Raw genomic sequence first — 60,948 nt, 5'->3', positions numbered from 1 at the left:
CAAATACTGCCAATCCCACCAGGCTTGGTGTGGTCTTTCAAATGCTCCGATACCCCTCAGAGGGCTTCGAGGCAAGACAAAAACCTGTTTGGCGCCAAAGCCACCAGAAAGACTTCAGCAGCTCCAGGACTGAGGAAGGTGATTTGGGCCCAGTGGGCTGGACTTGCGTCCCAGAACGGCCCTCGCCATGATAACCACAGCAACAGTCAGGTGAGTAAGAGCAGAAGCTTCGGCGCGAGGAGCTAAAACAAGCGTACGGCGTAAGCGTCGAGACCTCTTCGCTCCCAGGGCGGCGCAGGCGCAACGTAGGTCCACGCTCTGGGGGATTGAGGCCCTCACTTTGTCGTCACAGGGCAGATGATCAGGGTGCGTCCGCCTCTTCCCTCCCCCTTCTACCGTCCTCCCCTTTCCCCTCCCCTTGTCCCTCAGTCTTCTCCCTCCTTCCTCTCTCCCTCCCTCTGGCGTCCCCAGCCGACTCCCGCTTCCGGTCGGCGGCAGTCTGCGGAAGGGTGTCCCGCCTCTTCCGCCTTTACAGAGGAGGTGGCGGCGGCGGCGGCGCCTGCGCGTCTTCTGTCAGGGTCAGCAGGCGGGTCCCCTGGGTGGTCCACCTGCGTTTCGCGGAGCCGCGCCGTGGGGGTCGATGGCGATGAACTATAACGCGAAGGATGAAGTGGATGGTGGGCCCCCGTGTGCTCCTGGGGGCACCGCTAAGAACCGGAGGCCGGATAACACGGCCTTCAAACAGCAACGGTTGCCGGCTTGGCAGCCCATTCTTACGGCTGGCACGGTGCTACCTACCTTCTTCATCATCGGCCTCATCTTCATCCCCATTGGCATCGGCATCTTCGTCACCTCCAACAACATCCGCGAGATCGAGGTGAGGGGAGGGAGCGGCGGTGGGAGTTGGCGCTGCTCTGGAGCGGGGTCCTCCCGGTCCGCTCCACTCCAACCTCAGCTCCCTGGAGGTTGACAGGCGGGCTCCGCCCTCCCCCGCGTCTTCCCTCTCTTCTGTTTCTTCTTTTTCTTTCTGTGTTGTTTTCTATATTTGCAGTTTTGTCCGAGTTTCCTCTTGCGATTTACAGGGTTACGGACGGAATGGATGTTTAATGCAGGGAGTGGGTCAGGTGAAGAACGCCCGCCCCTTCAGTGCGCGGTTTGTGTGGTTCGGTCGGGGTTTTCGCCTCCAACGGAGGTTTAAAAAAAGGGGGGAGGAGGAGAAGTTAGATCTGGATGTAACTCCGGAAGAACTGATGTGGTCAGAGTCATTACTCGTGTAGGGATTACAGAGATTAACACGTTGGCCATTGTTAGGAAAGGAGCCAGAGTCATAGAGGTATTGATGATTTTTATGTAAAGTTGTCGTGTTATCAGGTCACATATTCGGACACGTAACCGAAGTGCGCACAGAAGTTTTCATTTGGGGCTAATAAATGCTCTTACTTGTAAGGCATGATATAGGTTAAAGGTAACCAGAATCTTCAATTCTGGTTTGCTTTTAAGCTACGCTTAATCACTGTGAAATACATCGCTCTAGTACCCCCCCCCCCGAATTTAAATTTGGAAGAGTCAAGGGCTATACGCAGAGAATTAGTTGTACACTATCTACTGAACATTTTACTGTTATAAACATGACATAGAAACTTGGGAAAGCATCTTGACTGTCGGAGCCGTATCATAGTATCTTCATCTATCTGCAGTGGTGAAGATAGGTTGATAGTGGAATGTAAATGCTTTGTAGAGATGCCCTGTATTAAAATCTGCCCATTCTCTTGTATATCGAAGGGTATAGTTATCTGTTTGGAAGGGCAAGAACTGGTATCTTCTCATGATTCCTTCTGTTCTGTTAGGTTATGCCATTTTTTTTCCTAATTTCATTAAATACTTTAAATATGTGCATGTGATTTAATGGGTCTTTCAGAGTAATTTTATTTCGATTAATGGAATAGGAACAAAGATACCTATTTTATGGTATAATTTACGATGTTACTTCTAAAAGCAAAATCCGTTTGTCTTTTAATTGTACAGTGTTCACTTTGATGTTAATAATACTAATAAGAATAGTATCAATAGCATAGTTTTTAAATGTTTTACTAAAAATTCATTTTTGTTTAGTAACAGGAGAAAGTGCTACAGTATGTTTCTTCAGCATGTATTTTTGTTTTATCCTTTTTACCTCCCTAAGTGTCCTGCATATGTAGATAGTACTTGTTCACCCAACCACAGTAGGATCACACATATTAGGATCTGAGCAAAAACAGTGTAATGCAAGGACCCATGGGCTCTAGGTTGGAGTTAGGCAGAGGTAGGGTTAAATTCCAGCTCATCTACTAACTAAGTAGCTCAGTTTCTTGGAAAATTTAATCTCTCCAAGCCTAAGTTTCCTCACCTGTAAAATAGGTGAATGATGCCTCTCTTCTAAAATACGAGAATTAGAAACAATATAGGTAATATTCCTGGCACTAAGTTTTTACAATAAGTAGTTCCTTTCAATATGATAATCACTGATCAGGAGATGAGAAATGGAGTCAGAGGGATTGATATTTGTCACTAAGCTATCAGAGTGTTGTAAAATTAAGACAAAAACCTAGATGTCTTGATTCCCAGCCTTGATCTTGTACACTACACTAGAATCCTACTGCAATGTTTGTAGTTAAGTAGAAGAAAAGAATTTAACGTTAGAAATTTGATCATTTTACTTAAACTTAAGATAATAAGATGAAAGTAGCAATAATTTGGAATTTTATATGATGGGTATTTGCTAAATTATCAGAACTTAACTTCTGTTAATGTTTAATATACTATGAAAATAAATATTTACTTTCTTTAAAACTTTTGGGTTCTGAAATAAGTAAGCAGTTGTTGAAATGGAAATTTCTTAACTAGCTCTCTCATATATGTGATTCTGAATCACGGGGGGCTGAGGAGTCTCCTGCGCCTTGGTCTGATGAAAAGGGCACTGAAGATTCAAGGCATTAGAGTTGAGGTCTCAGCTCTGTTACTCTCTAGATTGTGATCATAGGCATACTTTTGAGTCGCAGTTTCTTTTTCTTGAAGAATCAAAAGATTCAGACTAGATCTCTGAAATGCTGTTCAACTCTAAAAATCTATGACTTCGAGCTTTAACATGAGTTTTAAAAATGCTGCATATTTGAATTGTATCACCTTTAGAACCAGATGAAATGAAAATTGGTAATGATTAGGAATTTTGTACCAATGCTGATAGTTGTGTAAATAGAATTTTAAAAATTAATTTGGCTGTTAAATATGTAGAAAATTGGTTCTGGACTAGAACCAATGTGAAATATTAGAAAAACTAGGGAACATTCCCAAAACATACATGCTTGTTTCTGCCAGCTCTCCACCTTTTGTTAGCCACTAGTTTAGGTTAAAATATGTTGAGGGTTATTAAAAGTAAATGGGTAATGAGAAGTTCTTGCCAGTCTCTACACTGTAAGTTGTTCACACCTCTTTAGCTTATTTCCTCAATTTTGAAAATTAAAAAAAAATTTTTTTTAATGTTTATTTCTTTTTGAGAGCGAGGGACAAAGTGTGAGTGGGGCAGGGGCAGAGAAAGGGAGATGAAGAATCTGAAGCAGGCTCCGGGCTCTGAGTTGTCAGTGCAGAGCCCAACGTGGGCCTTGAACCCATGAACCGTGAGATCGTGACCTGAGCTGCAGTGGGACACTTAACCGACTAAGCCACCCAGGCACCCCTCAATTTTGAAATTTTAAGAACTTTCTTTGCTGTATTACATCAAATTACTAGGCCAGAGGAGACTTGTCAAATAAGAATGCTTTTGTAATTTAGCTTAAAGTGCTGATAAGATCAGAAATCCATATTTTTGAGACACAAAAATCGATGGGTCTTTACCCTTCTCCCAGAAATGTTATCTTAAAAAATTACTCTTACAGAGCACATTGGACTCCCCTGAAAAGGGTATAGAAAAGATATTTTTAAATTTTAATGCTTCTATGTGGCAGTATTATCTTCCCAGCTCCATCCTGTTAGGTTTGTATATCTTGTTTAGTTGGGTTTTAGATTTTCCACCATCTAATTCAATGAAGTTGTTAGAAAACTAAAGTTGTTAATTTTATCATTCATAAGAAAATATTTTAAATATTTAATATCTCAACACTAAGGTTTAATATCTTCATTTAATATTAGCAGCAAGGAATGAATATTTCCTTTAATTTGGCAGTTGTAGGAGTCAGTCACATACTTTTATGGCAAACATAATGATTTTCTAGTCTTGGGACCTTGTTGGTGAGGCTGAGATATTTCTTGAATAGAGTTAACCTGAGAAAGGTAATGAAATATTCTTAACTTTTGCAAAGGTATTTATCAGTGTGAAGTTATATTGTTTTAAATTAATGGTTAGAATCAGATGAACACATTTTTCAAAGTAATATTCAGAGTAAATTTAAAAACTATTTACTTCAAGTTAATATTGCCAAAAGGTTCAAGTTAATGTTTTCATTAACTTTTAGTGGAATAGGACCCCTCCCACCCACTATGCCCTTGCTGCCAGCATGTTTGATAGAGAAATTCCACCTCTTTTCTACTTTATCTTATGTCATTTACTGCCCTCAATTATTTAATTCTGGTTATTTTCTGTTTCCCTAATTTCTGATAAAAATATTTTTATCTGTTGTTTGTACTCCTGTGTAACTTGGATTCTTACATAATAAGATTTTTACGATGATTAGATTTCTCTTCTGCATTATTATTATTCTTTGTGTATGCTTAACTTACAGCTAAGAGTCAAGGAGGAATAAGTTGCTGTGTAGAAATGATTGTTAGAGATAAGGCACTTTATGTTAAGTTTAAAATTTTGATATTCAAATGAATTGCAGCTGCTTAGAAGCTGACTCTTGGAAATTAAGAAGTTTGTAGTGTTTTAATTTGTTTCTCAAGTAACTTTAGTACTTAGAGCAAGATATGACAAAGTAAATATGGCTGGCCCAGACCATTTTGTAAAGCTCAAGAACTGAGAATGAATGGTTTTATAGATGAACAATTGCAATTGATTTGATGATAGGGAACACTAATTTTGGACGTCACTTACATGAAATGTTACCCCTCCCTCCCCCAAATAATTGCATTCTTATTAGTAGACCTGTATTACCAAAATACTGTATGCCATTGTTATTATTATATTTTGAATTTCATCAATAAAAATTTGTGCAAAGTTGTTTTCTTTTGTTATATAGGAACCTACATAATATCCTTGACCTTGCTTCTTGATTTGCAAAGTCCAGAGTGTTTACTTTTTGGCCCTTTACAGAAAAGAATTTCCTGCCCTTGACTTCAAGTTTTAAAGAAACATACAGGCAAATTTAGCATTTGTTACAAAAATAGCAGTGTTTAATTTATACATTCTAGTCCTCAGTAATCTTTCAAGGTAGGTATAATGATCCCTGATAATTGCTTGTGTTCAGTCTTCTTTGTACACATTTAATAGATATGTAATACCTTAGCTAAACTTTACATTAATCTTGACTCTGGTGCTATCATTTTCCATTTTTTTTGTCACAGTCAGATTAAGTTCAAGCAAGGTAAAAAAAAATTGCTTTTGAAATTTTTACTTTGAAGAAAGGATTTCAGATAAATTCTTTAGCATGTAATTATTAGTTCAAAGGGGTACTTAAAATGCCATTTAAAAAAAATTAATCTAATTAGTACCTACAATGATTTACCTTATTACTCAGCATTTTGTTGGGTGACCTGTTTAGGTCTTAACATTGATTTCCTTTAAGACAAATTCACATTCAAAAATGGAAGTTTTCCAGTCCTCCTTATATAGTGGAAATACTGCATGTCCTTCAAATTCCACCTTTCCCAGCACATTAAATTCAGTTTGTTTCTTAGGAATAGGATGTATTTTTAGAATTACTAAGAAGAAGTGGAAGTTTGATTTAGAGGAACAATTATAGTGGTAGCAAAACAAAGCTGAGAAATATGATAACTCTTAAACTAATCTAGTCATCTACATCTGTTGTTCTGTTTTACCTCTGATTCTTTGTGTTTTGTATTTAAGCTAATGGGCAGGTCTACAGTTTATCATTGTATTCTGTACTGTGCTTTGTATGCTTTTGACATTTAATATTAACTTTTTAAAATAGGGGAACTGTATGTAGTTCCTCTTCCCCCAGTAGCCTCTTTCTTTCTAGGATAAGTTATGGACTATTGTCTTTAGTATAAACCTTTTCCCTACCTTTATTGAGGTATATAGTTGACAAATAAAAATTGTATGTTTTAAGGTGTTCAGTGTGATGGTTTGATATATATATGTGTACATTGTGAAATGATCACCATAATCAAGCTGATAAGCACATCTGTCACCTACAGTTATGTGTTTAAAAAAAATTTTTTTTTAGTGTAAACACTTTGGTGAGAACACTTAAGGTCCACTCTCTTAACAAAAAGATGTGAAATGACAAGTGTTGGAGAGGGTGTAGAGAAAAGGGACTCAGTGGAATGTAAATCGGTACGACCTTTATGGAAGATCCTCAAAAAATTAAAAAAGGAACTACCATAGGATCCCACAGTCCCACTACTGAGCATATATCTAAAGGAGATGAACTTAGTATCTGAAGGAGATAGCTACACTCCCATGTTCACAAACTGTGTTTATATCCAACAGATTTTATTACAATCTGGACATTAGGACAGGCTACCCTTGAATTTTAGCTGATAAAGGACATAATGGGTTTTGGTGGTAAAAACTCTATAGGCTGAATTAAATTTATCAGGAGTTTTAATTGATATTGAGCACATTCTGTACACAAAGTGCTGTTCTGGATATAGTGAATGTTAGAAAAATGTTTGGACAGGGCCTCTTAATTTTTTTTTTTTTTTTTTTTTTTTTTTTTGCTCATGCAGAGAGCCTGTCTTAAGGCACCTAGAATCTTTTGGGATGGGTGGGGGGAGGGGGCGGGTAGATGAGATTATACACCTAAAAGGAAAACTAAGCATTGCTAGCTGAGTGGCACAAATAGAATATGCCTTAATATTTCAAAGGAAGATAAGATCACATCTGTCTTTAATAACCATGGAAAGGTTTGTGGTGGAAGTGGGCTTTGAGCTGGAACTGGAAGGATAAATAACACTTCTAAATGGGAGGTTGGATGCCTTCCAAGAAAGAAGGTTAATATGAACAGAGATGTAGTGACAGGAAATCAAAATGTATAGAGAAAATCGGAATAAGGGCAAATAACCCAGTGCTAGGTTGTGGATAGACTTGAGTATTTGATAATGAGTATATTGAACTAGGGAAGTGACAGTGATTGATACAGTGTGTATCCATTAGGATTGGGTTCAACAATGAGGAATTAAGATTTTCATTCTCATGTAAAAATCCCTTAGAAACTTGGTTTCTGGCTAGTTGTAGAGGTTGTTTTACTGGGTCCTCATTCTGTCTAGTTTACTGCTCTGCCATTCTTAGGGATTGGATCCCGTGCTGACAGGCCAGAATGGAGGAGAAAATTCTGTTGTCACATCCTTTTCCAGACAGAGGTATGAAAGAAGGGATAGAGAACAAAGGGATAGGCCTTCTAAAGAAGGTTCATGGAAGCTGCCACGTACTCCTCCACTTAGTAACAAGACCACATGACTATAAGGGAGGCTAGAGGCTGGAAATGTGGTCTTTATTTTGATAACAAGATTGGTGTGTGTGTGTGTGTGTGTTTTGTTTTTAGAGAAATTGCTTTTCTTTTTTTTTAAAGTTTATTTTGAGAGAGACAGACACACGCAAGCGGGGGAGGGGCAGAGAGAGAGAGGGACAGAGACGAATCCCAAGCAGGCTTTGCCCTGCCAGAACAGAGCCTGATGTGGGGCTCAAACTCATGAAACCACGAGATCATGACCTGAGCCGAAACCAAGAGTCAGATGCTCAGCTGACTGAGCCATCCAGGCGCCCCTGTGTGTGTGTGTGTTTGTGTGTGTGGGTGTGTGTGTGTGTTTTAATTAAGATTTTTAATTTTGGTGTAGTTAACATAAAGTGTTTTATTAGTTTCAGGTGTACAGTATAGTGATTCAACAAGTCTATATATTACTCAGTGCTCATCATGATAAGTATACTCTTTAATCCCCATCCCCTATTTCACCCATCCACCCCACCCACCCCTCCCTCTGGTAATCATCAGTTTGTTCTCCATAGTTAGTATTGAGTTTTCAACTATGGAAGAAAGGTAGCACAGAGATTGAGGTTGGAGGATGTTAGGAGTCTCTGCAAAATTGGGGGCTATATATAGGAAGATTTGTCTGGTAGTAATATGTTGGCTAGATGGAGCTAAATCATCTTGTATGAGTCTAGTAGTTTAGACACTGAAAAATAGATTGCATTTTTATATTGATTATAGTTGTGAGTTGAACTTGATTTCATAGTAAAAGCCATTATGTGTTGGTTTATATGTGAAATGCAAATCAGGTATATCACTTTGTTGATAAATTTTTTAAAAATATGTTAATAGAAGGAATATTGAATATCATTACCTCCCTCTTATTTTCTTCAGACTCTCTTTTTTCCTTTTCTGTTCAACATGTAAGTGTGTTCTAGTTCTACCTCTTAAAAAATGAAAAGTCCTATCTTAATTCTGTGTAGTAATAAAAATATTAATGACTTAACTTTGAGTGTTTACCCTGCTAAAAATTTTACATCCATGTGTCATTTGATATAGTGATACATGGTAATGTTATTATTACTTTTTTTTTTTTTTTTTAAGAAGGGGATGTTAACTCTGAGATTAAGTCGTTTGCTTAATCACGTAGCTAGAATTCATATCCTAGCACTCTTACCCTTTGTTTTCATTCCTGTAGTTGCTGGTCTGTATTCTTTTTTTTCTCCACAGTCTGTTTGAAAAGAAGGGTCCACACTTGTTGATAATGTCCATTCTTATCTTTCATTAATTTGCTCCTTAATTTATCGTATCTGAAGTATATTGGATAGTTGGATGTAAAATGCTATGAAGAAAAATAAAGGAAGGAAAGGGAATAGGAAGGGTTGAAGAATGATTGACAATTTTAAATAGAATAGTCTGGGAAGGCCTCAGTAAAGTGGTATTTGAATAAAGATCTGAAAGAAGTCAGGGAATGAGCCATATTGATAACTGAGGGAAGGATGTTCCAGGCAGAAGAAATAGTAAGAGCAAAAGTCTTGAAGAGTGTGTTTAATAGGATGTTTGAGGAACAGCAGAGAGGCCAATGTGGCTGGAGTAGAGTGAGAAGTGGGAAAGAATAGCAGAAGATAGGGTTTGAGTGGTATAGTAATGGGATGCACATCATATGGGTAAGGATAAGGATTTTGGAAGCTATTGAAAAGTTTCACACAGATTGGTGACATGATCTTACTTATGGTTAAAAGAGTCATTCTGGCCATGATATGGAGAATATTACCTGTGGGGATAAGAGTAGAAGTGGGTTTGGGGGAAGCAAGAGTGTCCTGTCTTCTTCAAAGTCCTTCTAGCTGGACTAAGAATCAAACTGACATGAGATGACCCAATTTAACAGTGTACATGTGGAGAATCCATACAGATATGGAAATTCCAAAAACAGGCAAAATGAGATATATGTGTCATAATAAACTAAGGAGAAGGGATAGAAGCTTGGAACTTTAAAGGGAAGAAATGTAGTTCACAGGGACATAATTGTTTGGTAAACAAATGTTTGCTGGGCCATTCAGAAACAATAGGGCATAGAAGACTTTGATCAAACAGGCCTTGGTAGGTTCCTCCCTGTCTACCATATGTAGTTCATAGTATAATGTAGTTATCTATGATGATAGCTCTCTTCCTGTAGCAGGTCCTCTATTTAAATTATTTTTAGGCAGTTGTGGGGGAAGTAAAGACCTTTTCCTGAATCTGCTGGGTTTTGATGGCCTTTTAACTCCAAGTAATCTTTATGCCAAAGTGACCCATCTTGGAGCAGCTTGCCCTTGGCTCCTGCACAGGGAAACGAGATAAGGGTCTATTGCAGTAATTCAAGCAGGAGATGATGGTGGCCACAGTAGAATGGTTGCAGTGAAAAGCAGTTAGATTTAGGATATATTATGAAAATAGAGTTAATAGAATTTTCTCAGGTAGTAGACTTGTGGGGGTGGTTGTGAGAGAAATTATAGAATCAAAGATAACTTTAAGATATTTTGACCTACTTTGGAAGAATGGAGTTGTAGTTTATTGAGATGGCGGAAGACTATAGAGGAAGTTTTGGTGTAGTACTAAGGGTGTGAGTGTGAGAGGCTGAAAAAAAAGGGTTCCATTTTTGACTTGCTAGGATGAGATGCCTTTTAGACATCCAAGTTGGAAATAATGAGCAGGCAATTGAATATAAGAGTCTAGGGGGAAGGTTAATACTTTGGTTACATATTTTGAAGGTTAATTAACACCGATGATATGTAAAGACAAGATAAAATGAAGTCAAGAGAGTGGTTATAGGTCAAAGAAAAGTGAGAGCATCTAGACAGCCCTGAATCACTCCAGTGTGTATAGAGGTTGGGGCGATGGGGACGAACAGCTAAGGGGATTGGAAAGGAGCAGCCAGTGAAGTAGGAGAAAAACAAGGTAAGTGTGGTGTCCTGGAAACCGGTTTTGAGGAAGAGTAGGTGAACAGCAATGCCCAGTGCTGCTGCTGCTAGTTCATATGAAGGGAGTGTTGAGAGCTGACCTTTGTATTAGCAACATAAAAAGCATGGTGCACCTGCCTTACAGTGAATGCCGTCACCATCTACCGGGTTTTTCCACACCAGAAATCCTGGAAGTCAAACTAAACTTATTTGTCATCATCCCATCTCTAGGTACTAAAGTTCTGTAGATTCTAGATTCTACTTTATGTATCTTGAATCTGTCTTTTCCTCATTTCCAATGCCCTTTTCTTAGTTTGTGTTCTCAACATTTCCCACCTGGATTGTTGCAGTGACATTCTGTTTTCTTTGCTTCTAGTCTGATATTTTCTTTTCCTTGTTTTAAAAAAATGTTTACTTTATTTTGAGGGGGGAGTGGGACGAGGACAGAGAGAGAAAGGGAGAAAGAGAATCCCAAACAGGCTCCTCACTGTCAGCGCAGAGCCCGACACAGAGCTTGATCACATGAACTGTGAGATTTTGACCTTAGCTGAAATCAAGAGTCAGAGGCTCAGCAGACTAAACCACCCAGGCGCCCTAGTCTGGTATTTTCTTTAGCAGGGTGAACTTTTTAAAAGACTAGTTAATATTTCATTTTCTTGCTTAAAGTTTCTCCTATGGCCCCCTCTAGTATTCAGGCTAATGTTCAGACCCCTTAACGAATGTAATTTTCTTTATGCTATCATAAATACTTCTCTATTCTCTAACCTCACCTCCTACCACTCCCCGACCCTTTGCTCTAGCCATAGCAGACTACTGTAGTTTCTGGAATGTGGCATGCTGCCAGGTCTACCTGAAATGTCCTTCCTTTTCTTATTCTGCCATTTGTTTCAAATTTCATTTCTGTCAACACTGTGGAAAGTGTGCCTGGTTCCTCCCTTTTCCCACCTGATATATATGTTTCTCAGGTTCCATAAGTACTAGCTTATGGCCTGACATAACATTATCAAATTATATCCTGTAATTATTAACATGACTTTCTATTTCACTAGTCTAAATTTTTTTGTAGTATGAATAGTGTATTTTTCCATTATGTTTTTCCATCCTGTGGCACAATGCTTGGCATCTAATAGGGGGTAAGACGTTTTAATGAACAAATTAATTAAACCGAATAAGTACAATCAAGAAATTTTAAAACAGTTTATTGATCATCTGAATGGTACTGTGGCTCTGAAGGAATTCTTGAAATTAGCCAAGGAAAATGTTATAGAGTAGAAGATGAAATTTGTATGATATGATATCCATTGTCAAGAGCACCCTATGACGGCACACACATGAGTTGTCTCTTTCCACAATCTCAGCTTTATTCAATAATAGAACAGAGTTAATCACAATTATAAAGCAGGTTCAGGATTCCAAACTCAGTGTCATTTCACCATGTGATTAAACCTGACTTCTTACACAGCACACAGAGCAGAACATAAGATAAGCCATACAACAAACAAGATAACAGAAGGGTATAGGAAGTTAAAAAGTCAGTCTGTGGATGCGCAGTTGAGATAAGACCTCATCTGGTCCAGGTCAGCTCTGGGCACTTGCTGCTTATTATGTTCAAGCAGCGAAGGATCTCAGTTCTGTTCAGAGATAATCAGGCAGAGCCTTCGGTGGCAGTTGCCTTTTTTAAGTGGTCAGACATAGAGGTCAAGTCTAAAGAGTGACATTTTGCTGCAAAAATCCTCTCCCTTTTAAAGGAATTTAATCAGTTTTGGGCCCCTGCATATCTCCTCTGGTTCTGCTTGTTATCAGTTCTGGGGTGTCAGCTGATGCTGGTCCTGGCGATATCTCCTAGCTGCAGTACCTTTAACTACTTGCATAATTGCTTGACACAGGCTCCTGCTTGTCATAAGAAACTCCATTTTGCTCTCTACATCCATCTATATCTAAAGGCAAAACACATTTGCCTGTTGAACAGTATCTAGATAGTGCCGAAAATTTAGCAAACAAGTTGATTGGCAAATGTTGCAGCGAGGGAGGGGGGTGCATGATTTTAACAATGGCATAAAATACACTCACTGCTCTGCACACCAACACAGATTTTTTTGGGGGGATTTATTTTAAAAGTAAGTGCTGTTGTATACATATTAGTTCTGAAAATTTGGAAGCCAAAGACCAACTACCAGTTACATGGATTTGTAGTTTGATTTCTAAAATTAATTGAAATTTATTTAAGGATGATTATATGACATTAGAGCATCTAATAACATTGTTCATCAATACACTAAGTTGGCTGTTGTTCTCAGCTCTCAGGTCTCACATTATATACGATTATATTTAGTTTTTTTTTTTTCTTTTTAAGTTTATTTATTTATTTTGAGGGGGACGGGTGGCAGGAGGGTCAGAGAGACAGGGAAAGAGAGCGAATCCCAAGCAGCCTCCACAGTGTCAGTGCAGAGTCCTATGGTGGGGTTGATCTCATGGTTCATGAGATCATGGCTTGAGCTGAAATCAAGAGTTGGACTCTCAACTGAGCCACCCAAGTGCCCCTGATTATATTTAGTTTTGAAAAAAATTTTGTGACTTATTTTTACTTAATTTTTTAGAAGCTATAATGTAATTTTTTCCCCTTCCTTTAAAAAAATTAGCATGAGGTCTCAAGTTTGATCTGTAGCGGAAGCAATGAGAGTCAAATTCATGGATGCTAAATATATTGTTAAGGAAGAATTTGCAGAACTTGGGGGCTAATGCCAAAGTTGAGATTTTGAGTTTAGATGCCTGGGACAATGGTGATGCTTTAGCCAGGGCACAGGGGTGCAAGAGCACCTGGCTCCAGGGGTCCCAAATAGATCAGGTTCAGTCAGTGGCTGCTGACAAAATCCAAAGACAGAAAAATGAGTGGTGGTGAAAAAAGAGAGCAATTTATTTTAGTGTGATCAACACTGGGGAGATAGTGGACTAGTTTCCGAAAGTGCTGAAAATACTTCTAGGTTTATATAAGGAAAATGTGGGGGCACCTGGGTGGCTCAGTCAGTTAAACGTCTGGCTTCAGCTCAGGTCATGATCTTGGGGTTTCTCAGTTCAAGCCCCTCATCAGGCTCTGTGCTATCAGCCTGGAGCCTGCTTTGGACTCCATGTCCTCCCCCCCCCCCCCCCCGCTCCTCCCCACTCTCTCTCTGTTTTTCTCTCTCTCTCAAAAATAAATAAACATTAAAAAAATTAAAAAAAAATTTTTTTTCAACGTTTATTTATTTTTGGGACAGAGAGAGACAGAGCATGAATGGGGGAGGGGCAGAGAGAGAGGGAGACACAGAATCGGAAACAGGCTCCAGGCTCTGAGCCATCAGCCCAGAGCCTGACGCGGGGCTCGAACTCCCGGACCGCGAGATCGTGACCTGGCTGAAGTCGGACGCTTAACCGACTGCGCCACCCAGGCGCCCCTAAAAAAATTTTTATAAGGAAAATGTGGGACAAAGGTCAGTGGATACATGCCGGTGGGCAGTAAAGGTCTGGGCAGTCATTGTCTTGGAGTCAGTCTTACAGACTCTTGCTTGCTCAGGGCACTCCTTATTGCTTAAAGGGGGGTCGTTTCAGTTCCCATCTCGGGGATGCTTTCCCAGAGGGTCTTTTGCTTGAGTTAAGAGATAAGCTGGAAAGAACTTAATCAATTAGAAAGTACAGACTGAGGTCAAAATGGAGGTAGTTGAAGTCCTTTTTCAGTACCATTTACAGATATCAAACGAAAACAGTTGGGTGTAACATTAAGGGATTCAATGAATCATCAGTATTGATTTTTTTTTTAAGTCAAATTTTTAGGGAAGCACAACCAAAAAGGATTAAAAAATCATATATGTATGAGTTAATTTTCAAAAGATCACCATAAATTTGAATAGAGATGGTTAAGAGTTCCAAGTAGGAAGGAAGAAACACAACCAAGTGAACTCAACGTCTATGAAAATAAAATGGGACTGGGGGTAGAGATAAGACCAGTGACAATTTAGAGAGGGGAATATAATGGATGCCACATGATACAAGGTAGCATGAGGTTATTGTCAGAAAATAGCGCTTGAGACATAGGTAAAAGCCACTAATGTTTGGACATCAGTTGTATGACTATACAAAAACAGTATTTTATATAGAGGTGATCATGTATTTCCTCAAAATAGAAAGGCCTGCTTTATTCATATTAGTTTGTCTGTTCCTTTAATCTACCCTATTATATAGGTTGGAGCATAATTAGCAATGCCCTTTTCATTAGTTTTTCCTAGGCAATTTTTGTAACTTGATACCTTAGTAAGACTTTTAAGGTATACACTAAAACTTTGTTGAAAGTAATTTTTTTTTTGTTGGTAGAAATGGATTAAATGCCATATATAAAAACTTTGTATTATAAAATTCTATTTCAAACTCTAAAAGTTAAGATGGTCCTGGGATTATATTGTCAGGGAGGAAGAATTTCTGCTACCCTTCAGGGTCCTTCTAGTTGGACTAAGAATCAAATTGACATGAGACAGATTAACAAGAGAAAATAAAATTTGATAATATACTACAGGGAATGCATACAGTCATCGAAATCCCAGCAGTCAAGCAACATGATGTTTATATATGAGCGAAGGAGAGGAATAGGGGTCTGAGGATACAAAGGAGAAAAAAACCGTTAGCAGGAAGGTGAAAGGAGGTGTTGGGAAAGCAAAGGTTGCCCTGTTGTGTAGGTAAGTTTCTTAGGTAAAGAGGAATCTCTGTTAAGGCTCTCTTCCTGGTATAAGTAAGCATTTGAGGGGGAAGTGAAGGGCATTTCCTCAATCTGCTGGGTTTTGATTGCTTTTAACTTAAAATAATGTTCATGCCAAAGTGACCCATCTTGGGGCTGCCTGCCCTTGGCCCCTACAATATCTACTTATCATAGCAAAGTTGTTTTTAATCTATATTTTAGTTGCAAAGTATGAAGATTTGGTAGCACTGTTTAAAACAGTGGTGTATTCACAATTGATAACCAATTTTATTTGAAAATACAATGAATGACTTTAAAATTGATTTCTGGGGTGCCTGGGTGGCTCAGTCGGTTAAGTGTGTGACTTCGGCTCAGGTCATGATCTCACGATTGGTGAGTTTGAGCCCCACATCAGGCTCTGTGCTGACAGCTCAGAGCCTGGAGCCTGCTTGGGATTCCATGTCTCCGTCTCCCTCTGCTCCTCCCTCGCTCATGCGCTGTCTCTCAAAAATAAATAAATATTTTAATTTTTTTTTTTTAATTGACTTCCATATTTGTAAATTGTCCTGTGGTGCATGCTGTTCAGGGTTATAGGCAGCAGCAGTGCAGTGTAATGGAAAGAACAGCAACTTTGGAGCTGGACAGATATGAACCTATCACTGTTGTGGATTGAATCTTGTCCCCCCCAAAACATATGTTGAAATCCTACTCCTAGAACCTGTGAATGTGACTTTATTTGGAAATAGAGTAAGATGTAATCAAGTTACATGAGGTCATTTGAGTGGGCTCCTATGCAATATGACTGGTGACCTTATGCGAACAGACAGATGTGCATAGAGGGAAGGTGATGTGAAGACACAGACATAGGGAGAATCATGCAGCAACTGAGGCAGAGGTGGAGTGATGCAGCTGCAAGTCCAAGAACACCAAGAATTGATGGTCACCACCAGAAGCTAGAAGGAGGCAAGGAAGGAATCTACCCAGAGTCCCAGAGGGAGCATTGCCCTGCTGATACCTGGAATTCAGACTTCTAGCCTCCAGAATTGTGAGAGAGTAAATTTCTCTTGTTCTAAGACACCCAGTTTATGGCTGTTTGTTACAGCAGCCCTAAGAAACTAATATGGTTACATAACAGCTGTTTAACCTCTGAATCTCAATTTTTCTGTAAAAGGTTAAGGATGTATTGGCATGGAGAAGACATTTGGGAATTAATAAGCTAGTTTTGATATTGCTGTCCTTTCTTCAAACATAATTTATATTATTTATTACCTACTTCATCAATGTATCATTTCCAAGTGTGAGATTGAAACTTACTGATTGAATTAGTAGTAAAATCCTTGTCTGTGGTTCCTACTTCTCTAATTTATAGAAACATATAACAGATTTCATATGATCCATACAGTGTGATTAAGATATAAAGGACTAAATTGTTTTGTAGCTGTAAGTTTAGAATTAAGCTTTTGATTTTTTAAAAAGTAATCTTCAGAAAAGATTAAAATGGAGTGACTGAACCTAAAAAAAAATCATTCAACTGCTTTTAAGAGGCTGTAAATAATTTAAATATGGATGTTTATTTCTTTCCTTTACTCCCTTTATCTGGTGAGCATTTTTGACAGGAATTTGTCTATAGTGATATATTACCTATTAATAAAACATTTTAAATACTTGAAAATATATTATTCAGTGCTCTAAGGATACCCTGCTGCCTTATTGTACCCCTGTTACTTCTGTCACTCACACAGTGCACCCTACTTTCCTACTAGGGTGAAAAGAACATAGATTTTGGAGAAAAGCAGAGCTGGGTTCAAATTCTTGCTCATCATTCCTAACAGGGTAATCTTGTGAAAATTCTTGAACTTTCCTAAATAACAGTTTCCTAGGTTAAAATAAGGAGAATAAAAACAGACTTTGCCAGGACTATTGTAGTTTTTAACAGACAGTGTGTATTAAGTGTTTATAGTGTCTGTGCTCTCTATTTTCTTGCTTCTCTATTCCCCCTCTTTCACTTGTATAAATGTTTTTTTTTCTTTTTACTTTTTTTTTTAATGGCTCAGTTCAAAGTCTTTTTCCTTCTCACTTTTTTTTTAAATGTTTATTTGTTTTTGAGAGAGAGAGAGGGAGTGCCAGCAGGGAAGGGACAGAGAGAGAGGGAGACACAGAATCCGAAGCAGACTCCAGGCTCTGCACTGTCAGCACAGAGCCCAAGGTAGGGCTCGAACCCACGAACTGTGAGATCATGACCTGAGCCAAAGTTGGATGCTTAACTGACTGAGCCACCCAGGTGCCCCTCTTTTTTCTTCTCACTAAGAAAGTTTTGGTTCACCTAGTACTCACTGTCCTCTTTACCATTCAGTTGGCACTTAGCATTTATAGTAGTTTTCTTTGTGTTCACGTGATACCTTTGATAAAGTAGTCTTCTAGAGGCAAAGAGGACTGATGAGTCTTCAGAAAAAATTAGTGGGAGGAACATTGGGTTTGGAGTCAGAAATCTTCGGTTCTAGTCTACTACCAGCTATTGCTATTTGTATGACTTTGGGCAGGTTTCTCAATGTGTTCTCTTTGCATACAAGGGAGATAACAATACACAATTTTGGTGAGGATCAGATGATATACAGTATGTATATAATAGAAAGGAATGTGTAAAATGTATTGAAGTATAAGATACGATTGCTTTTGTATCTACTTTGTACCATATGTTATGCCTTGCGTGTAGTAAGGCTTAATATGTTAATGATAGTGATTTTTAAAAAATTCCTTTCAGGGGCATCAGGGTGGCTCAGTCTGTTAAGCATCCAACTTTGGCTCAGGTCATGATCTGATCTGTCAGTGCAGAGCTTAGAGGCTGCTTCGGATTCTCTGTCTCCCTCTCTGCCCCTCCCCTGCTTGCATGCACTCTCTCAAAAATAAATAAATATTAAAAAATAATTAAAAATTCCTTTCAGATTTCCTGAACTCAAAAGACATGCAATTTTTTTGTACATTTTGAAAACTGTAATCAAAAGATTGTAATGTAAATGTTTTGGCTATCCCTTTATTTTGTTGAAGTATAACTTAATATTCAGCAATTATTCTTGGTTCCAATAAAATGTTCAGTTTTAATATACTGTAGTATAATTGATTAGATTTAACATTCTATCATATTATGTTTGTTCAAATAAATAAATAATGTATACCCTTGGTTAGTCACAGCTAATGATCCTTCTTTCCTACTTTGTCCTAGAAACTAATTTGAAAGAGTGATTTGAGAGGATTTTGTTCAAAGGCATACAAAATGGTAGTAGGCCCAGCTGGCAACTTTTTTTTTTTAAATCCTTAAATTAGTCTTAAAAAAGAGAGAAAGTGTGTGGAGATTTTTTAAAATAAAAATTTGAAAAAAAATTAATGAAGTTTAATACAGATTTTAAAATATAGTTCTGTCTTGGGGCACCTGGGTGGCTCAGTCGGTTGAGTGACCGACTTCGGCTCAAGTCATGATCTCACGGTTTGTGAGTTCGAGCCCTGCATCAGGCTCTGTGCTGACAGCTCAGAGCCTGGAGCCTGCTTCTGATTCTGTGTCTCCCTCTCTCTCTGCCCCTCCCCCACTCATGCTTTGTCTCTCTCTCTCTCTCTCTCTCTCTGTCTCAGAAATAAATAAACATTAAAAAAATAAAATAAAATAAAATACAGTTCTGTCTTCTAAATGGTCTCATCTTTTCAGTATCATAAAACTTGGCTTTCAGTGGAATATTGTGCATGTAGAGGCCCTGAATGAAAGGTTGTGGCCCAATAGGTCTAGTGCTAAATTACATATGCTTTGCCTCTTTTCATTTAGGAGACCTGTGTTTTTAGCTGTGTTTTAGCTTATGTGCCTAACTTTTCCTAGATATTTGCAGTGAATAAAAATTTTCTTGGGGCACCTGGGTGGCTCAGTTGGTTAAGCGTCCGACTTCAGCTCAGGTCACGATCTCGCGGTCTGTGGGTTCGAGCCCTGCGTCGGGCTCTGGGCTGATGGCCCAGAGCCTGGAGCCTGCTTCTGATTCTGTGTCTGCCTCTCTCTCTGCCCCTTCCCCGTTCATGCTCTGTCTCTCTCTGTCTCAAAAAAAAATAAACGTTAAAAAAAAATTTTTTTTTAATTAAAAAAAAATTTTCTCTAAACAAAGTTTTGTTAGTAAACAAATAAGCTTGATGGAGAACATTTCAATATCAGAATTTGACAAAACCAAGATGAAGCAGTTTTGTGTTTTTTGAAAAGCAGTCAGATGTTGCAATTAGATGCTGGCTCTATTTTCTATATATTGCTTTTAACCTTTTTTCCAATTATAAAGAAAAAATGAACATCCATATGTAAAGTTTAAACGTTCAGTTTCAGAAATAAAAATTAAACGGCTATTTTTGTACTTTACTGAGGTAAATTAAATTCTTATTTATCGAAAGAGTGAGAGCACAAGCCACAGACTAGGAAAACAATTTTTTTTTTTTAAACGTTTATTTATTTTTGGGACAGAGAGAGACAGAGCATGAACGGGGGAGGGGCAGAGAGAGAGGGAGACACAGAATCGGAAACAGGCTCCAGGCTCTGAGCCATCAGCCCAGAGCCCGACACGGGGCTCGAACTCCCGGACCGCGAGATCGTGACCTGGCTGAAGTCGGACGCTTAACCGACTGCGCCACCCAGGCGCCCCAGGAAAACAATTTTTTAAAGATATATTTGACAAAGGACTATTATCCAAAATATGCAAGGAACTCTTAATATTTAGCAATAAGAAAATGGAAAACTCAATTAAAAAATGAGCAAAGACCTGAAGAGATATCTCACCCAGGAAAGTATACAATATCTTAACTTGGGCTCTTATGACAAGATACCATAGACTAGGTGGCTGAAACAACAGATAATTATTTCTCACAGTCCTTGAAGCAGGGAAGTCCTAGATCATGGTGCTGGTAGGTTCATTTTCTGGTGAGAACCCTCATTCTGGCTGGCAGAATGTCACTTTCTTGCTATGTCCTTACAAGGGCAGAGAGAGAGTTCTAGTCTCTCTTCCTCTTTTTATTAAAGACACTAATCCTGTCATAGGGACCCCACCCTAAAACCCTCATCTAAACATAATTACCTCCCAAAGGCTCACCTCCAAATGCCATCATAATTGGAGGTTAGGACTTCACAGTACAAATTTTGGAAGGGATAAATTCAGTTCATACATTCCACCCTTGTGCTCCTCAAGTTCATGTTTTTCTTGTATGCAAAATATACTTTGATTCCATCCCAACAGTCCCCCAAAGTCTCAGCTCATTCCAGCATCAACTCTAACGTCTCATCTAAATATCAGTTCAGTCAGATATGGGTGACACTTCAGTTTCATTCATTCTGAGGCAAAATTTCTCTCCAACTGTGAACCTATTTAACCAGATGAGAAGTTTGTGCTTCCAAAATACAGTAGAGGAACTGATAGGGCATAGATATTCTTATATGGAAGGGGAGAAAATGAGAGGAAAAAAGGGGTTACAAGTTCTAAGCACATCTTCAAAACCTAGCAAGGCAAATACCATTAGATTTTAAGGCTCAAGTGTAATCCTCTGGTTTGATGCTCTGCCTTCAGGATCCACCAGGCTGTCAGTCTTGCTGCAAGGCTCTTTCTTGGCTGCTGCCATCTGGCCTGTTGAACCCTTTTTCATCTTTGAACTGAGGATGAAGTCCTGATGGTCTCTGAGTCATCTTTGGGGTAGTTCTTCCCTTGTTTTGAAGAATAATAGCACATGTTTCCAGTGAATTGGTTCTATCGATCAGTCCGGTAGGATCTAAGAAGTCCCACAGCCCTCTTCATTTTGTCCCGACTCTTTCCTCTTTGGTTCAAACTGGTATCATTTCTGCTGGCGTGGCTGCTTACGTCCATGGTTCACACCCACACTAACAGCTTTACCTAGTGGTTGTTCAGCCACACCCATAATATTCTCTTCAGTACAACATTTCTCATTTTTTGCAACGTGGATAGCCTTGAGAATCTCCCAAATCTTTTAAGTTTTGGTCCCTTTTTGCTTAACATTATTTCAGCTTGATTCATTTCTCCCTTCTTGCATTTAACTATATGCAGTCAGGTGGAACCAGGCCACTCCTTCAACACTTTGCCTAGAAATCTTCTAACTAAATATCCAGTTTCATCTCTCACAAAATACCCTTCCACAAAACACTAGAACACAGTTTAGCCAAGTTCTCTGCCACGTCATAATAAGGATCACTTTTTTTTTTCCATTGCCAAGTAACATGTTCCTTGTTCCTGTCTGAGACCTCATCAGAATGGCTTTTACCATCTATTATTTTGACCAGTATTCTGTTCATGATTATTTATGCATTCTCTTAGAGGATGGTAGCTTTCTTTCTGACTCTTCAGATTTTTCTGAGGTCTCAGCAGAATTACTCTTAATGTCTATATTCTTAGCATCGATCTCCAGTTTCTTGCAGCCTCTACCCTTTATACAGGTCCAAAGCCACTTCTTTGTAGGTATTTGTTATAGCAGCACCCCACCTTTCAGTACCAAACTCTGTTTTAGCTTGGACTGCTGCAAAAACAAACAAATAAAAATAAACCAAAACCCCAAAAAACGAACAAAAAACACAGACCAGGTGGCTTAACCAACAGACATTAATTTCTTATGGTTTTGGAGTCTGGGGAGTCTAAGATCAAGGTACTGGTAGATTCAGTTCCTGGTAAGGACCCTCTTCCTGACTTTGCAGATGCTGCCTTTTCAATTTGTTCTTACAGGACAGAGAGAGAAAGAGAGCTCTGGTCTCTGCTTATAAGGACACTAATCCCATCATGGGGGCCCTACTTTCATGACATCATCTAAACCTGATTATCTTCCAGTGGTCCCACCTCCAAATATAATCACATTTAAAATTAGTGCCTCAGGGGCGCCTGGGTGGCGCAGTTGGTTAAGCGTCCGACTTCAGCCAGGTCACGATCTCGCGGTCCGTGAGTTCGAGCCCCGCGTCGGGCTCTGGGCTGATGGCTCGGAGCCTGGAGCCTGTTTCCGATTCTGTGTCTCCCTCTCTCTGCCCCTCCCCCGTTCATGCTCTGTCTCTCTCTGTCCCAAAAATAAATAAAAGTTGAAAAAAAAATTAAAAAAAAAAAAAAAAGAAAATTAGTGCCTCAACATGTGAATTATGGGAGGATATATTTTGTCCTTAATGTACAGATGGCAAGTAGTATATGAAAGATAACATAACATCATTAGGGAATTGTAAATTAAAACGAGATACCACTGTACACCTATTAGAATGGTGAAAATCCAAAAAATTGACAGCAGCACATGCTGACAAGAATGTGGAGCAACAGGAACTCATTCACAGCTGGTGGGAACGCAAAATAATACAGATAGTTTGGCAGTCTTACAAAATGGAGTGTGCTCTTACCTTACAATCCAGCATCCCTACTCTGTTACTTACTCAAATTGGCTGAAAACATAGGTTTACACAAAACCTGCACAAGGATGTTTATAGTAGATTTACTCATAATTGCCTAAACTTGGGGTGTCCTTTAGTTGGTGAATGGATAAATAATCTGTGGTGCATCCAGAAAATTGAATAATGTTCAAAACTAAGAAGAAATGTGCTGTTGAGCCATGAAAAGATATGGAGTAACCTTAAATGCATATTAAGTGAAAGGGGCCAATCCGAAAAGGTTACATACTGTGTGATTACACCTGTACGACATTCTGGAAAAGGCAAAACTGTGAAGACAGTAAAAAGATCAGCGGTTGCCAGTGGTTAGGGGAGGGAGGGGTGTATAGGTAGAGTACAGAGGATTCAACTCTGACACTAACCATTGTGAGCTAGCATCAGACTCCACAGGTGTAAGGGCATGGTTCTCAACAAAACCGCCACCACTTTAGACAACAGCTGCAAGTCAGGTCCCCAGGCTACCCACACTTCTGGTTAACTAGCACAAATCCGGGGGTTTCCTAAGACCTCCCCTCCCAACACACACACACACACACACACACACACACACACACACACACAACTGTCCTTCTGATGTCAGTTGCAAGTTTAGAGGTCTCCAGGCCATCTGCACTTGACTATAAATCTGGGGTTCTTATGACCCTTCTCAGATTCAATAATTTGTCTGAATGACTCAATTTGAGAAAAGTGCTATACTTAGGATTGCAGTCTTACTGTAAACAACATAAATTAGGGCTAGCTAAATGAAGACACATTGGTTGAGGTCTGGGACGATCCTGAAAGAAGAATCTTTTGCCTTTCTATGGAATCAGGGCACATCACACTCTCTTGGCACATCAATGGGTTAACCAACCAGGAAGCTCCCCTGTGCTTCCATTTCCAGAGTTTTTATTGACATTTCATGGCCAGGCATGATTGATTAAACATTAGCCCACATGATTGAACTAAATTGCTATCCTTCTCCCTCTTCCCAGAGGTCAGGCTGGGCCAAAGTCCCTAACCACATGCAGTCTTTCTGGTGACCAGCCCCCATCTTGAGCCATCTCTTTAGCACAAACTCTAGTGTGTCAATCAAGAGGCTTATCGAAAACAAGTATACTCCTGTCATTCAGGAAATTCCAAGGGTTTTAGAAGCTCCCTGCCAGAAAACCAGGACGCAGACAACACAAATTCTTTATTTTACAACACCAAGTTTTTTTGTTTTTGTTTTTTTTGAAAATGTACCATGGAAAGCTGAGGTGACTGAAAAGTATTGAAGATGGGAAGATTTGAGAGCAATGATTGGTTTACTGATCTCTGTATCAGTTTGGTATTTTAATTGTTTAGACTTTATATAGCAGTGTAAATCTTTATACATCATGTAGTTAGAATTTTATATCTGGGACGCCTGGATAGCTTGGTCGGTTGAGCGTCTGACTTTGGCTCAGGTCATGATCTCTCCTCTTGTGAGTTCGAACCCCACATCTGGAGCCTGTTTCAGATTCTGTCTCCCTCTCTCTCTGCCTTTCCTCCACTCATTCTCTTTCTCTCTCTCTCTCAAAAATAAATAAACATTAAAAAAATTTTTTTAAAGAATTTTATATCTGATTTTATGTAGAACTATATTTCTCTTGGTAAAAAGGAGAGACAAATTTAGGAAAGATGAGCCAGTAGAATAATATAGGACCCTTTCCAGTTTTTATTACCTTACTTTGTCAATATAAACAGATACCTTAAAAACAACTTTTTTCTGTACTATAAGTTGTTTCATTGGACTCATTTTTCCTTTGAATAGCAATTTATTTCAGAGTGTATCCACTTTCTTCAAGGGAGTGCTTACTTACATTTTTCTCTTACAGATTGATTATACCGGAACAGACCCTTCCAGTCCCTGCAATAAATGTTTGTCTCCGAATGTGACACCTTGTATTTGTACCATTAACTTCACACTGGAACAGTCATTTGAGGTCAGTATTCCCAATGTGTTAGAAAAGCCTGCTTTAAAAAATACTTCATTAAAAATTTTTTACTAGTTATTTCATTTTTTTGTAATCACTTTCATTTTTTGAAGTACATACACTTTTGAGCAAGATTGTTTTGTTTGGCTATTGCATTATGCTCTCTGGTAATTAAATATATGTATTTATTTAAGTAGTCAAGTTAGTACTTTATAAACTAAATTTAAAATATTTTATCTTTTCACTGGAAAATTTTATTACTATACAAATCAAGGCTTTATCATGTTTATATCAAATAGTTTAACCTACTTTTAATTCTAAAGCAAGTTTTACTTTAGAACATTTACTAATTCATTCATCATTTAATTGTATTATTTTCTATCCGATATGAATTACCAGAAATGCAAACACTTAGTGAAACCTTATTGATCTTTTATGTCTTGATAAGCAGTTAGAACACTGTGTGTGTGTGTGTGTGTGTGTGTGTGTGTGTGTGTAGTTGTCAGTGTGTATTTTGTTTTCATACCTATCTGTCATTGGAAATTGAGCAGATGCTATAAAAGACATGAAGATTTAGAATAGGCATTATACGACCAGTTTGGGCTTTCCTTTACCTAAAAATTGAGCTTAAAAAATTATTGTTTTATTCTTCAGGGAGCCAAACTACTTTAATACATGTCAACTTTTTAGATTTTTTCACACTTAAAATATTTTTAAAGGCCTCGGTGACTTTTATAGTCTCTGGTAGATGGTTGCCATCTAGTGGTTGTAGATGCTCTTGCACTGAGATAAAGGATAATAACACTATCTTAAAAAACATGAAAATAAATTTGGGAGAAGACAGTAATTTAATTATTTTACTATGTTTCAGCAGAAATAACATATGAATTTAATTTCTTTTTAATGTTTTGTTTTATTTTTGAGAGAGACAGAGAGTGTGAGCGGGGGAGGGGCAGAGAGACAGAGGAAGACACAGAATCGGAAGCTGGCTCCAGACATTGAGCGTGTCTGCACAGAGCCTGACGTGGGGCTCGAACCCACGAACTGTGAGATCATGACCAGAGCCGAAGTCAGATGCTTAACCAACTGAGCCACCCAGGCGCCCCCATATAAATTTAAAACATCATAAAAATTCTATTCTTTTTCACTGTGATGAAGAAAACTGTAAAGATAGGTGCATTAAGTTCTGCTTTTGTCAAAACAGACAGAATTAAGGAGATAAAACAGACTTGTAATGATTAGTAGTTTCAGTAGTTTCTGTCCCCATCCAAAAACACTTATTTCAGAGCTTCTCTTTCTGAAAAGTGCATTCTTTTGTGGGCTCTGTGTCCCTTCACAAGACCAAACTTTGAATTGGATTAACGGCCTTTTCAAAGTTATTTTGTCTTAGTATTCATTGAAAGGATTTCTTTTTCAGTTTATAAGTTGAATTTACTATACTGTTTCTTAGTTGAGATATTTTTAAGCATATTCTTTGTTTCTGTGATATTTTTGATAACCAAAAAAAAAGTTTTTATGTATATAAACATTTTCTCTATACAGGGTGGGAAAGTTTGCATAATCTGACATTTGAAAATCAAATTTTAAATAAATAATTGTGTATGTGAAAATAGCAAATCAAATAAAGCATACTTGAAATGTTATTGAATTTTTTTTAATTGAGTTACTTTTGATTATAGACTATGGAGGTGGCAACCAGAAATGAGAAAATAGCTTACTGTTTCTGCTACCTCCTATATATAACCCTAAGTCATTCAAGATGGTTTTGTGGTACCTTCTCAACAATTGTAGTGTATATAGATTACCCTTCTTTCACAAGTTATTCCAATTGGCTCCTCCAGCTATATTGAAGTATTTTTTTATTGTTACACATTGACTCATTATCTTCGATACTTTACTAATTGTTAATTTATTAATTACTTATATTATGTGTAGTATCTTGTTGAGAAATATATTATGTCTCAATTCAAGTTCAGAATTTACTTGGGCAATAAATAAAAGTTGACCATTGTCCCTTTGAAAAATTGACTCTGGGGGGCGCCTGGGTGACTCAGTTGAGCGTCCCACTTTGGCTCAGGTCATGATCTCATGGTTCGTGGGTTCGAGCCCTGCGATGGGCTCTGTGCTGACAGTGCGGAGCCTGGAGCCTGCTTCGGATTCTGTGTCTCCCTCCATCTCTGCCTCTCCCCCTCTTGTACTCTGTGTGTGTGTGTGTCTCTCTCTCAAAAATAAATGAACATTAAAAAAATTTTATAAGAAAAAAATGAAAAGTTGACTCTGGGTGAAAACCAATCTGAATTGTAAAAAATTTGAAGCTGAAAGTAGAGAATAGGCTAATAGGTTCCCTGAGGTATTTTTTTTAATGCAGATAGTACTTCTTTGAAGTCTTTAAGGATATTTTCAAAGTTTACTCTTCGATTTTTGTACCATACCTTCTTTAACTTTGTTTACAATTTGTACTGCTTTAGATTGTTAAGGATTGGTAGGGTTCACTTTTAAGTTACCACAAATTCTCAACTAATATAGTCCAAATGACATAGCCTTTAAGTATGCATGAAACAAGTTTATACTTAATAGTTTCATATGAAAATTGTTTCCCTTCTCTTTCTCTAGGGTAATGTGTTTATGTATTATGGACTGTCTAATTTCTATCAAAACCATCGTCGTTATGTGAAATCTCGAGATGACAGTCAGCTAAATGGAGATGCTAGTGCTTTGCTTGTAAGTAAAATGATGAAATATGAAAATGTGATAGATGTAAATAAGAATGTGTAATAATTATTCAATTAAAAATGTTAAATTTAATAATGTTAGGATGAAATTAAAGTGTTACTTGTCATTTATACTTGTTTAGTGAGGGTTTTTAGTTAAAATTTTTTTTTGCCTGGAATTTGCACAGATTAATGATTTCTTACAATTTCTTACTACCTGCTTCTTTCTAGTAGTGTCATTGGATTTTTGCTTTATTAATCTGTAATGGAATTTTGATGAGTCTAGTATTCTGGGTATATAATTGGTTCTTTTTTGAGTTTGTTCATTACTGTTATACTCGGTAAGAATGTATAAATAAACTACTTTTAGTTTCTGAGGTTATGTTTTAGAATTGAACATGTATGCTGTCTGTTTTTTAACTTGTGGTAAGCCTGAGTAGTAAAGTTCAAAGGATGGGTTACCGAAAAATTGTCTGAGAACCTTTTTGAAAATACAGATTCCAGACTTCTAAGTGTAGTAAACCAGTCTCTGCAGGGGTGGAGCTCTAAGATATCTTTTTAACAAGCTTCCCTTCTGATGCCCAGCCTTATTTGGGCTAGAGGATCTTAGTTTCCTGACTGTTGTTAAACTTTTCATAGTGGTGGGTGGTGCCCAAGTATTTTATGTAATTGTTGCTAATATAGCAAATCTTCAGAGTTCCAGAGCTATTGAGGATTTCTTAGAAACAGTGAATCTCAGGGTGCCTGGGTGGCTCAGTCGGTTGAGCATCGGACTTTGGCTCAGATCATGATGTCACGGTGGGTTTGAGCCCCGCATCAGGCTCTGTGCTGACAGCTCGGAGCCTGGAGCCTGCTTTGGATTCTGTGCCTCCCTCTCTCTGCCCCTCCCTTGCTCACGCTCTGTCTCTCTCTGTCTCTCAGAAAAAAATAAACATTGAAAAAAAAAATTAAGACAAAAAAGAAACAGTGAATCTCTTAGAATGCAATTTAAGACTATATTGTAACCAGAATAGTCCTGTGACCATATAGCTGCTCTAGGTTATCTTTACTGGTTTTATTGTTGGTCCCTGATGTTTGAGATCTTAAGAAATAGTGAATCTATTGAAAGATTCTGGTTAAGTGTGCAATATTCTGCAATCCATGTGGGATTAGGACTCAAATCCAGAGAAGATGGTGTTCTGTGAGACACACCAGGTTCTTGGTCCTTTCTGAATTTGTTGATTGGGATTATGAATTGGGTGTGTTCAGAGACCCAGAAAATGGGGATTGATTTATAGTTTATAGTTTTTTTAAAATTTAGATACACCCTGTCTTTAGTGAGGGCAAAAGAAGTGGAGACTGATTCTTTTCTTACAGGCTTCAAGCAAAGCTTTTAGAGTACACTAGGAATTGATGAATTTTTTTCTGTAAAGGGCCAGACAGTAAATATTTTGCATTTTGTGGGTCTTACAGTCTCTTGATACAGCTACCCCCTTCCACCACTGTAGAATGAAAGTAGCCATAGATAGTACTTACAATGAATGGGTGTAGTGTAGCTGTGTTCTAGTAAAACTTTATTTGTAAAAACAGGTGGTGGGCTGGATTTGTCCTGCAGTCTATCATTTATTGATCCCTGAGCTAGATCAAAATACATGATTTTAAAACCAGGTGGCTTTCAAAAATTTTAAAGATTTTAAGAGTGGACAGATTGAAGTCCAAGTTACTTAATATTATATGTAAGATCCTTCACAATCTGCTACCAACCTGCTATTCTAGCCTCATTGTTTCATACTCTTTTTTTAAAAAAAATATAATTTATTGTCAAATTGGTTTCCATACAACACCCAGTGCTCATCCCAACAAGTGCCTTCCTCCCTGCCCATCACCCACTTTCCCCTCTCCCCCACCCCCATCTACCCTTGGTTTGTTCTCAGTCCTTAAGAGTCTCTTATGGTTTGCTTCCCTCCCTCTCTAACTTTTTTTTTTTCCCGTCCCCTCCCCCATGGTCTTCTGTTACGTTTCTCAAGATCCACATATGAGTGATCTGGCTTATTTCACCTGGCTTATTTCATTTAGCATAATACCCTCCAGTTCCATCCACGTTGCTGCAAATGGCCAGATTTCATTCTTTCTCATTGCCAAGTAGTATTCCATTGTATATATAAACCACATCTTCTTTATCCATTTGTCAGTTGATGGACATTTAGGGTCTTTCCATAATTTGGCTATTGTTGGAAGTGCTGCTATAAACATTGGGGTACAAGTGCCCCTATGCATCAGCACTCCTGTATCCTTTGGGTAGATTCCTAGCAGTGCTATTGCTAGGCCATAGGGTAGCTCTATTTTTAATTTTTTGAGGAACCTGGTGCAGCCGCTCATACTCTGTCTTTAACGTACCTATGACCTGACTGCCCTGGGCAATGTAAGCTGCTCCCTAACCATTCCTGGGACCAAGTAATCTGCCATTTTACATTTTATTTGCCTAGGATGCTGGTTTAACTCTTCCCCTGGAGGCCCTCTCATCTGGAGGCCTGCTATTGTCTTTAGTGCCCTTTGATACAAAATAACTTCTTTACATATTTAGTTCATTCATACCTTATCCCAAGTCACTTCTCACCTTGCTTAACAAACTCCACATCATTCATTCCAAACTCTCTCCACATCATTTGTTCTGGCCCTACTTTGAGGTCATTTTCTACATAGTCACTATAGTGATCTTTTAAAAAAAAAAAATGTAAATGCCACTTTCTGTTTAAAATTTTTCAGTGGTCTACTAGCACTTGGAGTAAATCTCAGGATGACCTGAACTATGCATAATTCTCCAGTGTCATGTCATTCTCCTTGTTCCCATACTCTAACTACATTTACCTTTTACCTTCTCAGAAATATCCAGTTTTTTCTCAATGGCATGTATTATTCTCTGCTTAAAACCCTCTTCTGCCTGCTTCTCACATGCTTGTCTCCTTTAGGTCTTAACTTACATGATACCACCTCCAGAGCCAACTTTTCCTTATCATAGATTCCAAAGTAATTTATTTTGCCATCCCCCATAATCACTTGCACACTATTTTCATAACACTTACTGTAATTTGTAATTATATATTTAGTTATTTGTCTTCTGTTTTCTCAGCTACACTGTAAGCTCATGAGGGCAGGGAGCATGACTTTCTTTAACCACCATATGCCAAACACCTTGCCAGAGCTTAGCACATGGAAGACATTTATAAATATATGTTGAACGAATATAGACACATATATTGGCACCTTCATCATGACTCTTATTTCATATAATAATTGGTTGTGTATGGATCTATTTCCTCTGTTACACTGTGACTTTATTATTTAAAAAATTTTTTTCTGTTTCTAGCACCTTGCATGGTACATGATATATTAGGTACTCATTACATGGCTTTCCTAAGCCAGTTACTGCAAAGTATCTAGCATTCAGTACCTGATGCATAGGTAGTAAATAATATTTTCCTTTCTTTTAAAACTTACTGAAGAATTTAGTGACTAGGATATATTTTTCCTTCTGAGAGTTTATTTATATTTAAAACTTTTTTTTTTTTGAAATCGCAGTGTTCATCAAAACATTCCAGTAGTCATAAGCCAGTTATATACTGTCTGTCTTCAAGGTCTCAGTGTACTAACTTTATAAATCTAGATGGCTTAGGGAACAGAAAGCTGAGAAGTCAGATATTAAAGAGACTTAATGAGATCCCTGCCACATGTTTCTTTAGCCTTTTTTTTCCATGCAGGCAGTTCTTTATCCAGTCTAGACACAGAGAATGTTGGATACAAGCCAGTGTTGGTTGGTAATAGAATAGCCCTAAAAGGACTAACTAGGGTCTAGTTAATTTCCAATCAAGAATATCTTAGTCTGTTTTGTTTTATTTTATTTTATTATTTATTTATTTTTAATTTTTTTTTTAAATTTTTTTTTTTTCAACGTTTATTTATTTTTGGGACAGAGAGAGAGCATGAACGGGGGAGGGGCAGAGAGAGAGGGAGACACAGAATCGGAAACAGGCTCCAGGCTCTGAGCCATCAGCCCAGAGCCCGACGCGGGGCTCAAACTCACAGACCGCGAGATCGTGACCTGGCTGAAGTCGGACGCTTAACCGACTGCGCCACCCAGGCGCCCCTATTTATTTTTAATTTTTTTATGTGTTTTGAGACATGGCTTACTGTAGCTTCGGAGTTTCAGAACAACCCGGACATATACCTAATCTCAGACTTGGTAGAATCTCTGGTTTAATCCTGCAACTGCTACATCTCCTTGAAATCTTCAGTAGGGACTAAGTCAAAACATTTTTGTTATCCTAGTATCTGGATGCACAATTTAAAGAAGAGCGGTATATTCTAGGAATGAATCTACCTTAGCCCCCTTCCATCCCTCCCTCCTTCCCTCCTTCCTTCCTTTGACATGGGACCATGGGATTAACCTAGAATTACACAATTTGAGATTATCTAGTTGAACATGTTCATTTTGTGAGGCCCAGGGAAACCAAGGAACTTGCCCAAAGGCACATAGTAGTATATAGCTGGACCTAGAGCCTCCAGTCTACTTTTGGTTTAAGATTGACAACAGACTGCTTGTTAATTTTTCTTGCACAGAAAACTCCTTGTGGTATGATTTTTGTGTTGATATGAAAGTTTTTAAAAAGTCAGTTTGATATATGCATGTATGACAAAATATATGCAAGGAAGGGTTACATTATAAAGGTAATACAATTATTACCTTTATGTAAGGTAATTATGTTAAGAAATAATTTGAGTATTTAAATGTGATGTTATTTATAGTCTTTACAATACAGATCTATTCTGCATGCATTGCAGGTGAGACACGTAGGGATTGAATTTTTAATCAGTAAGTATGGCTAGCTCATAGTTCTCCTGGAGGCCTGTGTAATAATTTTTTCTTCTTTTCCTTTCAAACATCAGAATCCCAGTAAAGAATGTGAGCCTTATCGAAGAAACGAAGACAAACCAATTGCTCCTTGTGGAGCTATTGCCAACAGCATGTTTAATGGTATGATATAGTTATAAACAAAAGATACGGATTATAAATATATATAATTACAAAACTTTGTATAATTTATTGATACTGATTTGGTAGTCTAGTAAACATGAATGAAATTGAAAAATTCAGCAACTTTAAAATAAATATATCAACTAGTTACTCAATGGAATGTCATAATGACTTGGGACTTTTTTGAGAATTCTTATACTTTAAGAATGAATTCTCTCTCTGGGAAGAAAGGAACGGAGACATTCTGCTAACTTTCACATTTCATATATGATAAAATAAAAGCCAGGCTGCCTTTTCCACCAACTTCAAATATTTATACCATTACAAAGGAGCTATAGTTGATCTTTTAGGGCAGCACTGTCTGATACAAATATAATGTAAACCATCATTGTGAGACATGTATATATAATTTAAAATTTTATAATAGGCACATTAAAAAACACTAAATAGAAACAAGTAAAATTGCTTTTGCTAATATACTTTATTGAACCCAATATGCCCCAAATATTATTACCTTCCTACTGTATAAATTGTGTTCAGTATATAAAATATGAGTGAGATATTTTATATTCTTTTTTTAATTTAAATTCAAGTTAAGGAGATACTTTATATTCTGTTTTTTTTGTACTGAGTTTTTAATTTCTGAAATGTATTGTTTCAAAAATATAATAATATATTATTACAAAACATATTCATTTGGACCAGCCATAATGTCAATGGCTCTGTGGCCATGTAGCTAGTGGCTACCATATTGCACAGTGCAGATAGAGAAATGGATAAGCCAGAAACTATTTAGGAGTGCATTTTTTAAAGAAAAGGAAGAGAAGCAGATTTACCCTGCAAATTATTTTATTTGGGTTAATACTAAAACATTTCGCCTTATCATATACCAGCTAGCCATATAGGAGAAGTGACCTATAACTATATTGAGGGAAGAGAAGTCCATCTAGGATTATAAAGTTACCATAGATAATTCACATATAAGTAGTCAAGAGGAAATATATGTCATATGCCTGCTTACCTGGTTATAACCCCTTTTGGGAGCAGATACCAGATCCTTATTTCTGAGAGTATAGTAGATCCTATGGATATTCAATAGATACTTAGCAATTTTTTCTTTTTTGTGTGTTTAGATACATTAGAATTGTTTCTGGTTGGCAATGAATCTCATCCTACACCTATTCCTTTGAAAAAGAAAGGTATTGCTTGGTGGACAGATAAAAATGTAAAATTCAGAAATCCCCCTGGAGGAGAAAGTCTAGAAGAACGATTTAAAGGTAAAATTTACTAATATTTCTTTCAAATATGATATAAGCAAGGAGTTTTAATGAAGTACCTAAAATTTTCTATCTTTAGAATCTTAAAAACTTTTATGCTTTTTTAAAAACAGCAACTTTTCTTAACTTCATACCAAGTTAGGTAAAATATGTAGGATGTTCTAATGTACTGAAATTCTAAAGGAAATGTGCATGTACATTTAATCTTGAATTTTTCTGGTATTTTCTTATAAGCATTTCAGCCATTGTCTTTACAAATTGCAGGCAAGTTTCTTTTAAACAAGACCCAATTTTTTATTATAATTATAAATTTAAATTTAGTTTTGATTCTGTACCTCCTAAATTTTGCAATGTAATGTTTTTTGCCATTATATCTTTGCATTAAATCATCTGCCTTTTGGTATGTACCTCATAGCGTACTTTTAGTATTTTCTTAATGGAGATAGCCATCAAATCTTTGTAATTACTTGTTATTACATGAGGAATTGGTTTGTCTCTAGATTTCAAGACTTTCTTGGAATATGCATATGTTTATACCTTTGAAAATAGGAAAAATATTCAGATTGTGTATTGCATATCTTTGTTTTGAGTGTGAATTTTCAGTGAAACTCCTAATAGAATTGAATATTTTGTCCCCTCACCCTTCTCTTCTTTTTTTAAGATACAACAAAGCCAGTAAACTGGGTTAAACCAGTGTACATGCTGGATTCTGAACCAGATAATAATGGGTTCATAAATGAGGATTTTATTGTTTGGATGCGAACTGCAGCATTACCTACTTTTCGTAAGTTATATCGTCTAATAGAGCGGAAAAGTGATTTACATCCAACATTGCCAGCTGGACGATACTATTTGAATATCACATACAGTATCCTTTTTTGGCCATGTGCACAGATTCATAGAATTTGAAAAGAGAGAGAGTATAGTTTAGTCTTATCTCATTTATGTGACATGCTATTCTGTGTTTTAGTTTTGATCTCATTTTTGTAAGAGTATGTGTGTATACATATGAGAGGGTATCTTTTCACTTATATCTTCCAGAAGTCTTAAATTTTTATAAACTTTGTACTAGGATTCAGGCATATTACTTGGTAAAATTATTTAAGATGCTGGTGGTAGATTTATTAATATGCTAGATATTTCTACAATGGAAATTGTAATTGAGCTTAATGCAAAGGCCAGTGAACAAAACTGATGCTAAATTAGCATTCAGCTTATTTAGATATATGTATCTATATATACTTTTATATATTCTTTAGATATTAAGAATCAGTGAATGTTAGTTCACATCAATATAATTGTTTGTAACTATTATGTTCATAGTACCAAAACACTTTTATCATTAGCTGTATTATTTTACGTTAATAATTCAGGTGTACTTTTCCGTGCTGATAAATATAATTTATTTCATTCTGATTATATGTCAACATTGTACCAAGTACTGTTCATGCATTATTTTATTTTATTTGAAGCATTATGAGATGAGTATCATCATCTCCATGTGTGTAGCCACGTATATAGGAACATAGAGCATTTAAGTAACTTACCCAAGGTTATGCAGATAATAAGTAGAAGAGTTGGGGTTCCCAATCAAGCTATTGACTCCAAAGGCCATGACTTTACCATCTGCCACTACTACAGGCCGCATCCCTAGATAGTTCACTCAAGTAATCAGACCAAGCCATAGCCATATTGGCGTGGTTACAAAGTCTTCCTTAGCTGACAATAATGGGACACTACCCTTTATTCTAAACAAAGTCCTTACATCTTTTAATCTGTAGCCCATTGCTTACATATATCATGAATGAAAATTTTCTCAAATATTAGCATTTGAATGTTTGCTAATGCTTTGCATTTTTGATTTTTCATAATCCAAATGAGCTATTAAAACTAAATATAGTTTTAGTTTTATAATGTATTAGTGAATGGTTAACAGACCTAATTTCAAAACAAATGTCTTCTTGGATCCTTAGCCTCTTAATTTTGCACCTGAGTATGCAACTGAATATGACCTGATAATGACAGACTAAAAGTAGCCACGTTTTGGAAACGAGGCCCACATAGGAGCAATTATCCTGAGGCTAGTGCCAGAGTAGAAGGCAGCTCTGTTACAGCATCCAGAAGATCTAGTAAGGAGTAAGGGCAGATACCACCCTGTAGCCTAGAGCATAATTTAGGGAAGTCTTTGGAGTACTTAGTACTTTGTCTTAGTTAAGAGACTATTTGCATCCAAGGCACTGAGAAGAGAAATCGAAGAACGTAGGCTCTCAAAGACTGACGAGACAGGAATTTGGGTCTGCGAAGCATCAAGGGTAATTATAAAAATGAGGTATCAAGTGGGAACTAGACACCAGAATTAAGACAGAAGCCCATTTTGGGGGGTTGGGATACAGAGAGGCTAGCATGAGTGATTTGATAGTTTGTCTCCCAGAGTGTTATATTAGTTAGAACTCTTATTATAATCATTCCTGCTTCAGGTTTAGGGTTGATTTAAGAAACTGGCAGAGTCTGCCATTTGGAGTAATAGGGCACATCCGTAGGGATGGGAAATTGCAGAGAAACAAATGGGGCCTAAACTTGATTCAAAAGATGTCTTTGAAAAGGTTGTAAACCTTTCACATAGGGATTTAGTTCTGTGTTCTCTGTTCTAATTCTTGCCAAAATCTTAGAATTGGTCCATGTAGATAGCTCATCCAATATACTGGTGTCCCATTTCTTAAATCTCTTTAACAGTTCACCCTTCATTTCTACTCTCTTTCAGCCATCACCTCTGCGTCACACTATGAGTTTTGTCATTGCTCCAAATCAACAAGTTAAAACTTCAATATCATACTCTTTGACCTTGTGCTCTGAGTCCTCTTGTATTCTCATAATTACTCTTTTATTACACATGCTCTTTGAGCTCACAGAGACCTCCAACCTCTTCATTCTTCCTTTTTCTTCTGGTCTGTCAGTCTTCTCTTCCTCTGTTGGTTTTATTGCTGTTCATCTGAAATATTTTTTTCACATTACATTTCTTTGTGGTCTTTTGCCCATTCTGTGTAATGAGAGTAAAAGTACCTGAGAAGCCATTTAACCCTTAAATTCGGTTGTTTTTGCTTGTAAACTATATTGGTTTTCACTACTAATGTTTAACTTGCTAAATCAGTGCTTCAAGGTAATAGTCATATAATTATGTTGTGGTTCGGAAAATGTGAGTAAGGTGCCTGTGTATCATAGAATTATAACAGTGAATTACAAGCAATTAAATGCCAAATTTTTAAGTTGTGTTTTAAAAATCAAGTAACTAGACATGGAAAAGCCTTCCTATACATTCTTCAGATTACCCTGTACACTCTTTTGATGGACGAAAACGGATGATCTTGAGCACTATTTCATGGATGGGAGGAAAAAATCCATTTTTGGGGATTGCTTACATCACTATTGGATCCATCTCCTTCCTTCTAGGAGTTGTACTGCTAGTAATCAATCATAAATATAGAAACAGTAGTAATACTGCTGACATTACCATTTAATTTTATATTCTGAAAACAGATTTACTGCATGTGCATCAAGGCCAGTCCTATTCAACCTAGCTTTCGAATGCTGATGTCTGGTTAGTATGTCATTTTTGAAGTTGGCACATAACTTTGGTTTTTTTAAAAAAAACAGTTTTTGTCCTTTGCTTCTTCCTTATGGATGTCTTATGGAACTATATGACGGGTATGAAACAAATTAACTATATAGATCATATCAACACTGTAACTGCTGAAATGGCATTCTAATGTTTGCTTTTTGTTGGGTCAGGCCATATGATGCATAGTCTCTCTTATGTGAAATGCATCTATTGCTTAAATATTTATGCTGTGTTGATAATATTATATTGATATGTGATGCTGTATATGTGTGCCTGTTGTGTGAAGAAAGGGATTACAAGATGTATGAATATAACACCTTGCTAACCTTGCAGGATTCAGAGTTACAAAAAAGATCTAAATCTAAATAAAACGCTTCATCATTTTCATGTGTCATGTGTAAAGGCTTAAAGTGCCATCTTTGTTGAGGTTGTTCAAGTATTCCATTTATCCAGTACAGTTCTTTGTCAAGTATAGCTTTGATTTGAAAGGACATGCTTACCTTGTCTAGCATAGGAATTAATGGTCATGGCTGAAGAGGTCAGATGGGTCTCAGGTGGGAGAATTTAAAATTCCTTTTTCCATTTGATTAAGATGTTGCAGTCAGGAACCCCAACTCACTTGATATGTTTTTACATGTGATCATTTCCCTTGAAGCTTATACTTCATAAGGGACAAAAGAATATAGGTGAGATGGGAACATTTCTTGGCAGACCTTCATCTTCTGCCAGATGTAAGTGTTCAGAGGAAACTGTTTTCATTCTTGTGGTATTTAACATTCAGAAATTTGCTTCAGCATTGGAAATACCTCAGGCTGTTTTTATTTTGCAGGTAAGTTTTGATTTAAGTACTAATGTTGTATTGCAGAAAATTTAGAAAACAGTGACTTTCATATTTCATTCAATTTTTGCATATAGGTCAAATATAGAGATGTATGCACATTCTCTTTGGTTAAGGTACCAATTATTTTGGTTGGTTTCTCCTAAGACACTTAAAAAATAAATTCTTTAAATTTCCTAATTAAATTCTGGAGATTTTGCAGTATGCACATGATAAATTATAATATATATGGTTGAAGTTACTTTATTTTCTATTAACTGGAATTATTTTAATATTCCTTATTGAATAAATGCTGTAATTTGTTTGCTATGGAACTTACTCTTGAATGTAAACTTACTTTTTCAACATGCATGAAAATGTATGTCTTAATCAGAGGTGGCTTAATTGCATAGAAATGGCTTTTCTTTTTTAACTAAAATAACTCCTATATTTGTATAGAAGAATGGCTGTTTATTCAGAGTTTGTGATGATTTTGTTCAGTTATATTTTAAATCAAAAGGTCTGGGTAATGTATCAGTTTTGATTAATATATGTTTTTTTTTTTAAAAAACAACAACAACAAAAAATAATGTAATGGTTAATAGAAATGTGCCACACTTCTTAAGTTTTGTATAACATGAAATTTAGTTAAAAGAACTTGTAATTCATAATTACTTTTAACTGGTAGAATATCACTTGCATGAGGTACTTAATGTATGATTATCCTGAAATTTCTGAGTGCATAGGGTATTCTTTGTCTAAAAATATTCTTTGTCTTGTCAGTCCTTCAGAATATTGTTATTTATTCTGACCATTGACCCTCTTTCACATGGCAGTTTATTTTCTGGGACACATCACTGGGAGAGAAGGTTTTTGCCAGTCTTCCCAGATTGAGTTTGTTTTGTTCAAGGAGGACTGCCGTCCTGCGTCTCTTTTTCTAATTAGGGGACCAAAGGTGCCACGAAAGAAAAGTTGAAGACCCTTCCAACACTTTCTCATCTGGGGTGAAGACAGAATCTTAAGATATATTTGGAGTTTTATCTATTTACAAGTTCATCGATGGCCTAATTTCCTTCCCGTCTCCTGCCGTTTGAACGCTAAGGGGTTCCTGTTACTAATTATGAAGAATGTGGAACATTCATATGGCCTCTGCGAAGCCTGGTGGGAAGGAAAAACGTTTCTTTTTTTATGGGGCTTATGCTCATCTTTTGGAAATATTAATGTCATATTCAACTTTTAGAGAATCATACTGCATTTTATTGCATTCAGGTTAAGTAGAAGGCATTGAAGAATGCATTGACTTACAGGAAGTATTTTGATATATGAAATTTCCCAGTTGAAGGAATTATTTAATATGTAAAAGCTAAGAAGTTTCATTGAAATCATAAGGCAGTTAAAAATGAATTGGTAAAAATAATTGTACTACCAAATGGAGAATTATTCAACCAAGAGGAGAGTTAAGTGAATATTTTTTGTTTATTGGTTAGTTATCAGTTTGTTTGTAACCTTGATTATATTTAAAGATAATGTTCTGTTAGTATGTTCTGTATTAATAAAAATGAACAAAATTAATTTTGCTATGTTCAAGTGTCTTGCTAAAATAATAATGCCTCAGTGTTGTTGTTAATGTTTAAGCACTAAATTTTAGCCCAAGGTCAATAAATCCCACGTTTTAACATTTCTATGTCTAGATTTGATTGCCATTATGGATATATATTAATCATTTTGACAGCATTAACTGCAAGGTTTGTATATATTACTTAGAAACATCTGTTCTTACCAGGAGGTGGTCATATTGTCACCTGAGTTATAGGTAGATGGGCTAAATTTGGTATTAGATCAAGGAAATGTCTAGTAAATAGAAAAGGAAGAAGTAAGGATGTAGAAGAAGTAGAGAAGTAAGGACAATGAAATAATGAAGAGGGTGGGGCATACAGGAAACGAAAAGCCAGACCAGGAAAGAGAACAGCTGACTGGAGGGTTAATGAATGCTCACCTTCTATCTTCATGGAAACAATGCCTTAGAATTCTTGTATCGTCCTTTGTTGGTTAAGGTGGAAAGTCTTCTTATTTATAAACATGTGTTTTTTGAAAGGAGGGGAGAGGCAGTAAAGGAGTGCTGTTTCAAGAGGAGTTTTGATGCATAAATGTTTGTTGTAGAGTTTGGATGATCTAAGGAAGTGTTTTAGAGCTTTTTTTTAGCCCATGCTCCATTCAATAAACATAAAAATCATATTTCCCCTAATGTCATTCGAAATTTCAAAATAAATATCATGTCTAAAATCAAATTGATCACGGTGACCTTATTTGATTTTATAGCTTTGTAAATAAATAAATTTATATTTTATCAAAGTAACGTGTATATACAGTTAAAAAAAAAAATCGACAAGGGGAGCCCGGGTGGCGCAGTCGGTTAAGCGTCCGACTTCAGCCAGGTCACGATCTCGCGGTCCGTGAGTTCGAGCCCCGCGTCAGGCTCTGGGCTGATGGCTCGGAGCCTGGAGCCTGTTTCCGATTCTGTGTCTCCCTCTCTCTCTGCCCCTCACCCGTTCATGCTCTGTCTCTCTCTGTCCCAAAAATAAATAAACGTTGAAAAAATAATAATAAATAAAAAAAAAATCGACAAGCCTTATGATGAAAACCAGTAGTCCCTGTCCCAACTTTCTTTAAGTCTTAGAGATAATCACTTTGAGTCCAAAAGTTATCTTTTGGCATTTGTTTTAGTGTATCTAAACAATATGCCTAGTCTGCTATTGCTTGATTTAATGGTTTTAGTCATCATTAATATCTTCTTGATAATGTTAACCTGCTGATTAAAGCTCTTTAACATACCTTTCCTTCTCCCATTATTATTACAGTTATATCATATTTGGGAAACACAGTAGCTATTATTACTTATGACTGTGGAGCAAAGCATTGCACCACGATTACATTTCACATCATTTTATTTATCCTAGAATTAATAATTGCCTCATTTTTAACACATAATTTCTAGAAACCTATCTTAAGCTTTTCCCAGTTATTCTGTCAGGTCCACCATATTCTCATCAATAGTTTTGAAGGGTTTTTGTCCCCAAATATCAGATAATCTGATTTCCTGTTTTTACTAGGGAGATCTATTCTGTATTTGTCCTTTTATGCCAATCTGAACTGGTTGTTTTCTTGACCAGTTACACAGCCATTATCCCATGATCTCCTCTTGTCACCTTTCTATGTTGGATCTGTTTCCTAGTTTATTCTGTACTTTACTGGAGCACTACCTAAAGCACTTAAAGCTTCCTAAGAAGTGGTAGCTGAGAGGCAAATTTTCTGTGTCTAAAATGTCTTTTTTCAATTTTCACATCTCATTGATAGTTTGGCTACATATACAATATTAAGTTTAAAATAATTTACCCTCAGATTTTTTTTAATAAATTTTTTTAATGTTTATTTTTGAGAAAGACAGAGCATGAGCAGGGGAGGGGCAAGAAGACAGAATCCAAAGCAGGCTCCATGCTTCGAGCTGTCAGCACAGAGCCGGAAGTGGGGCTTGAACTCACCAATGGTGAGATCATGACCTGAGCCGAAGTCGGACGCTCAACCGACTGAGCCACCCGGGCACCCCTCCCCTCAGAGTTTTGAAGGTATTGCTCCACCCTCTTCTAGGTTTCATTGTTGGTTTTGAGAACTCAGTTTCTATCCTAATCAGATATTAGACCTCCTAGACTGATGCTTAATTTTCTTCTCTTTTTCTCCAGTTGTTTCAACACTATTGTCTGTGTTCTTTCTAAAAGATTTCTTCATTTTGATCTTCCAGCCTTATCGTCTACTGAATTTTATGTATATTTAAAAAGTATTTTAATTTCTAAGACTTCCTTTATTTCTATTCTGTTTCTAAAAAATATTCATCTTAGTTCACAGATAAAATATTTTTCTGAGGGGGTGCCTAGGTGGCTCAGTCGGTTAAGTGTCCTACTTTGGCTCAGGTCATGATCTCGCCATTGGTGAGTTCGAGCCCCGCTTCGGGCTCTGTGCTGACAGCTCAGAGCCTTCATGAAGCCTGCTTCGGATTCAGCATCTCCCTCTCTCTCTGCCCCTCCCCTGCTCATGTTCTGCCTCTCTCTGTCTCTCAAAAAATGAATAAATGTTAAAAAATTAAATATTTTTTGAGGGTATATATGCTTTTCTTTCCTATTCTGTTAGCATCGGTTTTTGTTGTTGTTTCAAGTTTTAGGTTTTGTTTTTTTTTTTCTCGATCATTTAAGTGACTTTTTTTGTGTTTCTGGCTAGTCTTGACCATCTGTCATATATGGATGGCCCCCAAAAGACTAATTGAAAGTTCTTTGTTTGTGGCCAGTGCTTGACAAGTGATGGGCTTCACTAGCACAGTGCTACTCAGAAATGCCACTCAGTGAATTATTTGTTCCTATTCATTATGAAAAGCGTAGACAAGTAATAAAGACTTGGCAGGTCAGCAACTGTAAGGGGATCAAATGTTGAGAAGTACTGCATTAGGGAATGATTGTCAGGGAGCCAGTCATTTGGCTGGAGGCCTTTTCTTTGACGGGGACTGTTCAGTCTCTCTAAGGAATTCACTGGTCCTCTTCAGAAGGAAGGGGTCCAAGGAGGGTCTGGGTTTTTTTTGTTTGTTTGTTTTTGTTTTGTTTTGCTTTTAACTCCCTCCTGCCTGTCCTCCACCTCACCTTCTGTTTTCTACTTTATACATATTTCTTTATAGCTATCCCTCTGCACATCCCTTCTGCCTGGTTGTCTTCCATTACTTTATAGAGGGAAAAATTATCTCTTACCCATGGGAGACAGTGAAGGAGGTGAGAGATTGTATTTGGCTGAGAGGGGGAGGGCAGAGGTTTTGGGATCTGACCATTCTGTTCTATGTAATTTTCAACTAGTCATTTTCAGGCGTATTCCTTGTTGCTATAATTTTTACATCCAAGTCTGAACTTCTCAGGGGCTGTGGGCCAATCAGCATGCTTCTCACTGGTGTCCCCCTTACAGTATCTCTAGATTACAGCTTCCTCTGTCCTGCTCATATTCCGTCTGCTTTCTGTTTTCTAGAAATCTGCTGAAAATGCTTTTCTGGTTTTCTCCCCCCATCAACTCTCTATCCTTTTTGACTCATATCTTTAAAAAATTTGTTTTAGGGGTGCCTGGATGGCTCAGTTGGTTAGGCGTCTGACTCTTGGTTTTGGCTCAGGTCATGATCTTACAGTTCATGAGTTTGAGCCCCATATCAGGCTCTGTGCTGATGGCACAGAGCCAGCTTGGTATTCTCTCACTCACTCTGCCACTCCTTCACTCGTGCTGTCTCTCTCTCTCTCCAGAAACAGGTAAGTAAATTTAAAAAATTGTTTTAGATTATCATAAAACAGGTGGCGCCTGGGTGGCTCAGTCATTTAAACATCTGACTTTGGGTCAGGACATGATCTCACCTGAATTCAAGTCCCACATTGGGCTCTGTGTTGACAGCGTGGAGCCTGCTTCAGATTCTCTGCCTCTCTCACTCTCTGCTCCTCCCCAGGTGGCACCCTCTCTCTCTCCAAAATAAATAAACATTGAAAAAAAATTAGGTAGAAACATTATCATAAAGTAAACTTTACTTTGTGTGTGTGTGTGTGTGTGTGTGTGTGTGTGTGTAGTTCTGTGCATTTTAACTTCTGCATAGATTTGTGTAACCACCATTGGATACAGAGCAATACCATCACCCCTACCCCCTAAAACTCCCTTACACTACTCCTTTATACTCATTATTTCTCTGGCAACCACTGATGTCTTTTCCTTCCCCATAAATTTTCTTCTAGAATGTCATAAATGGAATTATACCATATTTAATCTTTTGAATCTGGCTTCTTTCATTTAGCATGCCTTTGAGATTCATCTAAGGTAATGATGCCTATCAATACCTCCTACTTTTTCAATTCCCTTTCATGTTACTGGAGTGAAAGGGAGAAGGGATAAACTCGGGGCCATCCACTTTTTTAAAACCAGAAAACACCTTGAAGTACCTTTTGGTGCTTTTGTAGCATTTTTAAAAATATTAAAAGATAAACTTGTTATTTACTGTAAGTGATATTAATGGGAGCTTGTCTGTTGATGTGTGACAAGCTTTTTTGTCCAGGGTAATGAAGAAGATTGAACTCATTGTATATTACTTTCACTATCAAGATTTGTGTGTCACATTATTTTAAGGAACAGAAATACAGAAAAAAATGGCTTTAAAAATACATGTTAATTGCAGTTGAATTAATGGTCTGAAGTAATCCCTGGGGTGTATTGTCTTTCCTTTTCACAACAAAGCTTGTAAAAGAGTAATTTATATTTTTTGTCATCTTCAGTTTTAGCTAAGGATTTATTTCACAGTCACACTGTATTCTGTTTACTATCATCTCTGTCTGAAAGATACAGTAGAAAGAGTATGGGTTTTAGAAGGAGGCTGACTTGGCTCTTATGTCTGTAAACTGTACCTTCAGATTATTTTATCTCCTAAGTCATTTACCATTTCCTGTCAGTAAAATGGGAGTTTTAATACCCTCTTGGCAGATTTTTGTTTTGAGGAATAAGGGAAGTGATAGATGACAAATATTTAACAGAAAGTATAGAAAAATGACAATGAACAATTCTCACCCCCCTTTTTTTGTCACAGGAAGTAAACTCACCCTTGAACTTTTTGCTCCAGTTGATAATTTGGCACCATCCTTCCCTCTTCATTCTTAGCATGTGGCTTTGTGGATAACTCCTGATTTTCTTCATACTTACCTGTCTTTAGTCTCCTTTATACATCCTTTGGTTATGCTCACCATATAAAATGGTGGGAATTCTTTGAGATTATACTCCCTGAGCAATCATAAATTCCTAATCACTTCTACTACCATCTTTGCACTAGTTTCTTTATCTTTTCTTGTGCCTTGACATCTCTTCTGAGTTCTAGATTGTTCAGTATGGATCTCTTGGATTGTCCTTGGATTTCTCAAGCTTAGTAAGGCCCAAACAGAAACCAAGCCATTCTAGCTAGCTTTCTCTTACATTTTTTGACATAGTGAATGGTATGGTCAACCATCTTAAGAGTTAAGTCAGAAACCTCGCATTCATGTCCACATGATGATTTATTATTATGTGTTTATTATTACCTTCCTAATTAGATTTTATGCTCCAGAAGGTCAGGGATTTAAAAAGTTTTCCCCAGAGCATCTTACAAAGTGTTAGATTCATATTAAATAGTCAATAAATTATTGTTAAACAAGGAGTGGACTCATTCATATATTGTATATATTATTTTTTCATACAAAAGGATTTTAGAGCCAGAGATGATTATTAGTCCAAAGCCACCCCTTAACTTTAATGATGAAAAGACGAGGCTTGCAATTACATAAATTATTTAATAATAAATACAGCAATTAAGTGATAGCCAAGTGTTTCATGATTCCTAGCTGTAATCAGAGAACATGGAATTATAGTGATGTGCTAGCTTTTATCTGACTAGTAATTTTTGTACGTTAAACCTCACACGAAACTGTTCTACTATATTTGCTTTTGTAAAACTGGAAATGGATTAAGCATGCTTCCAGAATTAAAAGACACATCCCAATTACACAAAACACTATTCTGGCTTTCCTTTTTAAATTTATAGATGCTATAGGCAGGATCAAAGTAAGGGTTGTAATCTTGTTTGTTTTCTAAAGGAAAAGGAAGATGGAGTAACTATGTCATTTGGCAACTTTACATCAGTAATTGTGAATTATTTTCACACAAACTTATCTCAGGCTTTAGTTAACCATTACTTACTTCAGATTATCCATCTATATATCTAAATAGAGTACTGCCAGTTCTGTTAACAGTGTTCAAAAACCTGAAGGAAATACTTCCTAATCATTTCCAATAATCTAATAATAATTTTCTAATATTACAAAGAAACTCAAACTGATGTTTTGGAAAGGAAACTTTAGAAAATAACCCTTCTGGGGCATCTGGGTGGCTCAGTTGATTAAGCATCTGACTCTTGATTTTGGTTCAGGTCATGATCCTAGTCTTGAAATCAAGCTTGGCATCAGGCTCTGCCCTGGGCATGGGACCTGCTTAAGTTTCTCTCTTTCACTTTCTCTCTGCCTCTACCCCGATTGTGCTTATGCGCTCTCTTTCCCTCTCTTTCTCAAAATTAAAAAAAAAAAAAAAAAAAGGAAAGAACTCTTCTGCTCTGCTGCAGAGCATGAGTTCACAAATCTAGTAACAAATTTCAAGTGTGCTTGAGATGATCCAATAAAGTTTGATAGGCATCCAGGCAAATTTCAGGTATATTTTTCTGTCAGGATAATCACAATTTATAGAACAGGAGCAAGGAGACAATGAGTGAGGAATCCTGGGACTAAAAGCTGTTTGAAAGTAGCACAATGAGTATCAAAGATATTTTGAATTTTTATTCCCAATAAGTTCATTCTTTATGCAGCATACTGTTCCTTTAACCAATAATTACTGAATATTTTCTATCTGCCAGTTACTATTCTAGATGCTGCAAGTACAGCAATGAAGAAAACAGTTATAAACAGTCATTATCTAACATATCATTAAAAGGATCATTGCTGTGTGGAAAATCGACTGAGTGTAAAGTAGGAAAACTAATTGAAAAGGCTTTTGCAGTAATGTAAACAGGAGATGATGATGGCTTGGCCTGGAGTTGTGGTAGCAGTGGAGATAAATGAAAAGCAGTCAGATTCAGATTATATTTTGAAGGTGTATGTATTCAACAGAATTTTCTAATGGATTAGTTTATAGGGCATGATAGAAAACAGTCAAAGTTTGGGGCTTGAAATGAAGAAAACTGCAGAGGAGAAGCCTTGAAAATAAAGGACTGGAAAGTAGAATTCAGTTTTGGTCATAAGTTTGTGATGCTCATTAGACATGTAAGTGGAGATGTCTGGAGTCAAAGGGAAAGGTCAGGCTAGAGAATTTGCCAGCACACAAATGGTATTTCATGGCAGTAGATGAAATCACAGACGGGATGAATGTAAAGGTGGTACTCCGAAATTTAGAGATTGAGAGTTTGAGGTTTCAGGAGACTAAAAACACTACTGAAATGGAAAACCATCAAAAGAGTAGTGGATGGAGGACCATGTATGAAACTGTACATACATGTTGTATGTTATACTGTATGGCATTTGTGGCTTATTTCCAAATTAAAAACAAAGCATATTGTGAAGGAATGATCAATTATGTTAAATTTAGTTGCTGATAGATGGAAAAAATGAAAATTGAGGTTGACAGTTTATTCAATAATGTAGAAGCTATTGGGGATCCTAGGAAAAGCCATAAAAGCCTGCCCAAAATGGAATTTAAAAAATTAGGAGAGGAAGAGAAGACGACAAATATAAAGAAATCTGTTTTATTTTTATTTTTTAAATGTTTGTTTGTTTGTTTATTTGAGAGGGCGGGGCAGAGAGAGGTGGAAAGAGAATCCCAAGCAGGCTCTGTGCTGATGGGGGATTTGATCTCAAGACCGTGAGATCATGAACTGAGCCAAAATCAAGAGTCAGATACTTAACCAACTGCGCCACCCAGGTGCTGCAAGAAATCTGTTTTCTTTTGAAGAGAAATAGTATGTTAACTGAAATCAAAGGCTTGTTTGTTTAATATGGGAATATGCTTATATGCTGATGGAATGATCTAGGAAAGAGGGAAGAAAAATTGTACTAGGTAACATACAAATAAGGATCTGCATCTATTTCAGAATCTATTTTATGTGAATCTTTGGTTCTTTTTGGACAGAGCCATAAATGTCCTTTATCCAATATACAGATCTATCAATCACCCAATATATGTCATTAATTCATCTGCTGGTTAACCTATAACTCTTTAAGCAGTACTAGGGGATTGGTAAAAAATTACAATAATCTCTGTTCTTGAGAGGTTTACAATCTAGTTGTCTAGATGGAGAAAATGTAAGAGAGCACATACAGCTTTAACAAGTTCAGAGTACACTTTTTAAAAATTTGTATGTTCCAGCTATTGGTGCCTGGTAATTGTCCTCAAGGATTCCATCACAGTGCATAATGCAGAAGGGAGAATAAGCCAGAAACTTTCGGTCCCTATCTAGAGAAGAGATGAATTGGGTATTTACAAACCTTGGTGAGGAAGACTGAGCACAGATAACTTGGTGGATCTAACCCAAAAGATTAGAAGGAATAGTGATTTTGATGTTACTAATTTTTATCTACACATTTCACCTATGCTGAACCCATACATTATCCACTTTCTATTTGAAATGACAATGGAATAATTATAAAAATTTGTTTAAAAAAGGTGGAAAGATTTATTTTAGTATAGAATAAGTATTTTTATGTTTACATTTATACACACTCGGTGGGCACAAAGACTAAAGATCTCTGTAAGTGGCATTACTTAGGCAAGACTGCTAGAAGCAAGGTACACTGGCAGCCTATCCAATATTTGCTCTGCCTAGCGACTCCAATCATGGAAAGTGCCCTGGGACAGCAAGACTTAAAGAATACCGATGTGCCATCCCATTTCTTGTCCCACAATTAAAAATTTTCCCCTCTTTTCAGCATTTTCCCCAGACACGGAGAAACGAGCGAACAGCTTTCACAATTTCAGGACGCTGGTAGCGTTTCTTGCATGGGGAGTTGTGCAGCATCCAAAGGTACAAGACGATACCCCGACGCAGCTCTCTACAGCATATTCTCAGCACAAGGAACAATAACGCCCTCACAAAGTTTCTTCTACGGAAAAAAGCTGATTGTATCCGTGTAAGAGGAGCTAACCGTTTTGTTTTGTATTGTATCCAGCTTCATAGCTTACAGTTAGACCAACCCAGTGTTCTTTCAGCATCTAAACAATGGTTCAAAGTTTGCTCAGAAGTTTTTAAAATACCTTCTCGTTCAAAATATACTAATTTTCTATGATAGCCTGGTCTCACATTAATTTCATCTAAGCTAGTTACAAAGTACATAACACGTCACTCCTTGCCTCTCCGGTCTCAAAAGTTGTTTACTTCTCCAAGCCTTAGCTCCAGGAGCCAGCCCCCTGAATAGCATCGGCCAGTTTAGGAACGAGAGCAAGGAACGGAAACGGCCGGTCGGCTAGAGCGGCCACAGCCGTACGGCCGCTCTCGCTTGTCTTTCGCTCTCTATGGTTAGAGGCTCAAGCCCCTCCTCCGCCCGAAGTATTAAGTTCCCTGACGCTTGCGCAAGGCCAGAAGGCAGTTCCGGTTCCGGTGTTGCCGTTCTCGTTCCTGGTGTTCGGTTGTTGCGGTTGGTGGGTAGTAACCGAGCCAAGATGCTGCGGAATCTGCTGGTAAGGAGCTTCTCGGCTTGCATTCTTGATGTGGGGCGGGAAGGTTGGGAGCGGAGGCTAAGGGATGACTGAAAAGCCTCTCCTGAGAGGGAAGGAGGGTGGGCGAAGGCGGCTTCTGAGGTCACCTTGGTCCGTGTCCTTTTCGCCTGACGTTACTTTCCCTTCTAACTATTCCTCTTGCTCCCGGCTGTGCTGAGTAGATATAGGGAATGAAGAGGCTGGGGAAATGACCAGAGGATGGTGGGTTAGACAGCCTTGGTTTCTTAATGGTCACCTCTAACCCTATGGGTTATTGATGAAGTCGCTAATTTTGATATGAGTAAACTCAAGATCCAAGTGGGACGTTTCTGATACCCGGAAGCTTCAGATAGAAATATGTTCACTGGTACGTTGAAAGGCCTAAAGTTTCAACGTTTCTGAGCTTTGTGAGCATCAGGATGCGGTTTAAAAAGCAAGTCATTCGGTTTCTGTTGGGACTTCAGGAGCCGTCATGGTTGAAAGTGTAGTGTTGCTTCAATCAGGCGGTCCTGCAGTGTCCTTCACCCATCCATCGGCTTTGAGCATGTGAAATAATTTCCCAAAATTTCGAAAAAGAGAAGGGAAATGTAACAGTGACCATTCTCTTTTGTAATTATTCAATAAGGTTTTACTTAGCTGTCAACATATGATTTGTTTTGGAATGTGGAGTGCATATTTGTTTCGTTATTTAATTCAACTGGATATATAATGCAACTCACTTTTTAAAAAGAATTGTACCCCATTAATTATTCCCTACTTTATAGGATAAATGCAATGGGGAAAGCATTTTGATTAAGTAGGAATCATGTCAGTTTATTTTAGTGTCGAATAGATCTTTTAATAATATGGTAAAGTTATAAATGAAAACATTGGGACTTTTAGTGTATTTTGTAACCATTCTTTATTCTCATAATATCTGTATGTCAGTATGTTTTACTCAAGGATTATATGATACTACTAGTTCAATTCAGGTAGATTTTTTTTTTTTTTCTCAGAATCTGTATGAATTGCTACTTGAATGTGGTCTTTGGAGACTGTAGAATTTTAATGTAAAGAGTAGTAGATGGGTTCGCCTGGGTGGCTCAGTCACTTAGGTTAAGCGTCCAACTCTTGATTTCTGCTCAGGTCATGATCTCACAGTTCATGAGATTATGAGATTGAGCCCTGCATCAGGCTCTGCACTGACAGCTTGGAACCTGCTTGGGATATTCCCCGCCCCCCCCCCCCCCCCCCGCCTCTCTCAAATAAACTGAAAAAAAAAAAAGAGTAGTGGATGGACAACAAGTTGGAAAACTTGGCTGTTGGTTTAGTTAGGACCCTGTTACTGACAAATCAGGTATGTTTTTAACTGTCAGTTTCCCTCTTCTGTAATAATAGAAGTTGAAAATAGTTGGTTTTGAAAGTTTCTCTAAGACCTAAATCAGCTCAGTATATATGGATTTTTTTATTTCAGGCTCTTCGTCAGATTGCCCAGAGGACCATAAGTACTGCTTCACGCAGGCAGATTGAAAATAAGGTTCCAGAGAAGCAAAAGCTATTTCAGGTACTGAAATATTTTATAGGAGGTTGTTACTTGTAATAATATTTACCAAAAGTTGGAGATAGGAAGTAAATCTGGAGATGCTTGGTTGTTACTCATCTTGTTGTATTAGCAAAATAATAAACCGCCTATTGATAGTTAGTTGGGCCTATATCCAGGAGGACTTTGGGGAAGTAGAAGAAATGAGAGGGAAAAGGTGTAGGTCAAAGACACTTTGTTTGGAGAAGTTACATTGGGTTGGCACTCTATGGGTAGTTTCATAAGAATAGACAAATAGACCATAGAAAGGGCCCAGAAACAGAACAAATATGTATGTAGAAATTTAATATACGTTAAAGGTGCTATTTCATATTAGTGTGGAAAGGATAGAATAAATTGGCGTTAGAAAAATTGTCTATTTTAAAGAAAGTAAAGTTCTGTCCCTCTATATTTGTGTATTAAAAGGTAAATTGCAGATATAAATGCTTCTTCTGCCAAAAAATATTAAAATGAAATATATTTTTCCAGTTTTAGTGAGGTACAATTGACAAATAAAAATTGTATATATTTAGGTTGTACCTGATGGGTTTTATTTTTAAAAAGGTGCATACAGTGTGATGTTCAATGTGTCTATGAATAATTACTGTAATTAAGTTAATTAACACATCCATTACCTCAAATACTTACTTGATCTTTTTGTGTGTTTGGTGAGAGTACTTAAGATCTATTTTCTTAGCAAATTTCAAGTGTACAATACAGTACTATTAGTTATAGTCACCATAGGAGAGTATTTTTTATATCTTAGGGGTGGGGAAGTCTTCCTAAGGAAGTCTTCACAAAGCCTAGAAGCTGTAAAGGACAAAAATTGCATTTATGAGTTCAAGTGACAAATTGAGAGCAAATTTTAAAATATAACAAAAGATTAACATCCCCAGTATAAAAAGCGGTCCTACAGGGGCGTCTTGGGTGGCTCAGTCCATTAAGGGTCTGACTTCAGCTCAGGTCATGATCTCGTGGTTTGTGGGTTCGAGGGCCATGTCGGGCTCTGTGCTGACAGCTCAGAGCCTGGATCCTGCTTCAGATTTTGTGACTCTCTCTCTGCCCCTCCTCCACTCATGCTCGGTTTCTCTCAAAAAATAAATAAACGTTAAAAATAAATTTAAAAAAAAAAGGTCCTACAGATCAATAAGAAATGCAAATTAAAATGACAAATTACAACTTTTTTCCCCCTACTTGATTGTTAGAATTATAGAAGGATTTAAAATAGGCTATGTAAGCCACGTATGGGAGATATATTCGTACACAGTACTTTCATACATAATAGTTAGTAGTATAATTGGTATAAAAGTTATAAAGAGTGTTTGAGAGTATTATTAAAAATAAACCAGATACCCTGTTATCAGGGACTTCCACTTTTTTTTTTTTTTTTTTAAAGGTAGGCTCCATGCCCAACGTGGGGTTTGAAGTCACAACCCTGAGATTGAGTCGCATACTTCACTGACTGAGTCAGCCAGGTGCCCCTGGGGACTACCACTTGTAAAAATCTTTTCTGCAGACACAGTAGCTTAAATATATAAAGAAAAGGATAGAGGTTATTTGTCATAGGATTTTAATAGCACTAAAACTCCCAACAACCTAAATACCCATTAATAGAGGACTGGCTTATTCAGTTCTGATATTTTTGCAGAGTGGCATTCTATGTAGCCATTAAAAGGGATAAGGTAGTTTTAAAGGGAGTAACAAAAGTTTTTAAGACAGCATTAAGTGAAAAATAGAATATAGCATACCCTTATATAGCGTAATCTCATTTGGTATATTAAACAAGTGTGTGTGTAAATTAGAAGGTAAGACAACGTAAGCATTAAAAAATATTTAAGAATATGAACTATGCTGTTAATAATGGTTTTCTCATGAGGAAAGATGGTGGGACAGAGTTGTTTACCTTTATAAGTAGTTACATTATTAGTGCTTTTTTTGTTTTACTGTGGTAATACCTGGTTTTTCCCAAATAAAATTTTGTATCCTATACAGATCTTCCTTGACTTATGATGGAGTTAGGTCATCAAATAGTAACCCATCGTAAGTTGAAAATATGTTCAATTGAAAATCCATTTCATATACTTAACCTACCAAATATAGCTTAGCCTAGCCTACCTTAAACATGCTTAGAACACATACATGACTGGGCAAAATCATCTAACACAAAGCCTATTTTATAATAAAAGTGTTGAATATCTCATGTAATTTCTTGAATACTGCACTGAAAGTGAAGTGAATGGTTTTATGGGTACAGAATGGTGATAAGTACATTGGTTGTTAAATTTGGTGATCGTGTGGCTGACTGGGAGTTGTGGCTGGCTGCCACTGCCCAGCATCATGAGAGGATCGTACCGCATGTCGCTAGCCTGGCAAAAGATGAAAATTCAGAATGTAAAGTACAGTTTCTCCTGAACGTGTATTGCTTTCACATACTTGTGAAGTTGAGAAATCGTAAGTTGAACCAAATCTACCTTATGATTAAAGTGTGAGGAGAGGAATGCGGGGGTGGCTCAGTTGGTTAAGGGTCCTACTCTTGATCTTGGGCTCAGGTCATGATCTTAAAATTTGTGAGTTCGAGCTCCACCTCTGCCCTGATAGCGCAGAGCCTACGTGGGATTCTATCACTCCCTGTCTCTGCTCCTCCCCTGCTTGCTCTCTATTTCTCAAAATAAAGAAATAAAAAAGTGTGAGGATTCCTGATCTTTTTAATAATTCAGCTGATGGACTCAATCAGTATATTTTCACAGCTTTAACATTTATATATTCCTTGGAAGGCAAATCTTTACTGGATCTCATTAAATGTGAGAGAAAGAATGCTGATTTTTAGGAGTTCTTATTTTAATACTTTAGTGATGGTAGGTACAGAGTCAGGAAAATTGTAGTCTTTTAATTTTGATATTGACAATATTTTAATTCCAGGGGTTTGAGGAGGTGCTTAATTTTATATAAATGGATTAGTCTTTTGAACTTAGTTGAAAACAAATGATGCATATAGTAATTATTACTATTTTTTTAATCTAGGAGGATAATGGAATTCCAGTGCATCTAAAGGGTGGAATAGCTGATGCCCTCCTGTATAGAGCCACTATGATGCTTACAGTTGGTGGTAAGACATTTGGAATGCTTGACTTACAGATAGGTAACAATAAGGATTACTAACAACTTCATTCCTTTTACTATGTCAGTATTTTAACTAGAAAGACTGTCCCCAGCATCTGAGATCTTACTGCTTTACATATAAGGACTCAAGAGGATGATCGATACATATTGTAGAAGAGCATTTTAATGTCTTAAAAAATTAAACCAATAAAGTTTGATAGGAGTATTTATGATAGAGGTGGCTTTCAGAGTGTGCTACTGGTGGCCTTACACATCTCTCTACACCATCTATAACAGGGGCTTTTTAAACATTTTTACTGTGATACATAATAAAAACACACTTTACATCTAAACTCTGAACATACATGTTTATGACAGAAACAAAACCTCTATGGAAAGAACAGTACCTATTACTGTACACAAAGTGCTTTGATAGATTTTTCTGTGGATTAGGCAGGTTCATTGTTCAGTATTAGCAATGGAATATTACAAATTGGTAGGCTAGGAGCAGAGTTAAGATTTTAAATGATTGCTCTCTGGGGGAGGAAGGGAACTATTTGATTACTGTGTGCTCATCTTATTGATAGAAGTGCCCATAAATGGATTTCTGTAACCTTTTTTATTAAGTCTGTAATGTGTCCTCATTTTAAAGATGAAGAAATTATGTTAATTACCCAAGGTAATATTGCCTCTGTGTGGAAAAGCTGGAATTTCAACCCTAATTACAAAGTCCCTGGGCTGATACCAAGGTGCTTTCTTTGCCTTGGGTTGAGTACAGTGAAGAGGCATTTATGATGAAGACAACAATCAGATAGTGACCGTTAGAGTCCTAAATTCTTTTGGTCAGTGTGACTGTTTCTTAGATATTCTGGTAATTAGTTTTTAAAAATATTCACTTATTGGCTATTCTTACATCAAATTTGATAATTTAAAAATGATGTATCATTCTTCTTGGTTTAATACTAATAATATACTTTAGGGAGTGCTTGTATATCTTGACCTCTTTTTTTGGTTTTTGAATCATTCTTAGCATTTTTCAGGCCATCTTAGTTTAGTATGGAAATAACTTTTATATATGTTCTTACTCTTATTTAAAAACTTTTTACATGTTGTCAATTTGACAAATAAATTATTGTGTTGTATCTAATACTTTCCTTTGAAGTTATTTTAAATTTTACCAGCACCTATCAAAATACTTTTCTGTGTTTCCATAAAAGTAGTCTTAATGCCAAACTTCCCTTTCTGTTAACTTTTAGCTGGAATATTATGTCTATACATGTAAATGTCAGAATTTCTTGTAAGTTCTTTTTTTGTTTCTTTTTCAGGAACAGCGTATGCCATATATCAGCTAGCTATGGCTTCATTTCCCAAGAAGCAAGACTGACTTCATTTTATCATCTCAGCAGGCAGTTGGTTCAGTTTCATTCAGCTCTCTCTGGACCAATAATTGATACATAACTGAGTTCTTTGGGGAACAATATTTATTGACTTCTACTAACTGCCACCAATAAAGCAGTCTTTACCATGCTTTGTCTTATTTTATCACTTTAGGATACATTATACCAATAATTTCAGTTTTTGATCAGCCTTGTAACTCTTAGGTAGGGAGCAAAAAAATGGTTCTTTAGTCACTAGGGTTGTATAAAATACCATTGTGATACTGGTGAAATTTTATTTTTATAAATAAATTATGTAATAGAACAGCTCAGAATTATACCGTGGATGGTTTTCAGCTGTGAACGAATGTAACACTTGAAAGCATATTCCTTCGAATCCCTCCCCTCCCTGCTGTACTGTATCTTAGGATATGCTAGAACCTGGTGTTAGTGGACACAGGTCATTTTTTGGTTCCTGGGGTTTGAGTTTCTTTTTTTCTCTCAGCTATGTTAGCATATGTCCAAATATCAGATTTATTCCACAGCTTAGAGTTAGGCTTCAGTAGAGAAACTATAAAATAATTTACGACTTGTTCTTTTACACTAACAATGGGCTTCTGTTACTATAATCCATAACATAAAGTGTAACTTCCCTTAAAACACTTAATTCATTTCTAAAAGCTATCTTCTAGGGGAACTTAAGGAGTCATACTTTGTTACCTCTACTAGGTGTACATTTGTAACACTAGTCTAGGTGCAATTCAATCTAGGGGAAATCCATGAGTAATGGTTTTATAAACTTCAATTTTTACATAAAATTGAGAAAAGTATATGTAGAAAAAATGAGTCAAATCTGAAATAGCCAATCGAAGTCTTCATGTGGAAACATTGAGGCTTAAAGTATAAATCTATCTCAAAAGGTACCTAATAAAAGATGTCTCAGCCTTGAATCATGAAGGTTTGAAAGGATCTTGGTAGCCACATCTAACCTGCCACTAAATACAGGGATCTTCCCAACTTCTGACAGCATCTTATTACTAATAACAGCAGAGAATACTGCTTTGGAAGGGAGTGGAATAAATATCAGACATTTCTAAATGTTGAGAAAGTTAAGTTGGGCTGGAGTTTGGTCCAATTTGGTGATTTGGAGCTAAAAAGCAATCACTGATATTTTGAAACAAGCTATATCTGTCAGCATTTTACAGAGGAGAATTTAACTTTCATTACAAATTTCATAAAGTGATTTGAAATGCTTTTATGACATGATATGAAAGATACTGTTTTGTAGTAAAAAGAAAAACAGCCTGATATCCTCTGATAGCCTTCATTTCAATATTGAGAGGTGCTTTACTATTTCTGACATAACACAATTTATAAAACAGTTTCCATGTGAAAATGTTATGTTTGGGCTATGTTACCATGGCAAGATGGGATAAAGTAAAAGGTTGAATGCTTAAGATACTTGAAAAATTCTTTAAATTGATGCTAAGTTTAAATATTTGCCCTTCACTTTAAAAATCTGCATTGTAACTAGCAGTGGAGATGGGGAGGGGTCGAGGGGCAAGATCCCAGAATAGAGGTTGCTGGACAGAATTTAGTGAAAATGTCTGCTATACTTAAGAATTTAGTGAGAGAGCTGTTAACAGTTACTGATAGATTGCAAGACCTATCCAAAAGTCCCATGGAACAGAGTCCATTAGAAGTGTTGAAATGTGGCCATCAGGAAACAAAACAACCTTCATCCCAATCTCCTTTTTAATCGTTACCATACAGTATCTCTTTGAGATTAGTATCTGTTACTAAATAGAAATTCCGTGATGTTATTCCATTAATAAAGACCATTTGAGATATATTTAAGTGAAATTTTGTTATAATTCATATTAATGCTCAAAATCACATTTGTAGTCTGTAGCTGTTCTATATGAAGTTGAATTATTTACAGATGAAACAAGCTCACAGAAGGCATGCAATTTACACAAAGCTACAAATAAATGACAGCACAAGGTTTCAAATCCAGTTTTACCTGATTCTTAAAGTTCATGGTCTTTCCAGTATACTTTATCTTCCGTATTTGATTAAATGTTGACTGGGATAGCTTCAATACACTGTTAATAGCAGTGTATATATGAATACTTTACAAATATGAATACCCTATTTCCATTTCACCTGTACAGTCAAGTTTCTTGGAAGAGCGATCAGTACAGCCTCTAAGTCCGTTGTCCGTTTCACATTGATTGCTATAATTGAAAATCTACCTATTTAACATCTGTCTTCATATTTGAGATCCAAACTAAGCACTCTCATCACATCTCATATTGCTCTGCTTCTTGGTGAATGCATACTCACTTTTAAAAACTATTTTTGAGAGAGAGGGGACAAAGGATCCAAAATGAGCTCCGTGCCAACAGCAGAGAAGGCAATGTGGGGCTGCAAATCACAAACCGTGAGATCATGACCTGAGCCCAAGTTGGACACAACCAGCTAAGCCACCCAGGTGCCCCATGCATACTCATTTTTGACACCCTGTTAAGTGCCCAAGATTCTGCTGGAAACTTTGACATTCTCCCCTCTGTCCCCTATGTTCCCTATACTCCTCTTTATCAAGACTTTTATCCCTTTGAATTTGAGTTCAAATTTGAATTATAAATGATAAGACTGGAAACCAGTAGAGCATTGTAGTTAATCACACACATGATAGAAGATCCAGCTTCAAGTCTTGGATTACCATGAATAGCTAACCTTGCTAGATGTGTATCCTCATCTGTATAAATACTTAATGCACATGGTTATTCTAATGCATGTAAAGCACAAAGAATGGTTTCTGGTACATACCAAGTGTGCAATGTTAGCTGCTTCTCTTGTTGGCTCTCTGAGAAAAGGAAATGTATCTTTTCATCTCATATCCATATCAACTTGACACAAAGCAGGGTCTATGAGCTGGTCAGGGCTGGTAGGGCAGGCTCACAATTTCACCCACATCCTAAGTGTAGCTGTCATTCAGCTCTCCTCAGTGTGTGGTTTTCTTTCTTGTAAGGTGACTCCTGAAGCTCCAGCCATTTTCTTTGTTTTCCGCAGGAAGAAAGATTGGTGAAAGAGAACATGCCAAATAAGTGAGCACTCTTTAAAGAGCTTTAGAAGCTCCAAAGACCTCAGCTTAGATGTCTTTGGCCAGAACTTTGTCCCATGTTCATGCCTGGATTCAAAGAGGCCAAGAAATGTCTTAGCTGGGCAGATGGCCAAGTAAAATTGGAGTTCTATATAGTAAGGAGAGGAGACCAGGTATTAAGTTAGCAACTAAGAGTCTTTCCCCAGGGTGTGGTTTTGTTTTGTGTGTGTGTGTGTGTGTGTGTGTGTGTTTCACAATGGTATGAATCTCGTTTATTTAAAACGTTATTTCTCACCTTTCTCAAATTGAACACTGCAAAAAATAAAAGCAGTGTTTTATTGGATTGTCATTTACCCTGGGAGCAGTGTTGCTGCGTGTCCACGGCTATGACTCCTGTGCTCACGAAACCTCAGCTCACACTAGCCAGATCTATCCCACCTCACTTTACAAAACAATCCTGAAAGTTTAATCAAACAAAGCTGTTGTACACATTTACATTAAGAAAAGATGTCAGGATGTAGGAAAGTCAGGTGTATCGTTCCCTTTAAAGTAAGGTTTGCTCCGCCTTTGGGGGATCTTTGCTTCCTGGAGGCAGAACAGCAGATGAACCCAAATGGGAACAAAATGATGCCCAGGAAGATGCCCAGGAAGGTGAAGAAGTCCTCCCAAACCCTACTCTGCAGACTGGGGCGGCCTCCAACGACAATGGAATGGGCAGGGTACCTGGTGACATTTCGACGGTGGATAGAAACGTAGACCCTGGGACGGCGGGTAGGTATCCTTGTGACCGGGTGGGTGTAGGGCGGCGGCGGGGGCGCGGCGGCGACGGTCCTGTGGCTGTGCGGGCGAAGTCCCCCGGGCGGGCCTCCAGGTGGTAGGCGGGCGGCTGCTCCGGCAACAGGGCCTTGCGGTCCGGTCCGAGGCTCCCGCCGGGACTCTGCTCGGAGGGGCGGGGACGCGCTTCTAGCTTGTTTTTTTAAAAGAACAAAGTCAACACTGTAGGAACCTTCCGTTCGTGGCTCTAATTTCTGATGTGAGGCACATCGGTGCCTGTACTTAGGCTTCCATTGGCAAATATCTTTTCCCGTTTTGCTTACATTAGTTCACGTAGGTTTCGCAGCCAGGAGCCAACCAAAGCAGGGTTCCCTGACTTTCCCACCTATTGTGTCATCCAGTGGAACCACTGGAACCATCCAATGGTAAACTCTACCATTTACCCTGAACAGTACTTAGAGGATTAATAAATGGTGGCCATTACTGGTGTCTTACAGCAGACAGGAATGTTTCAAAAAGATTTCCTTAGGGAACACAAATGCAAGTAGATGTGGAGAATACAAGAATGATGCTGCTGCTATAGGCAGTTTGGTTCAGAGTTTGCAGACCCATTCCTGCTGTTTGAGAGTTTTGCACAAGTTCCCCAAAGCTGTCAATTCTCCAGGCATCTAACTTGGACTCCCTATTCCTGGGTCCCGGATGCATCCACCCAGAGAGCAACATCTTGTAATCCGTTCATCAGGACTTGTATGCACTGAGACTAATAATTCAACTTAACAGATATTGAGTGCCTACTATGTGCCAGACACTGTTGTATGTACCTGGGAATCATGGATGAACTGAGTTTACATTATAGTGAGAGGTAGCAGGGAAGACAGTTAATAAAATATAAAAATAAATTGTATAATATGTTAGAAGGCAGTAAGTTCTATGGAAAACAAGACCAACAGGGAGAGCTGGCATGGGGTTGGGGTGATTGGTTGCAGCAGAAAATAAGGTGTGAGGATAGACTTCAATGGGAAGGTCATATTTAAATAGAGACTAGAAGGTGAAGGAGTTAGTCACTTAGATATATGAGGAAAAGGCATTATAGGAAGAGGGAACAGTCTAGAGCAAATGCCCTAAAGTGCCTGGCATGTTCAAGGAACAGGAAGGCAATAGCAGTTATCACTAAGAGTGAAGGGGAAGTCAGAGAGGTAAGGACAGACCACACTAAGAAGGGACTTGTAGGCTGTTATAAGGACTTTGACTTTTACTCTGAGGGATGTGGGAAACCACTGCAGGTTTTGTTTTGTGTTTTTTTTTTTCAGTTTATTTATTTGTTTATTTGACGGGAGGGGACAAAGAGAGAGGGGAGAGAGAGAATTCCAAGCAGGCTCCATGCTCAGCGTGGAGGACTCTAAGATCTGATCTGAGGACTCTAAGATCATGACCTGAGCCAAAATCAAGAGTCAGTTGCCCCACTGACTGAGCAACCCAGGTGCCCCTGTTTTGTTTTGTTTTTATAGAATACAGACGTACATGTATTATAATTTTTTTTTAACGTTTTATTTATTTTTGAGACAGAGAGAGACAGAGCATGAACGGGGGAGGGGCAGAGAGAGAGAGGGAGACACAGAATCGGAAGCAGGCTCCAGGCTCTGAGCCATCAGCCC

The 60,948-nt window shown here is 37.4% G+C and overlaps 3 protein-coding genes across 3 annotated transcripts; 2 read left to right on the top strand and 1 right to left on the bottom strand.

The window, feature by feature from the left end:
• Nucleotides 1–342: 342 nt before the first annotated feature.
• TMEM30A (transmembrane protein 30A) lies at nucleotides 343–39,636 on the top strand. The gene is given in 8 exon segments (XM_030315855.1): nucleotides 343–528; nucleotides 530–877; nucleotides 24,534–24,641; nucleotides 27,246–27,353; nucleotides 32,267–32,354; nucleotides 33,488–33,631; nucleotides 34,293–34,499; nucleotides 36,953–39,636. Coding segments are annotated over 8 exon segments (1,368 nt in total). The 5' UTR covers nucleotides 343–357; the 3' UTR covers nucleotides 37,147–39,636.
• Nucleotides 39,637–49,255: 9,619 nt separating this feature from the next.
• Nucleotides 49,256–55,564, top strand: LOC115514123 (cytochrome c oxidase subunit 7A2, mitochondrial). Its single transcript, XM_030315854.1, has 4 exons — nucleotides 49,256–49,362; nucleotides 50,834–50,923; nucleotides 53,960–54,044; nucleotides 55,363–55,564. Exons 1-4 carry the CDS (start codon nucleotides 49,345–49,347, stop codon nucleotides 55,419–55,421), a joined length of 252 nt encoding a protein of 83 aa, XP_030171714.1. The 5' UTR covers nucleotides 49,256–49,344; the 3' UTR covers nucleotides 55,422–55,564.
• A 3,452-nt stretch (nucleotides 55,565–59,016) lies between these two features.
• Nucleotides 59,017–60,016, bottom strand: LOC115514939 (brain protein I3-like). The gene is given in 3 exon segments (XM_032593344.1): nucleotides 59,017–59,348; nucleotides 59,351–59,486; nucleotides 59,855–60,016. Coding segments are annotated over 3 exon segments (630 nt in total).
• Nucleotides 60,017–60,948: the final 932 nt, after the last annotated feature.

The sequence above is a fragment of the Lynx canadensis genome, chromosome B2 (genome assembly GCF_007474595.2).
Source record: "Lynx canadensis isolate LIC74 chromosome B2, mLynCan4.pri.v2, whole genome shotgun sequence".
NCBI classification, from domain to species: Eukaryota; Metazoa; Chordata; class Mammalia; order Carnivora; family Felidae; genus Lynx; species Lynx canadensis.
This window is presented reverse-complemented; position numbering and strand designations above follow the sequence as displayed.

Bases quoted from the DNA above. Each gene is read 5' to 3' on its own strand.
- LOC115514123 (XM_030315854.1), top strand. The intron at 50,924-53,959 runs GTACTGAAATAT...TTTTTAATCTAG, and splicing joins AGAAGCAAAAGCTATTTCAG to GAGGATAATGGAATTCCAGT. The intron at 54,045-55,362 runs GTAAGACATTTG...TTTCTTTTTCAG, and splicing joins TATGATGCTTACAGTTGGTG to GAACAGCGTATGCCATATAT.